The sequence below is a fragment of the Saccostrea echinata genome, unplaced genomic scaffold (assembly GCF_033153115.1).
Source record: "Saccostrea echinata isolate AGI-Se365-2 ecotype Australia unplaced genomic scaffold, CSIRO_AGI_Sech_v1 ptg000054l, whole genome shotgun sequence".
Lineage (NCBI taxonomy): Eukaryota > Metazoa > Mollusca > Bivalvia > Ostreida > Ostreidae > Saccostrea > Saccostrea echinata.
Window position 1 is genome coordinate 4,617,502 of NW_026889803.1, and position 72,089 is coordinate 4,689,590.

The following is a 72,089-nucleotide window of genomic DNA, read 5'->3' on the forward strand; positions in this document are numbered from 1 at the left end:
GTTGTAATTTTACGTTAATTTAACAGGGTAGTTGTTGTTTATTTAACTGAGTCAAAACAATATATATATACCTTTTTTTGATGTTCCTAGAGCATTGAAAATGAATATAGTTCCTACTGTGTATTCTAGGTACCGCGCGGTGACAAGGTATATCACCAAGTACCAGCTCGACCACGTTGCACGTATCATTATTTTGTGGCAAGCGTCGGGAATCTGTTGACCATGGATTCGTATAAGAAAGTGTTAGAAATTATAGGGCGAATGGAAAAAGCTCTTAGAAAAGATGAACTCGCCAACCAGCAACAATGATAAGAGTCTAGATATGCGACACACAGGACTGACAATCAACCGGCTGGTATGTCAGGAGACAGATGAAGGCAAAGCAAGAGGCTATACACCACGTGCTGGGGTTGACGATCAGGGATGGGGTAGTCGAAAATAATAATTGTAATTGAGTGTAATTAATTAAATTTTTTAAAGTAATTTGAAGTAATTTGTAATTGACCATTTTTTCAATTATTTGTAAATTAACTAATTACACTGAAACAAGCATTATGAGAGTATTGCATTAGCAATACTAGTCCCCTACCGGCAAGTGTAATCTGGTTCCCGTTAAGAATTGAAAATGCCATAATTCCGTCAAAAATCAATGAAGCGGGACGAAATGCAAACTTGATTAACTAAGAAGGTAAAGTCACATACCAAAAATCAACTCAATATCTGAAAGCGTTTAGAAGAAAATTGCGGAAAACCCCTAAAAATTGAAAAGGCCGTAATTCCGTCAAAAATCAATGAAGCGGAACGAAATGCAAACTTGATCTGTAACTCATCAAGATACACTCACATACCAAAAATTAGCTCAATATCTGCAAGCGTTTAGGAAAAAAGTGCGGAAAACCAAGTGGGACAGACTGACAGACAGACAGAGGGACAGACGGACAGCTAGACGGACAGACAGACAGACGGACAGACAGACAGACGGACGGACAGACTCAGAGGAAACCTATAGTCCCCTCCGGTTTCACCGGTAGGGGACTAATAAGCCAAAACATGTATATCAAATTAATTTTTAGATTCAAACAAGTTTAAAGATTTTGGAAAATAGAAGAGCTGATTAGAAAATTTTTAAATGAATAACAAGAACTGTAAAATGTGACAATGATAGAAATATTTTCGTATTAAATATGTATTATGTGTATTACGTTATGTAATCGAATGTAATTGAAACTACATGGTATTTTCAGTCCCCTACCGGTGAAACCGGTGGGAACTATAGGTTTCCTCTGAGTCTGTCCGTCCGTCTGTCTGTCTGTCCGTCTAGCTGTCTGTCTGTCCCTCTGTCTGTCTGTCAGTCTGTCCCACTTGGTTTTCCGCACTTTTTTCCTAAACGCTTGAGCTGATTTTTGGAATGTGAGTGTATCTTCATGAGTTACAGATCAAGTTTGCATTTCGTTTCGCTTCATTGATTTTTGACGGAATTACGGCCTTTTCAATTTTTAGGGGTTTTCCACAATTTTCTTCTAAACGCTTTCAGATATTGAGCTGATTTTTGGTAAGTCACTTTACCTTGATTAGTTATTGGTCAAGTTTGCATTTCGTCCCGCTTCATTGATTTTTGACGTATATATGGCATTTTCAATTCTTAACGGGAACCAGATCACACTTGCCGGTAGGGGACTAGTATTGCTAATGCAATACTCTCAGAATGCTTGTTTATAATAACATAACAGTTGAACTTCAGTAGCTCTGACACTGATATCCCGAATACCACGGACATATCGAAGTAATATCCATGACGAAATAAGTGCCAACCACTTATTCTTTAAGTATTTTACCCTTGATATCTAGTGTCGAATCCACGTATATTTCAAAGTTTTTTTCCGGGTTCTTTGAGTTCGAGATGACTAGGTTTGACTGTAATTTGTTTTATAATCAAAACCATATATAGAATTAATACACATTATATGTTTATCTAAAATTTTGTTCAACCCTTCTATGGTAGAGCCATGAAGCAATTCAATCACTGAGCCCTTTTTGACTCTGTGAATTTCTGAAAAATCAAAAATGGCAAGTTTTGTTGAAAATACAATAAATTTCACTTGGACCCTTGGCGACTGCATATCTATTTAAATGGATGTAATTTTCTTGCTTGTTCAAGTATTATAACTTAAAGTCTTCAAAAATGGCCTTCAATTTAAGCTGTTTTTCAACATTTTGTATGGACCCCCAGCTTCTGCTCTAAAATGTTGAATTAAATAATAAAAATACTGTTTTTACAAGTTTATAATCCAAGTTTTATTTTTTGGATAGCTGGGTGGGTTCATAATTTATTTCTTTGCTGAAGGTGCTCAAATACACACATTTTCTTCAAAATTCAAAAACATTTCAAATCCACAAAGCCTGTTTTTTCATTACCAGGACTCCGAGAGGAAACTTTTATTTAAGAAATGAAAGCACTAAATCTCTACTTTATATTGAAATTGAAAAGCGATATCGGGACTTGATCAATTAATTGGTTTATGGATAGGGCCATTTTATGGAGTAAGTTAACCTATAGAAGAATAGGAAATTGTTTAATGACGATAGCTGTTCATTACCATCAAAACAATCCTCCAAAGTGTTATTTATACCATGCTTTGTTTAACTTCAAAGATATGACCGTTAGAGCTGATTTATTTAAAACAATTAAGACCGTCTGCTATTTATATATTTCAGAAAAGAAATCTTAATTGAATCATTATTTTAATACCCAAACAGATTTCTTTAAAATGCATACATGATCTGACAATAGTTATTTTATAATACTAATACCTCGGTGTTATTTATTGTGTGAAATTTTTCAACATTTGCAAGTTAAGGCATTAAGCTTACCTACAAACGAAATAATCAAAGAGTGTTTTACATTTGATTCATTAACTCTTAAAAACTTATAATCAAATTTCATAAAGGCAGTTGATTGAAAAACATGTACATGTACATGTAGAAAACACACTAATATCACAGGCACCAAACGCTATTTATTTTAAATATACCTTCTACCTAAAATTTACATGTACATGTAATATTTATTCTTCAAATTTTTTGAAAATAAAATTAAAGTAATAGAAATGTATTTAATTACATTCTACAAAGTAATTGAGACTAATTAATTACATTTATAAAGAACAGTGTAATTGTAATTGCTAGTAATTGACAATGTATTTGAAAGTATTTAATTTCATTTCAAAATAATTGACCCCAACCCTGTTGACGACATTGTGACGGGCCATCTATTTGACGCGCCAAAACCACAGAGGCAGTCAATGGGGGACAACGCCAAGACAGGTCATATAATCAAGCCAGCCAGGTATTACGGAACCAATTCCTTACTTGACTACAAATCAAATTTGAGGCTTGCGCTGTTGTAAATGGCTGAACAGAAGATAAGAAGGGTCTTTATTTAGCTGTATTACAGCGTTGCCAAGCACAGTCAATGTTAGGTGACTTACCACTCGATACTGGTCAGCACTATAAGACACTGATTAGATCCCTGGAAGAGAGGTTCTACCTACCTAAACAAACAGATCTACTGTAGATTCCTTATTTTACGCGAGTGCTTACTATCGCGAAGTGACCCTTGAACGCCAAATCGCGAGAACGATAATTCGCGAGTAGACGGTTGATCTAGAGCTTTTACATGGATTCCAGTGCCATAAAAATAAAAGGGAGTAATTTAATTTAGCGAGTGATGCTTCTCTCGAAATAACGCGATAATGAACTCCCCGCGTATATTTAAGAATCTAGAGTATATCGTGTACAGGTATAAGACAAAGAGCATCTGAATCAAAATACAAAGTTAGGTCAGGCAATAAGACGACAAACACAAGACAGCGTTTGCTACACGTCGAGGACTATTCCAGTTTAAGGTCATGCCATTCGGCTTATGTTGTGCTCCTGCAACATTTGAGTGCCTAATGAAAAGTGGTCTTCACTGGGACATCTGCTTAGTTTACATAGATGCCATGATATTGGCACACAAAGCATTTGAGAAAATGTTGACAAACCTTAGAAAGGTATTTGACACAATTAAAAATGCAGGCCTTAAACTCAAAGCAAAGAAAATTAATGCTGCTTGTTTGTCAAGAAGGTGACTTACCTTGGACATGTAGTGTCAGAGGAAGAAGAAGCGACTTGACCTAGACAAGATAGCTGTGTAAAACAGTGGCCAGAGTCTACAAAAGCCCCTGAATTACGCTCATTTTTTCAACCCTGCAGCTATTACAGAAGATATATCAAAAATTTTTCAAGCATTTCAAGCTTTGCAAAATCCCTTCACACGCTAACAAAGGCTGACAAAGCGCAGGCATTGTGTTACATATGACTCCAGTCTTTGGCACCTTTTTCAGCTCATCCAAGTCTTTTTTTATTTAAATTTTTTGGATTTCCAACGTTTCGGCTTGAGCATCACTGAAGAGACATAATTTGTCGAAATGCGCATCTTGTGCATCAAAATTGGTACCGTATATGATTTACTACGTACATGAAAGCAAGCACTTCAAACATTACCTATCTGGAAAGAAGTTTATAGTCCGCATAGATCATATGTCCCTAAGTGGCTTTTCAAGTTTAAGAATCCAGAAGGACAGTTAGTCATTTAGTTTGAAATACTTAGTATATATAGTTTCCAGGTACAACACTGACTAGGAACCAAACACAGTAATGCAGAAGCACTGAGCTATGTGCCATACCGCTGTCACATTAAAATCATCTTATCATACTTTTGTTAATACTTTTTAAATTTCATGTAAATACCATGTGGGAAACCCCTTCTTTTTTAAACTTGGTATCATTGTAAATAGCCTTCACTGAACCTCAATTCAATGGACCTAAAAACCCGACAGTAAGTGCGATTAGTTTGGACACGGCAGTCCAGAGAGGAGGACGCCTTTATCTCCTCTTATATTTTTGTTTTTACATGTATTTACCATTGCGACAGGGCAGTGCTTTCTCTGGTGTGCTATTATTTTTAACAGTGTAATGTTCCAGCTTTTTCTGAGGTAAGGTATATATTTGTAATTCTATTTTAATTATTTTCTGTATATCATTCATTTGTCCTAAAACATCTAGTCCCTACATTTCTCATCAGTTTTTTAGCATGCATGTTTTGTTTAATTTGATTACTATATATAGCAACACGTATTTAAATATTTCAAAGTATTGTGTACAATTTCCGACATAACAGTTTGTCTGTAAAATAGCAATTCGCAATATTGCATTTGTGTATGAGTTGTATGTACAGTTTAAACAACTCGTGTGTGTAATTGAGTGTTACCTAAGACGGTGCTCATTATCCATAAATTTGATATTGATGTAATGTGTATTTGTGTTTAGCCACAAGATTTTTTTAGGAAAACTTTTGTATATGTAAGTTGGAGTAGGTTCCATCTATCTATAGTTCAAAGTCTATGTGGAGACAGTGTAGAGAGGCCACCCAGTGCCTTAAGTGAGTCCACCCTCCAATCAATATGCGTCATAGAGTGGCTACCCTTAGGCCCTATACACCCAAAGTCAATAAAAGTGTGCAATTAATGTCGCCGGCATTTCTGAGTGAAGTTGTTACCGATAATGTGCATTTATTATTAGTGATAATATATTTATACCTTAAATGACTTGAATATATAGTTTTTTTTTAAACTCTGGCAAAATATTTTTTAACGGGAGAGCTCTGAATGGGTCATTTGGTAACATACGTTACTGTCGCCAAATAGAGTTTTCATCTTCAACGCGCTTAAAATAAAAGTCAAATGCTGCACTGCTTTTTTAGAATGCACTAAACGCTGTATATGATGCTCCTTTTTAAATTTTCAGTAGTCTTCACTATCATTTTGGTTGTTAACTATGAATTTCATGGAACAATTACTATGTCGCCAGATTAGTGTTTTAACATATATAGTTTTTCAAATGTTCCGAATGATGACTTTTTATTTTATTTTTTCATGAATGTTTACATTTAATTTAGAGATATTATATGATCATTCATTTTAAAAACGAGAAAACCATAATTGTAATGCTATTCTGATGACAAGTTTTTCGAAATTGGGAAATTTATTTTTCTCGAAATAAGAATGTAACATACATTATATCATTTTTAGAGTTATATAGTAATGGGACAGGTTAGTAAAGTTTGTACTTTCAATCATGCTCATTTGTCTATAAATTAAAAGTTCTAAGGTTCAGGCAACAACTGATTCTGAAACTCCATCGGAAGAATATAGATTGTGATTAACATACGTTATGTAACATACGATACCGGGATTTTCTATTCTGACTAAATTTCGACATTTACCCGCAAAATTTGATGTCACGTGAGCATAAATGATATGTGGAACACAAAAGCACGTGCGAACGATTATTCCTCGATCCCGGCATATCACAGCTGTAAGTAGTTAGGTCTATGTTATGTTGAGCTGTTATAAGGTGAAATCATTCATACGACTCTTATTTAAAATATGACAGAAAGCCTTTAGTTAGTAATCGAGGAAAAATATTTACTCGAATTTACTCGGATATTTTGGAAATTGGCAATAAAATGAAGGTAACATACGTTACACTTGGTAACGTATGTTACTCAAACTTTTTACATTTCAGTAAACCATTTAATGATGTGAAAAATCAAAACTTCTTGCATATTCATTTCAATACAGATAAGATGAGTTAATAAAATAAATCTCTTTAATATATTTTATTACATTTAACCGTAAAATGAATAAATTAGGCCCTACCTGGGATTTGATGTCAATTTTTTTTTAGGATTTTTGCACAATCGATTTCATCCATAAACGTCGGAAATCTAATGCTGCCATTGTATAAGTATTACTTTTAAATATTCTACTTCACTTAAATTGGGGAAAGCATTTAATGAAATGGTATTCAAAAATATAGACAATAATAAATATATCAGACATTGGGTAACGTATGTTACTATATTTGGTTACTTTTATTTTAGGCAAAAATGGTTCTTTCGCGTGCTGAAATTCAAAAAAGGTACAGAGAGAGAAAAAAGGCAAAAGAAGGGGAAAAGTTTCTGGCAAAAGAAAGGGCAAGGCAGAAGAAATATTCTGTTCCCATCGCCAATCTTTCAAGACGAGAGAAAGAGAAAAGACGGCAATCAGTAAGAGAAAGAGTTCAGAACTATCGCAAAAAGAAAAAGATAGAGAACCTTGAAGTCGATAATGATTTAGATGTGTTGGAAACAAGCGGTTATGAGAGTTTGCAAAGTGAAAACCAGGAGAAGCTTGTTGTTAAGTTACCCTGTGCGAGAAAAAATGGTCCAAGGAAGAGGATAAGCAGGGCATTGTCGAAAGCAAATTATACTTTGAAGAATTTAAAGAATGAGAATGGAGAGTTGAGAAGAAAGTTGAAAATTACTCAACGGAAAATGCAAAGGCTGCAAAAAAAGAAGATACTTACAGAACCACACACACCAAGGAGTAAAACAAAGACACAACTGGATAATTTGTTTTTCACAAAATGTGTCCACAAATCCTAAGGTACGCAGACAGCTTCTAATGTCAAATGTTATTTCCGCTGAAATTGCACAAAAGAGAGGTTCAAAAAGCAGACTTTTTAAGAGACAAATGTACGGAGCTGTTGTAGGACACCTTTTGCAGAAAAACAGATGTATAACACAGTTCAGCCGATCAGCAATGTTAACAGAAATTTGCTATCTAAAATAATCAAAGATGGAATCAACACAACAAAACAACGCAAAAGAGTTGCACACACCCACAAGGAAGCAGTATTGTCATTTTTGGAAAGAGATGATAACAGCCGAATGCAGCCTTGAAAAAAAGATGCAGTTAAAACAGTAGAAGGTGAAGTCCAGTGTAGGGTTTTGACAGACTACTTTGCCAATCTCCACGAAAAGTTCCTTTCAGAAAATCCTCATATTGACCTATCACTTTCAACGTTTCGACGCATGCGACCAAAACACATACTGACAACGACATTTCTGAGTCGCAACACTTGCCTATGCACAAAACATCAGAACTTTGCTTTCAAGTTAAAGATGATGAAGAATTATGGTATAGTTACAACAAGTAATCCAGATGAATTTGTCAAACAACAGAGCACAATCCAGAAGGAAAGTTTTCCAGAGAATGTGGCATTTTCTTTGTGGAAGAGAGTAGAAATGCAAGATGGTAAAAAGAAGATGAAGATAGTGAAAGAAGAAGTTAAAAGAGACAAATTTTGGGTCATATGGGAGACGGAGTTGAAAGATTTCAAGGAACATGTTTTCCGGGTTCAGACACAATACAAAATGAGCAGGGAGTTGAAAGAAAAGATGCCATTAAACGAAATGTACATACACATGGATTCTGCTGAGAATTATTCTTGCAAGACAGCTGAAGAAATTCAATCAGCATACTGGAATGCATCTCAAGTGACATTGCACCCTATTGTCATTTATTAAAAAGATGAAATTGGTCAACTGAAACATCGAAGTTTTGTTGCTGTTTCTGACAGTCTTGTCCATGCTTCATCTACGGTGATAGCAATCCTGGACAAGTTTTATTCACTGCAGATCCCTGAGTTACAAAATGTTAAGTTTGTACACTATTGGACAGACAGTCCCACAAGTCAGTACAGGAATCGTTACATATTTGATCTGATCTTGGGCCACAAAAAAACGATATGGATTTGATGCTACCTGGAATTATTTTGAATGTGGACATGGAAAGGGCCCATGTGATGGAGTGGGAGGGACCGTCAAACGATTAGCAGATCAAGCTGTCAATGCCCAAAAAGCAAACATTCAAGATGCAGATGATTTCTATTCTTGGGCAGAGAATGGAAGTATCAAGGCAATTTCTTTCTTTTTTGTGCATGAAGCTGACTGTGAGGAACAAGCAGAGGAGTTACGAAAGTGTGCCCTTCAACCAGTGAAAGGGACAATGAGTCTACATACATGCACAAAGCAGGGGAACAATCTGTTAATTGCGAATACATCTTGTTATTGTAAGAACTGTATAAAGAAAGAACACCGGAAGGAACACAAGAAAAAGGGGACTCCAACAATGATGAGCAACTGGAAAGAAGTGATAAAGATGTTTCAGGTGAGGCTCAGAATACTGAGAATAAGTACTGTGTTGATGAGTATGATGCTGCTGTATACAGTGGACAGTGGTACATTGGAAGAGTTACTCAAGATGACAAAGATGAAGAAGAAGCTGAAATATCTTTTATGACCAGGAAAAAGGAAAACTTCCAGTGGCCTTCAGAACCTGATATCATATGGATTACTTACAATGACATACTTGGAAAACTGCAGCCACCAGTTCCGTCAGGGAAAACACGACGGATGTATAAGTTTGATAGATTTGAGCTGCAGTCCATTGAAGAGAAATTTGATTCTTTCATTTACAAATAGAATGATACATTATGTAACTTACAGAATCACATTAAGGATGTAAAAAATGCATTGTTAAACAAGTGTCTTTACTGCTTTAGTGTTTCAGTAATTTGTGGATTTTACTTTCTGTCAGTTGAACATGTAAGTTTTGAATTGTAACATACGTTACTAAATTACATTAATACAAGCTGTACTTGATAATGATGTTTTTATTATGTTGAATATTAGACATGAAATAGGAATTACGATCATCGTTTTGGCTATGGAAAAAGACAACGTTAATGGACGATTTCATTTTATACAGTTGTCATTTTTATAATTTTGTCCTATAATTTTACTTTGAATAATAATAAAAACACCATTGCTTTATTCAGGAATGACCAACTGTTTGATTGTACGTGATATGTGTATGTTCTAGTCAAAAAACTATTATTTTTCATATGAATGCACTTTACAGAGCCGTTTTTTATGTGTGATAATCGGAGTAACATACGTTACTTTGAGTGCACTTTTAAATTTCATCCATATTTTTTTTTAAATAGCACTTGAACCTTCATGCACGCTTACTTGATATTATGTATATACCGTATTAGATTTTTTTTCTGTTTTTTTGTTCAGTTTTTATTCACATATCAAAAGTATTGATATTGGAACCTAGTCATGTTTTGTGTTTTGCCAATTTTTTCGTCGGCCGCTTTTCTTACTCTTCTTCCTTTAGAGTTTACAATAAAATTTGATGCATAATTTACCCGTCTGTTGTTTTGTTTATTTGAAGTAAAATTTAGAGTTACGTAATCCAAGAATAAAGGGAAGAATATTTATTCAATAGATTTCAAACGATGGTGAACAGTAACGGATGTTACTCCATAGAAAAAAGTGAAAAATGTTACCATACTTTGAAAGATGGTACATGATCAGTACGTACTGGTCCCTGCTGACAAAGCAGGTAACAACATTGTCTTTGTTTGTAAGGCTCATTATATTAAATGTATTTTAGAGGAACTTGGATTTAATTCTACAAGTGGTAATCCAACTTATACTCATAGTTCCCTTTCTAAGGAAGAAATTCTTCAAAATCATATGTCAGTTTTGAATATTTTTAATATTCCTAACAACCAAAATGAATTCGAATTACCATATTTATATTGGATTCCGAAACTTCATAAAAATCCTTACAAACAAAGATACATAGCGGGTTCCAGTAAATGTTCAACCAAGCCTCTATCTTTACTCCTCACTAATTAACAGTGGTGAAGGAGAAACTTCAAGAATACTGTGCAACAATATATTCGAGAAGTGGTGTAAATCAGATGTGGATACTTAAAAATTCCAAGGAACTTTTGGAAAATTTGAAATCACAAGATTTTACCAAAATCAACAGCTTAAAAACTTACGACTTTTCAACTTTATACACAACCATTCCCCACGATAAATTAAAGTCCAGGCTTTTTGATATCATTGACAGCTGCTTTTTCAACAAAAATGGAACTCGTAAATACTTACCTTGTCATTGGTCATTTGCAAAATTATTTTGTTAAAAAACATTCTGATTGTACACACAAGTACTCTGAAGTTGACATTAAAAAGATGCTTGAGTTTCTGATTGACAATATCTATGTGGTTTTTGGAGACCAGGTCTTCCAACAATCTATTGGAATTCCTATGGGTACCAATTGCGCCCCGTTATTAGCAGACCTTTTTTGTATTCATATGAAGCAGAATTTGTCCAAAATCTTGTACGTGAAAAGAAGAAAACACTTGCTGTGGCGTTCAACTCGACATTTAGATATATCGACGACGTATTGTCAATTAACAATGGCTATTTTCATTCTTATGTCGATACGATATATCCTGGTGAACTTGAGATAAAAGATACCACAGAGTCTGACACATCTGTTTCATATTTGGATATTCTACTTGAAAAAGACGTTAATGGTAATCTAACAACCAAGCTTTATGATAAACGTGATGACTTTAACTTTTCAATCGTCAACTTCCCTTACTTATGCAGCAATATACCTTCATCACCTGCATACGGGTATATATCTCTCAGTTGATTCGATACGCAAGGGCATGCTCTACGTATGTACAATTTCTAAAACGAGGTAAATTATTGACAAATAAGTTGATGAAACAAGAATATCAGCTGTCTCGTTTAAAGTCATCATTTCGTAAGTTCTATGGTCGATAAAATGACCTTGTCAGCAAATACAATTTATCATTGAGTCAAATGCTGACTGACGTTTTTCATACTAATTGTTAGGCCATTATTTACACACTGAATTGTCGACGGATTTTTCCGTTATTTCCCGATCATGACAAGGAGCACACGGCGGGTGTGACCGGTCGGCAGGGGATGCTCACTCCTCCATGGCACCTGATCCCACCTCTGATGTTTGGAGGTCCGTGTTTGCTCTGCTCCTATTTTGTATTGTCTAATGGACTTTGAGCTTGAATACTGTTCGTTATCTCCATATATTTCATTTTACAAAAACCTTGAAAGTTAACTTGAAATCCATTTAGCAGAGTCATATGTAGGTATTCGTCAATATTTCTGCAATATTTCGAGAAGAAAATATCAATACTGAAATTTTCATTTTTCTCATCCCTTAATTGCACGCTTTTATTGACTTTGGGTGTATAGTGGAAGGCGGCAGTACAAAAACCCATTAGGACAAACAACAACGGATCTTGAATATTTGTATATTTATTGTAATTGAATATGTACATTATTTGGACAAAATTTTTGGGTTAAATTTAAACTCAGTAAATTTAGGAAAGTAATAAATCCGCTCGACTAGCTGTGACAATCGCCAATATGGTTTTATTCCAAATTGGGAGAAAGGTTTAGAAAGGAACAAGTCGGACGAAGTGGGAGCAGCTGCACAAGCTAGTGGGTAATTAAAGGAAAAGGATGATGATCGAATTTTGTAAATGAAAGACATGCAAGACAAAGACAACGATTTATCCCTTGTGAAACGTTGGGTCAAAGAAAAGGTAAAACCTGAGTACAGTGAGGTCATTTGCCAAGTATATATGCTACGTTCTTTATGGTTACAGTGGAACAATCTCTGTATTGTGAATGACATTCTATATAGAAGATTTATTAAAGGAAGATGGAAATACCATCCTCTAGCAGACTATTGTACCAAGTAGCAAGTGTCGGACAATATTGGAGTTCTGTCATGATGTGAGGACAACTGCGCATCTTGGTGTGAGTTATTAGCTCGAAGAAGCAAAAATTCTGTTGGCTTGTTTGCAAGCAGATACCAGAAGAGCATCCACAGAGTTAGTTGAAAGTGGTTTGCCCATGGACAGGATCACCACGGACATCCTGAGAGAACTATCAACGACTGAGGATGGCAACAAATATATTTTGATTGTTTCGGACTATTTTATAAAAATAGAATCTATCCCCATGCCGGATATGGAAGCCAAGACATCGGCAAGACTTACTGTTGAAGAAATGATTACCCGGTGTGCCATCAGTAGTTCACTCTGACCAAGGTCGCCTGTATGAGAGTGCGTTCTTTGAGTAGATGTTCCAGGTTCTTCAAATAAAAAAAAAAACACTTATTAGCCTCTACCATCTAAAAAGTGATGGAAGGTAGAGCTTTTTAACACGGCATTAGTAACAATGTTAAGCACTTACGTGAATGACCATCATTCTGATTGGGATAAACACTTACCGTTTGTAATGATGGCTTACGGGGCTTCTGTTCATGAAACAACCGGCTATAATCCAAATTACCTGATGCTTGGAAGAGAAGTGTCATTACCGCTTGACATCATGTTTGAGATGGCCAGATCAGTACATCACATTCTAAAAGAAAAGTAGGCCTGGGAATTAAAAAAAAAACAGAAAGCGCAAACAAACATGTCATGATCAGAGAGAACTTAAAACGACAATGTTTAGGCAGAAGTATCACGACCAAAAGTTGTCATGGAAGAAATTTGAGCCAGACTGCCAAGTCTATGTTTTCTTTCCCATTCGGAAGGCAGGTTATTCGCCAAAATTTACAAGATATTGGCGGGGGCCTTACAAGGTGCTATCAAAGATGATCTTTAAAATGAAAATCTCCAAACAGAATTAAGATGGGACTCTATTTTTTTTCCTTTTTGCCCTGAATGCTAGCTAAAATAATGAAAGGGGTTTCTTGTTATTTTGCTGGAATAGCAACGAATATTATATCCTTCCCGCACTTGCACCATTACGTGGAGATCCTAAGGAGATGCCCCCCCCCCCCCAAAAAAAAGGAGGGCTACATTATTACAGCTTTACCGGACCGTGCCAGTTTGTCAGAGATGAACCACTGTTAACATTTCTGGAAAAATTGTCAATGTTTCTTTTTTAATTTTACTCATGAATAGCCGAATCCAGATAAAACAGCGCTAAAAACATTGAAAACTATTTAAAACATTATTAACAATCGTGCATTTATATGCAGCACATGTTTGTGTATGTTTTCTTGTAAAACTGCGAGTCGTGAGCCTTTTTTTTTAATTATGTCGCCTCGAACGAAGTCGGGCGACATATTGCTATTGTACGCCTAAAAAACCTTGTCCGGGAGTTTTCTCGCAGATGGCTGGGACAATCTTCCTGAAACTTTCCACAAAAGACGATCACTAGTTGTACTTGTGCAGTGCAGACCTTCAGTCTCAAGATGGCTACCGTTGCCATGGAAACGTGCGAAAAGTGAGGAATTTTGTCCGGGAGTGTTTTCTCTGGTCCCTTGAACATTCATCAAGAAAAATTGCAGAAATAATGATCCCTATATGTAGTTGTGTGATTTGCATTTAAAAATTTCAAATTGTCAATTGTTGCCATGGAAACAAAGGAAAAGTGAAAATTCTTTAACTTCGATTTTCTCCGTAACTGCTCAAGCAATCATTTTAAAACTTTAATGAATGATTCCTTGCATTGTGTCAAAGTGATTTCTATTTTTAAAAAACTGGAATTGGTCGCACACAGTTACCATAGATACAAAACAGAAAAAAGGTATTATGCTCACATATGTTCTCAGAGGTGGCTTGGACAATCTTAATGAAACTTTACAGAAATTATAATTAGAAACTCTAGGTGTGCACACAACATTCAAATTTTTCTAAATTCCTACCGTCGCCACGGAAACGGACGAAAAGTGAAAATTCTTTAATTTCTATTTTTCTCAGTAACTACGCAAGCAATCTTTTGGAAACTTTATGTGTTTATTCCTCTTACTGGATCAAATTGTTTTCCGCAAAAAAAATTGGAGCAGGTCCATCGCTTCAGCAACCGGAACGAAGTCGTATTTTGGTTTACCTTAGTTTTGTACTTGAGCATTCTCGTAGATGGCTTTCAAAATCTTCATGAAACTTTGCAGAAATAAAAATCACCAACCCTAGTTGTGCATGGGATATTTTATTTTTTCAAAGTATGTCGATGAGGCCAGGTAAGGAACAAATGTTTTAAGAAAAGTCGCGGTCACGTGACCATTGTATGCTATCAGAAGTTTCTTTAATCAAAGTACTGAAAGAACTGATACAAGTTGATGGTTTTGCAAGCTTAGGTAATGGGTATTGCTTTAGTGATGAAAAAATGAAATGTCTATTTAGAAACAGTAATTTAAATTTCAATTTGATTTCTGATGTCAATTTCATGACATGATGCAATGTATTTTTATATCCAATAAACAAATAATACTTTATGAAATTATAAGGCAAAGATATTTCTTTCTTATTACACTATAATTATACAAGATATACATTTATTGAGCATTGCTACCTTATTTTAAGAAATGAAATGAACTTGCACAACTATCATAAAATAGATATTTAAACTACAATTTTTGACATTCCAGATAGTGTATGCAGCAAGTATGTTTTTGATAAGTGTCGTTTTTCTCTGGTTTTCTTTTCTTGAGTAATGCTTTATTTTCACATGCAGTTTTCAAATAAAATTCTGTTAACTAATAAATGTAAAGTCAAAAAAGTTTTTGTACATTTTTACTACCCACCCCTTACACACATGCGCGCGCGCGCCTCACTCAGAATAACAACGCAGCACAGTTAAGGCTGCAATAAGGAGGCGGGGCCTAATTTTTACGGGAAATGCTTACTATGACATCACACAAAAATACATGTTCTTCAAATTACCACAAAATGAAATGATACGCTATTTTAAACTGTTGGATAGCTTTAAACTATATCAATACTTACTATTGCATGTATTTTTGTCGTTGGTTAAATCTCACACAGCAATATATAAACAATTCACTGATCGCAATGCACTTGTCAATGTGACGTCATATCGTAAAATTTGACGTAGTTTGTATGCAGTGAGAGGCGGATCAAGTTATATTTTATACAATGAAAAATGTGTTTTGTAATTAAATAAAATATTATTTGCAGAGATGTGAGAGGCCATTAACTTGAATGAGATATCTATTTTATGATTTTATTCATATACTTCCCGTACATTCTCTAGACAAGTGAAACTGCCGTACATTTGTATGCAGATTCACTGAGGGGTAATAGAAGGGTCGTAATAAATCGATATATTGCAAGGGCATACCCTCAATGAATTACGACAAGCTTTTACACATAAACTCAAGAGGTATGAAGATATTTGAAAAGTGCTGCGAACCTGATGAAATCTTGCAAATGAATTAATTATATTTACAGTAAAACTCGTTTAGTACGAACACGGATAGAGCGAATTCACGGTTATAGCGAATTTTTCTTGGATCCCCAGCTACATAAATTGAACGAATTTCTTATACGGATATAACGAATTACGGATATAGCGAAGTAATTTCACAGGTCCCAGTGACTTCGTTATATCCTAGTTTTACATTTTATGCACTTGACCAGCAAAATAATCAACATACGGTCTAACAAATGTAATTTAAGCAATTATATAGTAGAATCTATATAGGTTCTCAGCGCTTTTCACAAACTACAAAGAGTGTTGAAAATAATTATAAATTAAACTTAGATTTTTAACTTGGTTATACCCTTGCAATATTGGAATTTATAGATGACCTCAATGCTGCAGATATATTTGCTTAAATCACGTGACCGCCACATTACGTGACAAATCTAAATAAGAAATATAAACGTCCTCAACATGTAGTTTTCAGCCACATTACATTTGTCCGATAATAGTAAAGGCCTAAAAAGAATCGCCCATCCTTGTAAAGAATGTATTTTCTGTCTAAAAAAAATCGCCGATATTTCCATTTGGCACCTTATCTGTACTGCAAACAACATATTTCTCTGAACCCGAAATTAACCTCTGATCGACTTTAAATCTACTAAACACCCAAAATAAATTTTCATGATAATGTACTTGCCTTTGACTCAATTAGTTAATCGCCGAATATCTGTACAAATGAACAGAGATATAAAATTTACTTTTTACAAATCAAGTTTCCCTAATATATGAGTTTATATTCCGCTGCCGTGATGCTTTTTCTGTTACATGTGTGTAAATCATCTTATCTACATTACTTCATCTTAATATAAACCACTTGTGTTCGTTGAATTATTTCCGGTATCAATAGTGACTAAAAACTAGCGATATTATTCCTTCAAAACAATCCATTTCTCCTGATATGTTATTGTTAGTTACATGTATAAACATATGTGTTCTGATGTATTTCATGTTCATCAATCAGAAATAAAACAAATAAGAGGTTTTTGAGGAAATCAAAATTTTTATCAATCACCAATCATGCCTGTCAAAACTATTATCTCCGCACAACAAATCATCATCATCCACAATCCAAGAGTCGGTAGTCCAATCCCAGCAACTAGATCATGTGTTTTTAAAAGCTTCTTAAAAAAACAAACAAACAAAAACAAAAAAAAAACCCAGAATAATACAATAATACACTTTTAGACCATTTCTAATAAAGCCAGTTTGGGGCGACATACGATATTGCTTGCAATAGCAGACTTTCTAGTTTTACTTTCGCGTTTAATTAATATAATAGTCAATGACAAAAATAACCGTCACGCCGCAAATTCAAATGTTTTCCTTCCTTATTACTTATAACTTACATCCGACCTGCAAAAGGCTTTCTATATAAAGAATAAGAACAATGAATGGATGAATCTTAAAACCTTATTGACAGAGCACATTGAATTTCTGAGACAATGCATTACTTTGGATATTTTATATTAGTGTCGTTTTTTTTATAAAGAATACCTACCAAGAGGTAACAGCTGTTGAACCAAAATGTTCTGATGCCGAGCTGTAAGTATTTAATTCTTCTGTTATAAAGAAAAATTTGCGATGTTGTGAACCTTATTTTTTTTAAACAAGTAATTCAGAGAATTTGTGTCCCCCGCTTAGGGAAAAAAGAAGAGCATGCTCAGGGGGGATGCGTCAGACCCCCCTCCTCCCCCTCCCCCCCCCCCGGATTTGTAGAATTATGAAATGTATACATGAATATTAAAGGGGAAAAATGCCAACAAAGATATAAAGATTTGATTGCTTATTCTTTAATATGTGTATAGAAGATTCTTTTTATATAGAATATTTATCACACTGTAGTTACGATTTTATGAGTTTGTACAAGCCAGACGTCATAACTTTTTCATTTCACATGCTGAATACTATCATTTAGTTAATCAGAAAAAAAAACTTAAAACAAAAAGATCGTCTGGGATTTGAACCTGGGACCTCTCCCATGCTATGCGAGAGTCATAACCACTAGACCACGGAGGTACTTGATTTAAATGCAAACATTAGGTCACATAAAATGTTTATATTCATGTTCGATATTGTCAAGATTTTGCACAATACATGGTTTCTAATTTAGCCTTTACTAAACAGTTCTAATAGATGTAATAAGAATATAAAGTCCGCCGACAACCTGTATTAGACGTAATAACTCTCCGCATGCCCTTGTGCTAAAGATAGTGCCGAGCGACTTTAAATACAATAAATAATAATAATAAAAAAGGGGCGGGACACTTTGAGAGGGGTGAGAGAGGCCCTAGGGAGTTCTGGTAAAATATTTCATTGCGAAAACTCAAAAGCTTCTGTTCGAATCCCACTGTGGGACGTGGAGACCGGTCCTTCGGATGAGACCGTATAATCCGAGGTCCCGTGTCGCAGTAGGTGCTGGCACGAAAAAGACCCCTCACTGCTCAATGGCCGTAAGTGCCGAGTATAGGACAAAATTTGCAGCTCTCCACCGGCAAATGGTGGCGTCTCCATATGAGTAAAAAAAATTCTCGAGAGGGACGTTAAACAACATACAAACAAACAAACAAAAGCTTCTTGAGATATCGCCCGAAAACGAAAGTGTTAAACACAGACGGAGTGTATAAGTTTATGACCTTGAACTTTGACCTTTTGACCTCAAAATCAATAGGGTTCTTTTTTAGGCCACAGGGAGTTGCTATGTAAAATATCATTGCAAAAGCTCAAAGGATTCTCGAAATATCGTGCAGAAACGAAAGTGTCAACACAGACAGAATTTATGAATTTATGACCTTGATCTTTGAACTTTTGACCTCAAAATCAATAGGGTTCTTTTTTAGGCCATAGGGAGGTGCTATGCAAAATTTCATTGCGAAAGCTCAAAGGGTTCTCGAGATATCGCGCGGAAACGAAAGTGTTACAAACAGACAGAAATACAGACGAACTGACGAACAGCTAGACGGAGTGACAGACAGACCCAAATTAATATCCCCCACTTTCAGTGGAAGCGGGGGACAAAAAATCATAAACTTCATAAAATTTGGAATATAGAATCATTTATTTGTGTTTTAGGAAAAACATTCGATGTTGTACTGGCTACAGAACAATTGGAAGAAAATGTTACCGTAAGTGTATTTTTTTTCGATATTAAATGCATTTCAGTTTTTGCATGAACATTACACCCACGCGGCTGCATGACAACTACACACACGATTCCCATCACTTTTAATGACATTTAGTCTACGAATATTATGTAGAAAACCTATGTATTTATATCGTAGTTGTTTTACTGTAAATTTAGTTTGCATTGGCTCATTTGGATTTGAATGTAACAAACCATGTCCTGAAGGATACTATGGTGTAAAATGTGCAGAAAAATGTCCTTGTGAGAGATGTAATGCAAAAACCGGGGCATGTTTCAATGGTACAAAAGAAATACGTAAGTGTATAAGACATGAGTACTAACAGAGGAATTGATTATTCATATAGTCAGACTGCAAAATAATTACGTTTTACTGGCTTTATACCACTTCATAGTTTTGACATGTAATTTTTCATAAATATTTTGTGATTTGGTCTTTTTTGTTAAAGATAATGTAAGAGATGAACCAGAAAAGGGATCAATGACATGGATTCCCATTTTATTAGGTCTGCTAGGGAGTATGGGATCTCTCGCAGTTCTTTTTTTAGCGCTTTACGTGAAAGAGAGGTACATGATCTTAAATTTCTGTGTATCACAAAAATTTCATAAAACTCATTTCATAAATATTTTTCTGTTTTTAATTCCTGCATGTCTCTTCGGGCAACATTGAGTTAAAACAATTAATAGCAATTTAAATTTATTTAATTGTATTTATTTCAGTTTTCATAGTGTAAATGTTCAGGTGTATATGTGACACCTGGAAAAAAGTTATTTAAACATCAATATGCTTTCTTTCTTTGTCATGCGGGGATAACGGTTGCAGAAAAATCCATATCAGCAAACCTGGCTTCGTATTTTTTTTCAGCAATTGTTGCAACTGATAGTCTCCTCATTAACAAAGAAGACTGTTAACTGCTTATCTTTGTATCTGCATAAATTGTTCATGAAAGTACGGAAAATGGTGTATTATTGGTGAATCATTTTCGAAGAGCCCTCTTCTTAAGAATTCTTTCAAACAGATGTCTTTTTAAAAACCTATACCAACTAGTTTATTGTTTATGGATTGATAATGTCAATAAGTTTTTATTTTAAAAATCTAAAATAAAATGAAAATAATGCATGTTAATCATAATAACGCTATAATTGGAACCAAGTTTAATGGGATATATTTGAATGTATTTTGATGATTTATACGACTTTTTATTATGAGTTTGATGAGTTGTAAAACTCAAAAGATATTTTTACTTCACACTTACCCTATGTTTATTTTTTCTATGTCCCATTACATGCACATACTAAGGTATTTTACTATTTGTCAGGAAGAATTTAGTTCAAAGTAATACAGATTTGGAGGGTATGTTGATATTTACATATCAATTCAATTTGAATATTATCTAAAATATGTGCCTTCAATCATCACAGTGTATTTACTACAACACATTGAATCTCATATTTATTCAATGTAGAAACTGCCTTATTATTACAGATCCAAAAAGAGAGGGAACTACAAACGATGAAAATGAAGAAGACGATTATGACAGCATTAGAGAATCTCGATTGGTTTTTGACAATGAAAGAGCCTGTGGCGGCCAGAAAAGGTTTAAAACATTGGATAGAGTTAGCTACGCAAAGACACAGACCATACAAAATCCTTACAATAAGCTAAGCTTTAACAGATTTAAAAATCGGACAATAGACTTCAGAAATGGTGAATTATATAATATATCTGAAACTGCCTCACTTGTCGGCGACTATATTACTGTTGCGCCTGATAAAACCGACCCAGATCCTTTGAAATCCAAAGATTCTAAAGGAGAAGATAATAATGAACCATATAGTAATTACTACAGCGATGTGGCAAACAGACAAACAGATAAAGAGCATTATTGTAAAAAATATAAACAAAATCCTGATATTCCAGAGAAAAAGGCAAGACATATACCAAAGGCACAAAAAAAGAAACCACCAATAAAGCCGAAACCTGCACATTTAGGTTTACCAAGTAAAAATGCGAATAAAGAGCCAAAAAATAAAAATAAACAGTGTAATCTCGAACACGAATTAGACTGAACTGATATCAAAAGATGAAAAGAGAAAAATACTTTTTTCTTCAACAAAATGTGTGAAATGTCACATTTGGATTTGAGGAAGTCATAGTCAATAGTCATGCGATAAAACGCATGACGCACCAAGGAGCACGGGAAAGTACTTGGATATTGTGAAGAGGATTTCAAAAAGTGGACCCCAGATTATTGTCTATAATATATATTGTTCTTCTTCTGCCTAACGCAAATGATATTTTCAAGCTCATTCGAATATTGTAAAAATATAATACGCCTATCAACATGTCTGCCATCTTATGTGCAGCAATGCATGAAAAGGATTATAAAGAATCAACATGCCTTATCCTAGATGATGAAAATGTGTTCTAGGAAAATCATAATAAAAAGTACATTTATGCCAACCAATGTACTTCAACATTATAAACAGCCAGAGTCCGAGCTTGTTTTGCGTAAAATAGACATAAGACCCATATTGTGTGAAAAGGTCATTTATTCACAAAAGTACATTACTCAAATTATTGAATATTATATAATTAGCATTTACAAAATGCATCATTTGATATGATTGAATAAATGACATAGGTTCGCAAAGGTGGGGATAAATAATGTTACCAACTTAGAACAAAAGCATCTAGAGTTTCTGACAGAAAATGAGGGAGGTCAGTGGGTGGGATTTAAATCGTCCTTGCAGCTAGCAGCCAAATCAAGGAATGCCGCGAACGACGCAGACCCCTGGAAAAACCCAGGGCGACATCCACAAAAAACCAATGAAAAGCGCGCATTCCTAGGTATGCAGAATGATGCAGAGTTAACTGCGGCTGACAACTAAAATTTACTCGCATTGAGTCATGTTTTATTTCCGGTAATTAAGTACGCGTAAACTCTAGATGCTTAAGTTGAATAAACAAATATGACAAAAATACAATAAAAAAAAATCCTATATATAATCTTGTTGTCATAAATTATTTTATATTGTTCATAAAATCAATTTTATGCCAACCAATGTACTTCAACATTATAAACAGCCAGAGTCCGAGCTTGTTTTGCGTAAAATAGACATAAGACCCATATTGTGTGAAAAGGTCATTTATTCACAAAAGTACATTACTCAAATTATTGAATATTATATAATTAGCATTTACAAAATGCATCATTTGATATGATTGAATAAATGACATAGATTCGCAAAGGTGGGGATAAATAATGTTGCCACCCATCACCTCTGCAAGAGGGGATCCCCCACCCAAGGACTCTGGCAGACATGGCGAGTCAAAAAAATAAATACTAAAATAGAATAAAATAACAATGTAGCTAAAAAGGAATTGTACAGAAAAAGCGATATGCAGAATAATTCCAGCGAAAATACCTTTCATAACTAATTTAACATTTTCATAACTAAAGCTCAAAATGCATTTACGAGTTATAAACTGAGCCAACCTGTGATAAATGTACATCTACAAGTACAACATCATAATAATCATTTAGAGGCAATTTTGAATGCCACTTAATATGTACACACACAAGGAAATACATTTATGTATTTCACTGCTGGCAGGCAATGCTGTCCCAGATTACAAAGATCAACATTTCTCCACATGTTCAAAATTGCTGTTGTAAACCGATATTGACCAAAGAAGAGTACAGGTACATCTACAAGTTTCTCTGCTGACAGACAATGCTGACCCAGCCTTACATGAAGTTAATAATGTAAAGTAAGAAAATTGTTGCTGGCAGGCAGTGCTGACCCAGCCTTAAACCAAACATAAACATATACGAAGTACTAGTGTTAAAAATGGCAGGCAGTGCTGACCCAGCAAACTAATTTATGGTCCCCGCTGGTAGGCAATGCTAACCCATATACTAGGGAAACGGATAATCAAAAATTTAAAAAATGTCTCTGTTGTATTTCAAAAATTATGCATGCGAATGTACTTTAGAAATGCATCTAATTTCCATCTTCCCATATTCTGAATGACACTTAACGGGACTCCCCTTGCTGCAGCAGACGTGGCTGCTCCTATACGAAAACTATGACCTTTATAAAATCTATTATCCAGACCTATAAATGAAACAGCTGATCCAAGAACCGAGTTGAAGAACGAACGTGAAATAGGAGATCCGCATTTAAATTGAAACAGGGGACCTTTAGTGTGATTGAATGCTTTCACGTATTTGTAAAGTGCAAAAACTGGGCAAGCCTGGTTATTACATTGCCTTGGGATAAAAATAGTTCTAGGGTGAAGGTCACTATGTTTATAGTGAACAAGAATTATTGACATTCCCAATAATGATGAGTTATCCCATTCAAAGGACAGATTTTCAAATTGTAAAACGGCGGAGGACTCCGACGACGGCGACTTGACAGTAATCTCGCCTACTCTTAAAAATGCGTAAAAAGCCAACAGAAACATTGCAGTTATTAGCAATTGGTTATCGCAGTTTGACACGACATATGGAATTGATGAAATCAATCTTGTTAAAATGTCTTTTGTTATTGGTAGTCTGCAATCCACGGAACCCCTAATATTGTGCGCACCTTTCAAAATCTTTTTTATCAAGAAATTGTTGGTAGGTCGCTAAGACTGTTAGCCTTGTGAACAAAACTAATTGCCGACATGTGTGTTGATATTGTGGATGGGCTATAACCTTTCAAAAACAAATAGGCTATATATTGAGTCAACATAACATGGGAAGATGGAAACGCCTGACTCTCAGGAAAATAAATGTTACAAAACTGCATATAGTTTTGAATAAATCTGTTATACGATGCAACTGTGGCAGATGACAATGATGCATTTAACAGGGATGTAACTAAACTATCAAGAAGTGATCTGGAATATTGGTTGGACAAGGGGCCAACCATGGTGCCAATTTGTGAGCTTTCTGAAAAAGAAAGCGAGAAAGCATATCACAAATTATGTTATGTTTGCCTTTGATATGTTTAGCACGGAAAAAGATGTTATATTTTAATGCGGCTAGGACCAAACGCCTAACCAATTTCATGACTATTTTATTCTTTGACGAAGTTTTATTGATGATATCGACAACCGCAGCATTATCCGTAAAGAATAATATTCTATGGTTTTTTTAAATAATGTCCCCACAATTCTAAAGCTAACACTATAGGAAATAATTCTTTGGTGTAATATGCCAAGACACCATATCGTTTGACCACTCACCAGTTAACCATTTGCTACCAAAACAGCTGCATAACCTCCATGCACACCTGCAGCATCAGAATATAATTTAATTGTATCTGATGAAACCCATTTATCAAATAAAAAACAGGACTTTCCCATTGAAATTATCAATGAATGTAGACCAGGCATGCAAGTCTGACCTAGCTTCAGCATTGAGCGTAATGTGGTATGAAGGACAAGAATGACCGATTGTTAGATCTATCAATCTACGTAGGAAAGCCCTGCCTGGAATAATAACACTACAGGCAAATTTTTAATAAGCCAATCAATGACTGGAGCTCTTGCAAAGAAATACTGCGTTTCCTCCTAAAAGTATGCAAAAGACAAGATATTTTAGCAATTTTATCCTCTGGCAAACGTGCAACCATTAAAACGGAATCAGTTTCTATTCCATAAATTGTAATAATTTTCGTTGGTAACTGAGTTTTTTCATCCTTAATAGGTACACCAATATCGTTACATAATTTCAAAAATTGATCTAACGAGTGTGCACAAACACTAGTATTTTGTTTACCCACGAAGAAGAAGTCATCCAAAAGATGTGATATGCCTACTACCCCGAAGTTCTGTGATAAAGCCCAGTGGAGTGCTGATGAGAATTTCTCAAAGAGCTGACAGGAAGATGAGCAACCCATAGGTAAACATGTGTCATAGTAATATTTACCTTCCCATACAAAGCCAAGTAAATGATAATCATCAGGGTGAATAGGGAGTAAACGAAAAGCATCCTCAATGTCTGCTTTCGCCATAAGCGAATTAAAACCATGTGATTGTACTAAACCTATGACAGTCTCTATATTTTCGTAAGAAACGGAACAAAACTCTCGTGGAATTGAATCATTAACTGACTCTCCTTTAGGAAAGGACAAGTCACGAATGACACGATATTTTCCTATCTCTTTTTTAGGAACCAAACCTAATGGCGAACAGACAAAATTTGGAAATGGGGGTTGATCATAGGGACCTTTGTATCGTCCTAATCTTAATTCCTTATTTATTTTATCACAGACAATTTCAGGGTTGTCAATAGCACTTTTATGATTTCTACATTTTAAAACTGACTGTACAGAAGGTACTGCCCCAATACGAAAGCCATTGGTAAAACCGGAAACTAAAAAATCTCTGTCAATCTGATTGTACCTTTTAAGGTGATACGCCAGTCTATCACACTTCACTGGTGTTCTGAGATTTTGGGGAATTCTGTGATTTTTTTTGCAGAGCCGCAGGTGTCGGTCGCGTGTTTTTTGCCACAGTGCACGCACAGATGTTTGAGTTTGCACTCTTTGAAACTACACTGCCCTGTACTGCAGAATCTCCAGCAGAAACCTTTTGGGTAGCTATAGTTTGGTCGCTGCTGGATCTTAGCCTGAAAGGGGGTTTTGACGCGCTTTGAATTTGAGGAGAGGTTGTAAATTCCAGATTTGTTCTGGCTTGTTGCCACCCGCCACAACTCATCATGTATAACCGACCACTCAAGTTTATGAACTTGACGAAGTTTTCTAAATTCTTCATCGTATAATTTCGCTGCCTGGAAACCATAGTCTAGTGATATTTTTCCCATGTTGTTGCCGTACTTAATGAGGTCTAAAGCAAGAGATGGATATTTTGTGATGTACAACGACATGTAAATACCAAAAGCATTATTCCACTGATGGACGTTAAATAGAGTTTTTATAGGGGTAGAATGGCAGTTAGTTAGAAGCTTTATGCCCGACGAAATATCATGTACTTCGTCAGGTTGCTTGACATGTGGTAACAAGGCAGCAAAATCTACGTATACGTCATCAAAAACAGCATTCCTAAGTTTGTCACTGACATGATACGCCAAAGGTAAAGCATTTTTGACAATAGAAATGTTGCTAAAATTTACAGGCATTGTTGTACTACCTTCGACGGAACTAACAGATGGTAAACTATTGCCAGCAGTGGATGTCAATGATGATGTTGATGGTACAGGTTGGCTAATCGTAGAGCGTGAAGTCAAGTTGCCAACTAAGTATACCAGATCTGTCGGATTAGTGGGTGGTTGGCTAGTGACAGTTTGTGCCATTGGATGGTCGATGCGAGGAGTTGTAAAAACAGACTGGGTGGAAGTGACAGGCTGATTAATATCAGAAGGGTTTTGAATTTTCTTAAGAAGGGCTGCTGCAATCTCGTCTGCAGAGGGTAACTGTGCAGATTGTGAGGGATTGGATGCTTGTTGTTCCGGAATACGTTGGTTAGGTTCATTGGGTGGAACTGCCTTTTTCGAAGAACGCACTCGTTTTGAACTGTTTGTGACATCTTGGTCTTGCCGCGCCACCTGCATGCGTTTTTTCCCTCTAGGCATAGTTACCTAAGTTAAACAAAGTGTAGACACAATCAAATAAAGTTTTGTTCAATTCTTAAGCATCCATTATCTATAAATACTAACAAGAGTATAGGCAATATTCAGAGAATAAAAGACCCGAGAACAGTATGCTACAAGGTTATAAAAGGCTCACGACACAAAATATGAAACATTGTGGGAATGTGAGCAACCGTAGATGCATTATACTTAATACATCTATTTAATAATGAACAAAAGCACAATGCAATTGTGCAACCACACTCACGTATGCTTCACCTGTTGGGTATACCTGTGAGCAACCACAAAACAAGGCTCACCTATATCAGGAGATTTATGCATAATAACATGAGAAACCAATGGAAAAAAAAATAATAATAACACACACAACTGCTAATAATTACAGTTAAGGTGTGAACACACAACAATCGTTGTGAAAAAAAAAAATAATAACACACACACACACACACAAAACTGCTAATAATTACAGTTAAGGTGTGAACACACAACAATCGTTGTGAAAAGAAAAAAATAATAATACACACACACAACTGCTAATAATTACAGTTAAAGTGTGAACACACAACAATCGTTGTGAAAAAAAAAATAACACACACACACAAAACTGCTAATAATTACAGTTAAGGTGTGAACACACAACAATCGTTGTGACATATAACCAAGCAGCACACAAGTCTAGGGTCAGACAATTGTTCTGAATACCATATATGAGCAACATCATTAATGCTGCACAATGTTACATAATCCTGCTAGGGTGTTCATACCCTGTATCAATATTGCTAACAACTTAAAAACATCCACGTCTATGGCAAATACCAATGGCAGACCTAATGCTCTTTGTATCTTTCCGCATTCCTAATGAATTTAAATGCACACCATCACTGAGCATAAGTGATCTGCTATTTTGCCAAAAACCGCGATGGTGCCAAAAGGTAATATTTGGATTGTTTCGACATAACTGTTCAATATGTTGATTAATTTGGTAAACAATGTTGTTGAAGAGTTTCCCACAACGGCGAGAAAATCTTCGCAACAACTGACCAAGTATGATATGCTTAACGTTGTAAGCTTGAACGATAAAACAGGCGAAAGAAAATATATCGCGCGCTAATTTTGCAGGATCCGAATCAACTCCTATATCATTGCCTCCAACCTGCAAAAAAAGCACGTGAGGTCGAAACGTCTCTAAGATATTAATATAACAAGGTTTTTGCAGACATCTTTGACCCGGTCGGACAGTTCCACCCCCAATTCCTTTAAAACAAACATGAAATTGCCCAGCATCTAGTGATAAATTTTTCCATTCTCTGTGAGATATGATAAATTCGTCAAGACGACGAATGAAGGAATGACCAAAAACTAATACCCGACAGGTCATAATGAATGCAAAATAAGTATCAAGATTAAAGAACAAATGTAAAAGAATTATGGTTCGCCTATACCTTTTTAAATCGTCCTTGCAGCTAGCAGCCAAATCAAGGAATGCCGCGAACGACGCAGACCCCTGGAAAAACCCAGGGCGACATCCACAAAAAACCAATTAAAAGCGCGCATTCCTAGGTATGCAGAATGATGCAGAGTTAACTGCGGCTGACAACTAAAATTTACTCGCATTGAGTCATGTTTTATTTCCGGTAATTAAGTACGCGTAAACTCTAGATGCTTAAGTTGAATAAACAAATATGACAAAAATACAATAAAAAAAAATCCTATATATAATCTTGTTGTCATAAATTATTTTATATTGTTCATAAAATCAATTATAATGAAATGTGTATGACATTTAAACGGTAGAATAATATTAGCAGAATTCTTGAAGAAAATGAAAAATAAGAAAATGTTCAATATATGCTGTATATAGATATTATTCATCTATCTGAACAATAATTATAAAAACGTATGAATAAATCATTCCGTTGATGGTGTAGTTTCCTTTCTGAAATAGATTATCTACCGTAAACTGCATTATTGTTAGACTTGATATTTAATAATAATAAAAAAAGATTCAAATCAATTAAATAAAATATTGTCTGAAATATTTGATACACTTGTTACGTGTATTACAATTGGTGAAAATGTTAAAGTTCAAAAAGGTATATTTTTACTACAAGAATCAAAGTAATTTTAAAAAGATTATAAAAATAAAATATAAAGATGTTTATTTTTATCTTTTATAGTCTCAAGACATATAAAAAAAATTCAAAAAAAAATTTAATTTCGATTTATAGAAAGTTAAAGATAGATGCTTACATTCACAATCAAACATTAAAAAAGAAATGCCGTACAATTCATTATATTTTGATTATCTGGATTTGGGTAAAAATTGGGATTTTATATTTATAAAAGGATGTACTTGATGAATAAAACGGCTTCATAGGAGCATCAATGAGGAAATAATTCTCATGGGAAGCGATCCTCTCATATTTGAAATATTAAATATTACTACCCTTCTTTGTAATTTTTTTCAGGAATCCATGATGTCGAAATCAGTATTATCATTTTTATGGAAATATAATTAGAAATAAAATGAAAGTTCAAGTACCAAATTATTTTTACCATTTTATACTCCCTCCATGAGAAACCTGAAAAAAATAAGAAGTTCATGATGTCACTGTCTACACTAAGCCCCAAATTTCCAATTGTAAAAGTTATTACCAATAGAAAACCCTCACATTCCGTGAAGTTAAAATATACAAGACTTTTAAAAGGACCTCCCTCTTGATTTCACCATTGCATAATCATTTAACGCTCACATTTACATGATTTTACAATATACTGTACCAGAAATAATATATTTTTAATGAATTTCTCCAACAGATTATATTTCTGAAATCACAAGCTATTATTTTGATGTCGCAGATTTCAAAGACACATAAAATGCAAATAAATTATATAAAGAGAACTTTGAAATGTAACTAAAATAAAGGTAATTATGGCTGGAATCTGGTGCTCTCTCACACCTTCAATGATTCCTCTAAGAGCTAGTATTTGTCTGGTTGTTGTTTTGCCTTACTGTCCCTAACCCATTTCTACATGCCTCTGACTTGATGTATCTGAGATATTAGTTCCTCTTTTGCCGCCTCTTTGAGTATCTCTCTTCTAGCCAAAATTTTGCCCTTTTGGTCTGTTGTCTCTACCATTTTGTGTTCTTGATATCCCCAATAGGATGTTTTTTCTGTCTTTGCTCTAATTCATCCAAATACTTGCACAAGGATAGCATTTCGTCAGGATGTGCATCATGACTCCGAATTTACTTTAACTTTATGAGGTAAATGTTACTGAATAAAAAATACTTTTATCTTCGATGATGAAGAAGCATTACAAGTTTCTACAAAGTCGATTGTCAGGGGCCCTGTAACGACTTTATTTTATGGTCTATTTATGATCATTTGAAAAATACATATTGCGAAATATGTTTGTTAATATATTTTTATGATTGAAAAGAAAATCGAAACTTATGTGTGGCACAAAGGCAACTTATAAATAGATACTAAAGGAAAGTTTTGATGGTTTTGGTGGGAAAAAAAATCCTCAAAGTCTAAAAATATGAATCGTGACCATTTTGCAATTAAAGATTAGAAAATTTAACATATATAAATCATGTCTCTAAGATTTTGTGAAGGAGTAATGCAGAAATATGTGTTATATCTTCTATTTTGAATATTTGATACAAGAAAAAACATTGGGACAAAGTTCATTTCTTTTTCTTTTTTTTTTTTTTCTTTTTCTTTTTTTTATAGATATTAAGGCTATAAATAAAATTTTAATGAAAATACTGAATTTATTTTTAAAGAGAAAATATATACCTAATGCCCATGCGTCGATCAAAGACAGCATTAATATCTTAATCATAAAATTCATTACATTACATGACACTTATACGCATGTCTGGTTGCGCCCTGATTATCTGAAGAAAGGCAAAGCAATGCTCAGTTTTCCGATTTAACATGTAGCTTTAATAAATCCCAGAAACATTGTAATATCATATGGAAACCTGCATCTAAAGCAACGGAATACAAATTAATTTAAATGAATATAATTTCTTAAACTGTTTCAGTATACTAGACATACTTATAGAAGGGAGGGAGCTCTCGATTGCAGTTCAAATGGAAGCGCTGTGGAACCTCATTCAAGACTCAGACTCGATTTGTTACATACTGCATGGTGAATTGTTAGAATGGTGTAATTTGTGAAATTTTTAAGCATCGAAAATAACTGCACCTGATGATCAACTTTTTAAGGACAGTAGAGCACTTTTCATAAAATATATTGTTTGATAAAACAAGAATATCAACAGTCTTGTTTAAAGTCATCAATTCGTAAGTTCTATGGTCGATACAATGACCTTGTCAGCAAATACAATCTATCATTAAGTCATATGCTGACTGGCGTTTTTCATACTAATTGTTAGGCCATTTTTTACACAATGAATTGTCGACGGATTTCTCGTTATTTACCTATCATGACAAGGAGCATACGGCGGGTGTGACCGGTCGGCAGAGGATGCCCACTCCTCTATGGCACCTGATCCCACATCTGATGTTTTTGGGGGTCTGTGTTTGCTCTGCTCCCGATTTTTATTGTTTAAATGGACTCGGAGCTTGAATACTGTTCGTTATCCCCATATTTCATTGTTAAGTCTAATCATTTTCTTTAGTAAAAGTAATATGAGAAAGATTAGCATGAAGCTGTATAAGTATAAACTTTTGTCAAATCTTCGGTTAAATGCAAGTCTTGTAGTATTCTATTTATATATCATATATTGGTGAATTAAAAAAAATAAAATGACCAAACACATATTTTTCAACCGGGACGAAACGTACAGGCAATGGGAATAAATTTTTATGCCTCAGAATATGTCTTTAGATAGTGTCTAAAAAAAAAAAGTTATGCCCAAAAATCATGCTAAAATGACAAGAGTACAGCACATTTAATTTGTGACATTTTGAAAATTCAATATTTTTTTGAAGATCTGTGAAATAAATAATACTGGTTTATGTTGGAAATAAAAAATTTCCTGATAATATTCAAAGTATTGAGCTTCAAATGAAGACTGTAGCAACTTTTGTTTGACCAATTTGTGGTCATGGCTGATGTTGAAAAAAATGTTATACGATATCAGGAGTGCAACAGAAAAATATACTGTTGTCATGAAAACATCGATTTTAAAAATCTGAAAGACAAATTAAGTCAAAAAAGAATTTTCAAAGTGTAAAACAATAACTGATATGAAATTTAGAATTTGAAAATGTTACATAAATCACAAGCAGCATGAATGAGAGTCAAGTATCTGTGCATACCTAATAATGTCAGGAGTGCAATATTTGATGTTTTGTTACCCATTAAGAAAAAAACTTTTATCAGTATATGATTCTCTGATTTTTATTTTGGAAAATAAAGATACAAAGATCATTTTTAGCAAATATATTTATTAATTACAGGGTATGTCTGTGTTTCAGATCTATACTTCTATGGTCAGGAGTGCAACACATTTTTTTTTAAAGATTCAAGTTATATGATGAAAAGACCTACTCATGCTAAGAAATATTCTTTAATTAATAATGATCTATTTGAATAATTTAGTACTAAATTATTTACAGTTTTCTTGTTAAAATCCTTCTATTTTTTAATTTTATCAATTTAGATGTGTTTTTATCTTTTCTTTGATTTTTTTAAGAATGTGAAAATAAACACACTGAAAAATTCAAGTGTTCAAGTTCAAGTAACTCCACCTCAACTTCACTGAAAGAAAAGAACAAGTTCTGATGTAATTTTCACACTTCACATTTTCACAATTCCTCTTTAAAGACTTCCATGCTGTTGGTCAGGAGTGCAACAAATATGTTAGAATTATTGCTGATCAAATATGAATAAATATAAAGAAAAACATGATGAGTACAATGTTTCTGGTTTACCTCAGTTGCTTACAGTGTTTGTCCTGTGAAGGAAAATATACTATAAAATATATTTTATATATTTTAGCTTGTTTTTGACATAAATAGGGAATAATTCAAGAAATAAAGCCAAGTTTAAATACTTTCCTGTGTTTTAATTACGAAGTATTGAACTATAAATATTGCACAATTTCATTACCACTTGATGTTGCCACCACTTTATGAATTTTTGTGTTGTGTGGTTTTAATTTTTAATTTTACTGCAGTCAGGAGTGCAACAAAACTGTTTTATAATTATCATTGATCTTCATCTATCTTTAATAAAAAAAAATTGAGAAAAATGTTGGATACTATTTGATGTTCAAAACATTATGTCTATCAACTAATTACAGACATTTTACAGTCAATTCAGAGAAAAGTTTTCATCGCTTAACACATACTTTTAAATACAATGTAAATATATTACACAATGCAAAAAATCATGTTTTGAAGTCTTGAAAATATGGAAAACTTGCTGTTAATGATAAAAAATATCAAAACGACGAACTGATTTACAAACTAAGAATGGGTTATTGTGTGTTATATTTTTTAAAACAATGTTAAGTAAAATACATTTCAGATGTCAGGCGTGCAACAAAATAAAGTAACATAGGGTCACTTCTAAATCTAGTATTTTTTGTAAGAAAACATGTATGTAAAAATTTTCTTTTGGCTTAAATTTGAAGAACTGACTTAACGAGGTTTGCTCCTGAGCTTTTGAGCAGATTTTTATCTTAACCTATATTTCAAATATTCTGCATAATGTTTTCATTCTTACAATAAATTTGTATTTTTCAATGTCAATTAAACTATATTCAGTAAAAACTCCATGATTAAATTCCATACCAAAAGCATTGTGAGGAACTATATTTTGTGGCGGAAGGTTTTTTAGAAGAAAATTATCATTTTATCTCTTCCGAAGTATTTAAAGTATGTTAAGTTTTGATTCTTATTTTTTTACATGCAGTCTGCACACAGAGTTATGTTGTGCAGTGAACTTCTTTATACTGGTCCTAAATTATATAACAAATAAACTGTCATGAATTCTATCATCATATTTGATAAATATAGCAAATATATTGTGAAAAATCAAGAAAAAATAGCCCTAATTTAAGCTTAAAATTAGCACTATTTTAGAAATATCTAAAAATTAACATCACAGACCCCCACATTTAATTTTCATTTCTGAATATATAAGAGTGTAAAGTTTGATCATTTCAAGTTTCCATATTTTATTTGTATTTAAAATACAAATCTTGTCATATTAATCTACCTCTATAAATGATTCATAATTTGAGTATTTTGATCATATGTATTGTATGTTTATTACTTAATGTTCTAAATTTGGATTCACAACTTTTCATGTCATCGTATGTAAAGTGAAAGTAGAACGAACACATGTAATATATGCATATCCTTTCATATTTAACGATGTCCTTGTTGAAATAATTGCATAAATGCTGTAACTAGAGCATGATCTACTAAATGTTTTAAGAAAATTACGTTTTTTACTGGTATTTTACCTGTATTGTGCAAACACGTGTTGTAAGCTGCAGACAGTCTTAGTTTTCTATTTACATGTCGGCGCAATGCATTATGGGTGAATTTTCGTTTACTTCTTTGATCCGCGCACCCCAGATATTTATGCGCTGACAGATTTTTCTATTAATTAGAAAAATGAGCTTTAAGGTAATTAATTATGTTGCATAATATATTAATGAATTAGAGTTATATTTTATTCGTATTTTTAAACTTGTTAAAGTAATTTTTTATAGATGGGAACTATTTTCCGTTGTATTTTTCTATCGGATTCCGTTGCTTTCCAACGGATTCCGTGTTGTTTTGGAACGGATACCGTTCCCCGAGGGTATATAAGTGAGCACCCGTTGTACAACGGGGACTCCAGATTTTTGGGCTTTTAGGATAAGATGTAGGTGAAATTTTAAGAACTTTTGGGGAATTTTTCTTTATTTCTATTAGTAACTCAGTAATTTGAAGAAATTTAGCTAGGCCTATTTATTTATTAGAGCCGTTTCACAATATTAATTAATATGTCTTAGGGAAATTTAATATTTTTTGGGAATTTGGGGTTAAGACGACTGCAGCCATTATTTTTTTTTTTTATTGTATTTTTCTTGATTGAATTTTTATCATTTATTAAATTTTATTTAATTTGTTAATTGAGATTAAGCCAGAATAAACCATCATCTCAAGCTATTTAAATCTTATTTTAATTATTTACTGGAGTCCATCATTTAATTTAAAAATAAATTGGTTTAAAGTTAGTAAATTTCTGGGTGTTCAAAGTACCGTTAATCAGTTAATACACCCCAGTGATTGAGTGCCATCCCGTTACATATTTTCTTTGGTGTCAGAAGTGGGATCCACAATTTTCAGGCGTGGATCCAGCGATACGAACTTGCTCTGAATGTTATTTCTGATTGAATACATATTTCAATTATGTTTACAAGACGCCAGGCAGCTTTGAAAGGACAAATGTACAACAGTGAAACAAATCAAAATGCATGTCCTAGAGAAATAGGAAATTTCAATGAAGAAAGTGAAGAGGAAATTTTAACAGAGTATGAGGAGGACTTCACATGCAACTCTGAATCAGAGAATAACTCAAATATCACAGAGGGCATACAAGTACTGTACCCTGAAATTATTGTACAGTCTCCACAAAAAGTAAACATATCTTCAAATGCAAGTCCTCTCATCTCTAAAAACAAAAGAAACAAGACATACACTAAGAGAGTCTCAAGACCCACAAAGCTCACACATGACACAAGTACCAAAAATGAGGGAATAAATCTTGACAAGGAAAATGAGGGCTCAATGAATCAAAGCAACACATACATGTTAGACAGATTAGCTCAAATGATAAATGGAGCACTCAGCAAAATGACTGAGACAATAGGGAACATCTTCAAAACCACTATAAGTGAGTTTACCAATATTAAAGAGACTAGCCGTGTCCATAAAGAACACAAAACTCAGTCAAAGAGTAGGCTCAACAAGAGTAACAACAGAGACATAAACAATGTCGAGTCAAGCAGTGAATCTGATTCAGATGAAAATTCATCAGACCATGCAAGTTCTGTCTCTACAAGTAAAATTTTCAAAGAAAAGCATAATGTTTCAGTGAAACTACCTGCTTTCAAAGGAGACCCAGATGAAAGTTGGAAAGCAAACATCAATAGATTTGAGGCTGTTGCCAATCACAATAGATGGACAGACAAACAAAAGTTAGGACAGCTCTTGCCAAGACTACAAGGCACTGCAGGCGAGTTTGCTTTTGAGGAACTCAGCCCTGAAATTTTGACAAATTATAGGAAATTAAGAAGGGAACTTGGGAATCGCTTTGGAATTTATGAATCACCAAAGACTTTTCAGACTAAATTCAGGAGAAGAGACCAAAGGAATGGAGAATCTGCTCAGTCTTATGGAGCAGCATTAAAAAGCCTCTATAGTAAGGCTTACCCAAACAGAGATCATGTCACAAGACAAGAGGATCTAGTTTCCCGGTTCTTACTAGGACTCATAAATGAGAAAGCTAGGATTCATGTTGAGCTCAACAAAGATCCTTTCACCATTGAGGAAGCTATTAAGTTTGTAATTGAGTATGAGGAGACAACTAGGTACCCAAGAGCAGATAATGATGAAAATGACCGCTGTAATAGGCGGAGACAAATACGACAAGTAAGCCAACAAAGTAATTCTGCTAGCTCCCTAAAGCCTAAAGACAAAAATCCTAGAAGTTTCACAAAACCTCAAAATCGTCAAAAAGACATAATATATCAGCAAAAACCTACTTCTCCCGAACAGGACATTAAAATTAAACAGTATCAGAAGAGTTCTGACTTATAACAAGAGCAGAGCTTAAGGATATTTTGAATGAAGTTCTCTGTTCAAAACCTTCTTCGATCATAGAACAGCGACATAAGCTGAGATACCCCTTGATATGTTACCGCTGTGGAGAACAAGGGCATTTTGCGAGAAATTGTTCAAGCGAAAAAGTTCAAAATGGAAATGCAGAGAGTAGTCTTAACCCTAGAGCCACTGAATTTAAACCTCCGTCATACTAGAAAGGGTCAGCTCTGAGGGCCAAGGGATGACCCCAGGGGATTTTAAAAATGGCCAACTATTTCAAAATTATTGTAAAAATGAGAAACAAGATTCCTGTTTTGATTTTTCTGAAAACACTGAGACTGTAGATGATAGTTTACAACAAATTAAGGGAGATCACTGCGACCTAACTGATGATGTATTTTATGATGCTGAGAGTACAGGTAGTGGACCTTGTGAGACTCATGATCAGCAGGAACTTTGTGAAGTTGAGGAAAATGGGGTTGTTGGAAGTTTGGACACACTTGGAGACAGTTTGGTGGACTGTAGTGTGGTGCCCATTGTGAACCCTGATAGTGACAATCAGACATTTGGTCTGTCTGAGCCTCAACATACATCAAGTGAGATGCTTGATACAAATGCAGGTGAATCCCTTAATACGAGTTGTTGCACGGCTATTGAATCTGACCATTCTTCCCATTTTACCAGTGTTTTAAGACAAATCAACAGCTGTCCAGGAATATATATAAGTGGATCTGTACAGGGAGTAGGTTTGGAATGGACCACAGATACTGGTGCAACCAGATCCATTATATCAAAGAAAACTTTTGACAGAATTCCCCAAGACCAGAGACCAAAGTTAAAGAAATCTAATCTATTAACAAGTGTTAGTGGAGAACCTTTGAAAGAATTTGGAAAGGCCATTTTTAAAATTCAACTCGACCATGAAACTTTCCAAGAGGAGATAATTGTGGCTGAAATAGAAGACCAAGCACTTTTAGGACTTGATATATTATTAAAACCAGAAAATGGACCTGTCAATATTAACTTGCATGAAAATATAATCAATTTTAGGGGAACAGAAATTGAATTTAGACAAACACTAGACAGAACAAGGAGAGTTATAGCAGCAGATGATTATGTCATTCCAGCTAACTGTGAGAAGCTGATAGATGTTTTTGTAGACAGATTTGAGTCTGACAAGAATTTGCTATGTAATACTTTTTGTATTGAACCTACAAATGATTTCAATAACAGGTTTCCACTTTTGATGGCTTCTTGTTTGATAGACATGGAAAATAAAGTCTCAGCAAAGATTAGAGTTTTAAATCCTTTCAATACAGAAGCCAAGATACAACAGGATGATATTTTAGGAGAAGCAGAGCTTATTGATACCCTAAATGTGGCTGAAGTCTTGTCTTCAGAAAGTAAGCTTCAATCAAGTAGTGAACAAGTCAGAAAAGTACAAGTAGATCACTCTGACAAGGGAGACAACTCTTCAGAGTCGACCGTTCCTAATTATCTTTCAGATTTGTATTGTAGGGCAATCCAAGATAAAACTCAAAAAGAATGCAAACAAATTTCAGATCTTCTCTGCAATTATCAGTCTATCTTTTCAAAGAATGATACCGATTTAGGAGTCACCACTCTTGTACATCATGAAATAGATACTGGAGGTGCCAAGCCTATTAGACAGCCTCCAAGGAGAGTGCCCTTGGCATTTGCAGATGAAGAACAGAAAGTTGTCAAACAAATGATGGAACAAGGAATTATTAGAAAATCAAGTTCTCCTTGGGCTAGTCCAATAGTACTAATTAAAAAGAAAAATGGAAAAACCAGATGTTGCATAGACTATAGGCGTCTTAATACAGTAACTCGCCAGGATGCATTTCCACTTCCTCGAGTTCAGGACTGCATAGATACAGTCCGAGGATCTGTCTACTTTTCTACATTTGATCTTACATGCGGCTACCACCAGGTACCTGTAAAAGAGGAAGATATTCCTAAAACGGCCTTTATTACTAAATATGGACTTTACGAATTTACTACAATGCCTATGGGCTTGAGCACAGCTTGTGCCACATTCCAGAGACTTATGGAACTTGTTTTGCAAGGACTAAAGTGGCAGACTTGTATTATATATCTTGACGACATTGTTGTCTTTGGATCATCTTTCCAAGAGCACCTGCAACGAGTTGAAGATGTCTTCTTAAGAATAAGAAATTCTGGAATGAAACTTAAACCAGAAAAGTGTAATCTTTTCCAGACAAGTGTCACATTTTTAGGTCATGTAGTATCAGCTGAAGGAGTACTTCCTAATCCCGACAATATTGCCAAAATAATACAATGGCCAAGGCCCTCAACAGTTACAGAGGTTAGACAATTGCTAGGAATGGGCAGTTATTATAGAAAATTCATCAAAGGCTTTGCAAATTTAGTTAGACCCTTAGTTGATTTAACTAAAAAAGGAAGACCCTTCATTTGGACTAACGAGTGTGAAAAAGCTTTCAGTGAACTCAAGGAGTTGTTTATAAGTCCAGAAATACTTGCTTATCCTTTGGATGATGGTGAATATATTTTGGATACTGATGCGAGTGACTTAGCAATAGGAGGTGTTTTGTCACAGATGCAGAATGGTAAAGAAAGGGTCATAGCCTATGGTAGCAGATCTTTAAACAAATGTGAAAAAAATTATTGTATAACTGACAAGGAACTTCTTGCACTACGCTACTTTGTTGAGTACTACAGACAATATTTATTAGGTCATCACTTTACTGTGCGCACTGATCATCAAGCCCTTGTATGGCTCTTTAAATTAAAGGAGCCTAAAGGACGCATTGCGCGTTGGTTGGAAATTCTGTCATATTTTAGCTTCTCCGTCCAGTATCGACCTGGATTAAAACACAACAATGCTGATGCTTTGAGTAGATGCGATAATCCAGCAGATTGTTCTTGCCCAGAGACAGACAGTCTTGAGTATTTAAAGTGTGGCCCATGTAACAAATGTAAGAAAAGGGCTACCGACATGTGTAGTTCTTTCCTAAACAATATTGTTTCAAAAAATGAACCTTCGTTAGATGCTAACACTGCAGAATGCACTAGAGCTGTTAAAACAAGACAGGAGACCAACAAAACTAGCTTGGGATATTCTTCAATGTGGGAGAAATACAGTAAATCACAGATTCAAAAAGAACAAATTGATGACCCTGACCTCAGTGAAATTTACAAATGGGTTGAAGAGGATTGTAGACCAGAGTTCTCAGATATAGTAATGAAATCTAAACCACTACGATATTACTGGCATATTTTTAGCTCACTGAAAATTTTGGATGGACTTTTGGTGAAGGAATTTCACAAAAGGGATAACTCCGGGTTTCATTTGCAATTGGTTACACCAAAGAAATTTAGAAAAGAGGTCATGTCCCTTCCTCACGATAATCTGTTAAGTGGTAATTTAGGGAGAAAGAAAACTCAAGAGAGAATATCAAAAAATTTCTTTTGGTTTGAGATGAAAGAAGATATAAGTGCCTATGTGGCCAGTTGTAAAATTTGTCAAAGGAATAAAAAGCCATATAGAAGTCCAAAAGCTAAATTAGGACAAATGACTGTAGGAGCACCTTTAGATAGATTATCAACTGACATTCTTGGGCCATTACCAGAAACAGCTCGAGGAAATAAATACATTCTAACTGCCACAGACCACTTTACAAATTGGGTAGAAATTATCCCCATCTCAGATTTAACAGCTGTCACTACAGCAAGAGTTCTGCTAAACGAAGTCATCAGTCGTTATGGGTGTCCAGACTCTATACTTTCTGACCAAGGTCGAAATTATGAGAGCAAAATCTTTGAAGAATTATGCAATTTACTTGAAATAAAGAAGAAAAGAACAACACCAAGACATCCCCAATGTAATGGAAAAACTGAAAGATTCAATAGAACACTTCTAAAGATGATCAAGAGTTATATAAAAGATGATAAGACAGACTGGGATTTATACTTGGGATGCCTTGGTGCAGCATATAGATCAAGTGTGCATGAATCGACAGGTGTTACACCAAATCTTTTGATGCTAGGACGCGAAGTGCGTATCCCAACAGAAATTATCTTTGGCAGTAGAACCAAGGAAGATAACTCTGTGGTAGATTATGGGGAATATGTGGAATCACTAAGAAATCGCTTACAACAAGCACACGAGATAGCTAGACTGCACTTAAATAGCTCTACAGAAAGACAAAGACACTTCTATAATCTAAAAACTTTTCTCAACCATTACAAGGCAGGAGGCAAAGTATGGGTTCTAAATGAATCCGACACGGGAAAACTCAGTAACTGTTACTGGGGACCTTGTATTATTGTGGAGAAAATTTCAGATCTTACTTACAGAGTGAAGTCCCTTGATAATCCTACCCAGAAAGTTATACATCATGACAAGCTAAAACCTTATTATGAGTAGTTATACTGATAATCTCCTGAGTTATCGTCCCTATACAATGTCATCATCTTTTATCATTTAGAAAAGAAATTATTATAAATAGGAAGCTAGGAAATTATTTTTTGTGAAGTTTTTAATCTGGACAATGTCTCATATTAAAAGAGATGTGGTCTGCAGTCGTCAACTTTATTCATCTGAGAGAATCCTGGGGAAGGGTGTCATCAGCCACATATACAAATACCACATACCACTGGATTCAATTCCATATTACTGCTCCCTCTGCCATTTTCAGACGGATGAGGAGAATAAGCTCAAGGAGCATGTAAAGAGTTACAGCAGACACCAGGAGGCCAGGGATAACTTGGTACGCTTGGGGAGAACAGCCGGGGAGTGACGAGACTTACTTACAGAAGAACAGAGATGGTATTATTCCCAAGGAAGACCAGCATTTTGAAAGATTAGGAAAAGAGGAGTCTAGGAAAGTTTGGCTGGACAGACTGAAGGGCACTAGTAAGGCTGCTGCTGCCCCTACGCCTCAACCATTGAGTCATAATAGTCCAATTGTTGTTACTCCACCAGTATTGCCCTCCACAGTAACCAGTGTTACATGTAACACTCAAAGCCAGGTTAGCAACTCTGCCTTTCAACGACTCCAACCCACTCCCACCTTCCCAGACTTGCTGCAGTTGGACGATGTTGACCCGGAACTTTTTTCCTTTCTGGGGGAGCCTCTTCAACAGCAAACTACCGCTACACCAATTTGTCTGCCACCAGAGAAAGTAGAAGGAGCAACTATAATTCCTACACAAACTACCAGTGCTACAGAAGTAGGTGGAAGGCAAGCCCCAAGGAAGTCGATGGAGAAAGAAAAGAGATCACGAAGTAGAAGTAGCAGTAGTTTCAGTGAAGACGAGAAAGAGAGTACTAAAAGGAGAGCAAGGACAAGAGGAAGGGCAGAACCAAGAGAGAGATCGAGATCAAGGTCACAGACTCGTCTTATGTATGACATCGTGGGCCACCTATTCAATGTTCAGAGGACCCTGCAGAACATCCATCATGAGATGCAAACACAGACTGATATTTTGAAGGGCCTAAGGGATCAGTATCAGATGACCAGGAATGATAGACAGACAACCCGGAATGATGCCATAAATCAATTCACAAGATCAAGATCTCCAGTAAGGCAAAGGAACAACAACCAGTATCAAAGGTACCAAGCACCGTATAACAGGAGGAAGTAAAGAATATATTACTATGATTAATCTGAATTTGTATTGTTAGTGTTTTCTCTTCTTTTTTTTTTTAATAATCTGTGGATTATGTATAAACTTTGTTGTTTAAAATAAATCTGTACATTTGGGTAAATTGTTTATAGATGTGGGTTAGAGGTGGATTTTTTTTTGAAAAACAATGTCAGTATGACTGTATATATTTAAATATGTGTACCTGGATATAACATATTTATAAAGCATCATTGATATTGACTTGTTGTATGTATATAATAGAAAGTTTTTGTGAGTGAATTGAGTTGTGGTTAGTATACATCTTAAAATGCTGATAATTTGTTATTAATGTTGTTTTGTTATTAACATTCATAATCTCATCAACTGTACATATTTTTTTATTTGCATACTTGCAATGGTACTGTCATAGTATTTGATTATTATTCATGAGGACATGAATGTTTTTAACGGAGGGGTAATGTAAAGTTTGATCATTTCAAGTTTCCATATTTTATTTGTATTTAAAATACAAATCTTGTCATATTAATCTACCTCTATGAATGATTCATAATTTGAGTATTTTGATCATATGTATTGTATGTTTATTACTTAATGTTCTAAATTTGGATTCACAACTTTTCATGTCATCGTATGTAAAGTGAAAGTAGAACGAACACATGTAATATATGCATATCCTTTCATATTTAACGATGTCCTTGTTGAAATAATTGCATAAATGCTGTAACTAGAGCATGATCTACTAAATGTTTTAAGAAAATTACGTTTTTTACTGGTATTTTACCTGTATTGTGCAAACACGTGTTGTAAGCTGCAGACAGTCTTAGTTTTCTATTTACATGTCGGCGCAATGCATTATGGGTGAATTTTCGTTTACTTCTTTGATCCGCGCACCCCAGATATTTATGCGCTGACAGATTTTTCTATTAATTAGAAAAATGAGCTTTAAGGTAATTAATTATGTTGCATAATATATTAATGAATTAGAGTTATATTTTATTCGTATTTTTAAACTTGTTAAAGTAATTTTTTATAGATGGGAACTATTTTCCGTTGTATTTTTCTATCAGATTCCGTTGCTTTCCAACGGATTCCGTGTTGTTTTGGAACGGATACCGTTCCCCGAGGGTATATAAGTGAGCACCCGTTGTACAACGGGGACTCCAGATTTTTGGGCTTTTAGGATAAGATGTAGGTGAAATTTTAAGAACTTTTGGGGAATTTTTCTTTATTTCTATTAGTAACTCAGTAATTTGAAGAAATTTAGCTAGGCCTATTTATTTATTAGAGCCGTTTCACAATATTAATTAATATGTCTTAGGGAAATTTAATATTTTTGGGAATTTGGGGTTAAGACGACTGCAGCCATTATTTTTTTTTTATTGTATTTTTCTTGATTGAATTTTTATCATTGATTAAATTTTATTTAATTTGTTAATTGAGATTAAGCCAGAATAAACCATCATCTCAAGCTATTTAAATCTTATTTTAATTATTTACTGGAGTCCATCATTTAATTTAAAAATAAATTGGTTTAAAGTTAGTAAATTTCTGGGTGTTCAAAGTACCGTTAATCAGTTAATACACCCCAGTGATTGAGTGCCATCCCGTTACAAGAGGCTTTTTAACCATTCTTCTTAAATTCGGTAAAATGTCATTACTTTCAAATGATTTTTTGCTAGTTAAAATTTTAATGCCAGAAAAATGAAAGTTTCTGAGTGCAAAAAGGTCAAATAATTGAACAGTTTGTTTGTTTGTGTGTTGTTTAACGTCCCTCTCGAGAATTTTTCACTCATGTGGAGACGCCACCACTTGCCGGTGGAGAGCTGCAGGTTTTCTCCTATACTCGGCACTTACGGCCATTGAGCAGTGAGGGATCTTTATCGTGCCAGCACCTACTGTGACACGGGACCTCGGTTTATACGGTCTCATCCCAAGGACCGGTCTCCACGTCCCACAGTGGGATTCGAACCCGCGACATAAGGATCAATTCCTTACGTCGCGAATCTAGAGCAGACACTCTAACCACTGCTCCACGCGGGCAACATGCGAAGTAATTTGAAAATTGTGTCATTATCACAAATTTTAATGTGTCTATTCAAGATGAAATAAGACTGTGCTTGTTCCCATAATTTATTTGAATAAAAAATATTGGAGGAAAATCTTTAAAAATTGGTTTATGTGTAAGATGTATTTACAGTGCAAAAAGGTCAAACTAAATGCTCTGTAGCGCCAAAAGAAGCGCATTGACCCCCATTTTTTGTTTTGATTTTTGATTAAGCTATGTGTATAAATTCTAAAAATTATACTTGATAAAAAAAATCCTCATTACTTTTGATGGCAGGATCCAAACTCCTCAAATGGAGAAAAAAATGATTTGGGGGAAATTTATTATTTCATATTTCTTTCATATTAAAACTTTTCAAACCAGAATTGAAAAAATAATGTAAAATAACAATAAAAAAGCCATTTTTTCCACATATACAAGAGAAGAAACTCAATCAAGGTTTAGATCTAAACTTTTATATCCCTGATACCATTTTGAAGCATAAAAACTATAATTTCTTTGGATTATATATTTTAAAAAGTCTTTTAGGATATAGTGATATTTTCTTTTTTTCGAATAAAGTTTTTCTAATAAAAATTCTGAAACTTTTTTTTATCCAATTGTCTATTCTATTGCAACTTTGGGAATTTTAACTTATGCATATACAATATGATGATATAAGTGAAAAATATGTTATGAGTAGTTGATTTTTTTTTTTTAAATTCAGTTTGGTGGTCTTTTTTTTTCTTTTTCTTTCTTTTTTTTTTTTTTTTTTTTGAATTCACCCATATTTAAAATATTGATGAGTTTACATGACGTCATTTATAAATGCTTCGTGCATGTATATAACTTTTTTTCTTTAAAATTTGATAGAGTCAATTTTGGTCATTTTGAAACTAAATAGGTCAGAAACATTTTATATATGAATTACATTTGTATATTACACGAATATTTCAATGAAATCCACTTTTAAACTGAATTCAAACGTTACTTCCACTTTGATATGGATTTTTGCATGCCGGTCTCATACATATTATAAGTTTTCAATTTGAATTTTTTGACGTGACCCGTTTCTCACAGTGTGGAATCTTTATAGGCCTACTAACTACGATAATTCTACTGCAGTTTTTGCAAATGTCAATGAAATGCTGCAGCCATTTTTTTTTTTCAATATAGCACATAGGTCATCATGCAACAAATTATCAGTAACTTTAAATCTGTTTCCTTTAATTTTGACTGCTTTTACCAGGAAAAGGATCGAGGCGTCTTTTAGCCTCAACGCAAATTAGTGGGAAAAAGTTTTCTTTGATTCTGATTTACATCGTATTTCTTCTAATGCGTGAAGTGCAAATGAACGAGAAGTAGCAGTCAACTGTGACGTAATAAGACATTTATGTTGACGTCGAAATCTTCCATAGGCCTAAAAACATCACCGTAACAGAATAAAATAATTCCATTTTCATCGGAATTGTTGGAATATATACCCCAAAGTCTTGTGATTTTGTTGGCACATAAAACCTCGCCCTTCTGGCTCGGTCATTTGCTAAAACAATCTCTCGACTATTGGGATATATTTTCCAACAATTCCTCCGACATGAGAAATATTTCTTAGATATTTGATAAAAAAAAGCCATCAGCCCGTTTGTGCACTGTAATGCCGAGGACTAGTTTTGAGTTTGCTATTGTGGCGTCTCGATATATTTTCCCGTCTCTTTCCTAATGACATAATACACATGTACATTTGACGTCATGTATATCCGTTACTAATGTTGTAAGGATGTTTATGACCAGAAATAAAGAGAAAATCTATTCATATGACTAAGGAAAAACGTATTTGCATTAAAACTAGCTGCAGAACTGTAGCTCTTTGCTTGAGAAAATTCGGACAGACAAAGCAGAGAGCTACAAATCCAAGCGTTGTAAAAACCTTCGATTTACGCCGCCGCTTTTTTGTCGCTCTTTTAGCGGATGCGGACCTTGCAAGCTCGGTCCGCTTTACATCGCAAGGACCTCATTGAACTGTAAGTATCATAGACAGATGAACAATTATTCAGATTATACAAAAGGAAGAAACTATTTCATCATTTCGTTATTTTTTTTTTAATTTCTGTAAACCAGTTTTAAGGACGGAATGTCTATTATACAAAAAATGCAGATTATTTTCAATATGCATAATCTTCCAGTGCAAATTCGTACTTGGATTTCCAGATGAATGTGAAATATTTATAGTCCCCACTCTTTCAAATCTTGAAAATAAACTGCTATTATGAAAGATTTTATAAAACACTGCATGTTACATGTTACGTAAATGTACGTTTTTCTGGTCATTGTCACTTAAACCATTCGAATATTGGGGTTCACAGCTGCTCTAAAGGAAGTTTAACAGGAACTTATTTCAATAACCATCTGTTAATATATGTATACCCATTCCACTTTGTTTGAAAATGTATGTTCTATCCAAGCAAATCAGATAAAGACTGCCAAGTTGAATTCTTGTGGAGAATGATATCAAAACAATTTCTTGTACGTCACTCAATTCCTTTCAAATGGAAAGGTATTGCTTTTTTTTTTAGTTCTTAACATCAAAGGGAACAAGAAGTATGTAGGAGAAAGAGAATTGATTTTGATAATTCAAATGAGGCAAGTTCATTACAAATACCTATTGAAATCTCTAAAATTCTGTAAAGTTACTTCATGAGAATAGATTTTTTTCTAAAAAATTTAGTCTTTTTTTTGTTTTTATTTTTGTTTGTTTTTTTTTTGTTTTGTTTTGTTTGTTTGTTTGTTTGTTGGTTTTTTTTTTTTTTTTTTTTTTTTTTTTTTTTTTTTTTTTTTGCAGTATGTGCTTAATTTTTATTGTAACTTTTAAACCTTTCCTTGTTTATGTTAATCTGGATAGAACTAAAGGGAAGACAATTAAATGAGAGTATTTACGTGTAGTTCCGTAAATTATCTCCTGTTAAATGAATGAAGTGCATTCCTTTGGACGTGAAAATAAAAAGCAAATAACTTCATATTACAGATACACTGTATTTATCTATTCAAGGAATGAATTTAATAGCTACCCGGATTATACGGTGTAAAGTGGGTTGGGGTAGTTTACGCTTTATAAACAGCGAAGCGGTCCAACCCACTTTATACCGTATAAATTGGGAAGCTATTAATTTCATTCCTTATGATTTAATTTTCATTCATTTAATGAAAGAAAAAAGATGATTGCTCTTAAAAAATGACATCAAATTGTACTACATTTTTCAAAATGTAACGGCAGGCAGATCGATACTTTTTTACGCAAGTCATTGTGACGTACATGTAGGCAACCCAATTTATACGATATCAAATAAAAATTTTATCCAATCAAATACCGCATTATAACCAGAAATAAAACATTGATGATTAACTTTAAAAATCTTATAGTCAATTTGTGATTTTTTTTTTTAAATATTGCAGAGGAAATTTGCTTTCCTCCATAAGATCTTCTCTAGCATTTTCAACACTTACATCGGCCATGTAAACATTGAATCATCGGTGCATATATTGTGTAAACATTTCGTTGTAAAATGTTTTATGCGTCGTATTTTGTCAATAATTGAAACTGAACAGACTTCCTCTGACTGAAAAGAAAAGTTTCTTTTTGCAAGTTTGCAAGTAATTTTTAAAATAATAATTTTTGAAAATTCACGGGGACATGAACAAAGACGCTTCACGCCGGCATATTTTATTAAGCGCATAAGCACGAAGCGATCATTCAACAATTATTTTTGAAACTAAAGTTTCTAGTTTTGACGTCAAGTGTGGAATTATGACGTCACAATGGAGATATTCTTGCTCACTCATGTTCCAAGTTCATGAGAAAATGATGCAAAGAATATGAAGGAAAAATATTTGCAAATGTAAATATTAACTAGCAAATCACTATTTTTTGCCAAATAAGATATTAGGATTTTTATATATTTATTGTAGATACAAGTTCTATGAAATAACCCCTATTCATTCAATATGTTCAGACAGGTGTCTACCCCCACCCCCACCCCCCAATTCCAGGTCACAGTTCAGAGACCTCAATGTTTGTTCAGCGCATGAACAATTTGCCCCTTGGACTACTGTGTACTGGTTCAGAATATATATATTTATATTGATATAATAACGGAATGAATGTTTTGGAGATGGGAAAATAAAAAACAAAAAAACAAATGTGCATGTTGTTATTTTTTGAGTACTGAGTACATGATTTTATTTTTTTACTTTTGTTATTCTGATTTACATATAAAATGAGAAACAAACGAAAGATTTTCAGAAAAAAAGTATTTATTAATCTATACCTATTGTTTTTTCTTTAGTCTTTTAGCAGACTATACATATTTAAGGTTCAGCAGCAAACCATCATACGAAAATTTATGAAATCTTATAATATTTTAGGAAGGGGGGGGGGGTTATTGAAATGCATGTAGCTTCAAAATGAATGTGATGACCTTACTTCATATTTTAACCATAAGTCACTTATAATAATTTGTACAAAATATATTAGTTTTTGGAAAATTCATTGGGTAATTTTTTGTCAAGACGTTGAGAACTGCTCTTGAGGTGAAAATATTACTGCAAATTTACAATGAATACTCCCCAAAGCAGCAGTGGCATTATTACATCTATCAATAGTTTCCGACACAATTTTTATTTTCATTGAATATAAAGCATATTATTTAATATCTAGTGGAATTTTTTTTATTTTGTTTCAATTTTGATACCTGTATGGGATATATAAAATTTCACCTCATAAATATCAAAATATTGAAAAACTGCGCTAACCATGGCAACCATATCATTCTTATAACCTTGATGACCATGGTTGAAATTTTCATATTATGATACCATTAACGTAAGGCAAATTATATGTAAAAATGAGAAAAAATCATTGAGCGGATTTTTTTTTTTCACGGACCCTTGCAATCGCTTCCTTAAGCCGTACAAAGTTGGATAAGCCAAGATTAAAGTTGGCATTTCAAACTGTAAATTGGGAAAAGCCAACTACCAAATTTAAAGTTGGAAAAGCCAAAATTAAAGCTGGAATTCAGACCTTTAAAATTGGAAAAGCCAAGATTAAAGCTGCATGGAATTATCAACTTTAAAATATTACGTGGCACTAATACGCTTTCGTATACCTGATGTTTTTCATTATATAAATATAACCCGAGATGTTTACATGTACCTCACGAATCTAGCAGCAATTTCCAAGTATTATATAACGCAAGCTTTCAATATCGGTAGAGATCTTTTGCTTTATTGTTGTCACGAATGACAGAGGAAAGGCGGACCAGGATACATAAATAGCTAACTGTCTTCAATAGAAAAAATAATCGATGAAAATGAATCAGCATTCCTGTTTAACAAAATTTAACTCCATATGAATTACGCACAATATTCGCGCTATTTGCTTCTAACCCCACCCCTACCCTCCCTTTTAATATCTTTTTACATGCCGTCTTAGCCAAATTTTCGTTTTACAACATGATCAATTCTCAAGTTACTTGTCGAACAGTTATGACGTCATGGGTTGGAGATTTTAATCCAAGTGACATTTTATTTTTGTTAATACTTTGCATGTTTTTATTCATTTTCAGGAGTTAAATTACCAATCTTAAGAAAACTTGTGTTCTAAAATTGACGTCATCTCGCTTACTATGATGTCATATTGTATCACTGATTTGGTCAAGTTAGAATATCTGAGTGTTTCCTTAACACAGCGCTTAAATGTGGTAGTTTTTCTCATGTCAGATAAATGATATGTATGCAGATTGCCTACAGACTCTCAGAAAAAGATAATTTAGATGTTATATGACCTCTTCTCTAAATAATATGAAATTGGATATTTATACTGGGATTTAATTTTCTAAATAATCCAATTTCAGTCAAAAATTACGAGAAAAAAAGCAAGTGAAATTAATTATGATATAATAGTCGATCTAGCATGAAAAAGACAGCATTAACTCAATTAGGAGATCTTACCGTAAGGCATTTGATTGCTAAGTTATTATGACAATCAGCATTAGCAAATTTCATTTTGTTTACTTCGCGTCGAGTACTGTACATTATGAGAATGAATGCTTTGCACGTATGAAGATCCAGAGAATGATTCCTATAGTTTCCTCAGTTCTGCATGTCTTAAAATATCATAGAATTACTTTTTTCTCATTGCATGCATTTCAAACATCAATATTCAGTATTAATTGACTTATGAAAATTAATTGAACAATTCAAATGTGTTTATCTACAAGTAAATATATCTTTTAAAAAAAGGGTTTTGAAGAAAATGATAAAAAATCAACAGTCATATGTACGATGGCCGATATGAGCCGTCAAATTACAAGTAAGAGTAACTCTATTATGTACGCAGAATTAATTGACTTTAGCAGTAATACCTGTATCATTTTGTACATGTACATCTTTGTCAATGACAAAACGCTTGTACTTGTAATATGAATTTGTACATGTACAAATCTTGAGACAAAATACATTTGAATCTACTTAACATTCCTCAGATTTATTGGGGAGATTATCTGTAAACTTAGAAAGGGTTTAAAGCAAAAACACGTGTGTTTTTTAAGCTGTGTGTGTTAAATAAATGCTTATTTTTAATGATATTAAAAAGTGCAAGACTGTTTGTACTTTCACATACGTCGTATGAGATCACGACTCTCGGATGTTTCCATCAAAGAATATTTTGTAAGTGTCTTTATTCAAATTCCTCGTGTTTTTGTTTGATTTAAACATCTTTCACGACAACGCAATATAAAAATACATTCTTAGGCCTCAAATACTAGTTAAAGATTCCAGAAAAAAATGAAGCTGAATCTTTAAGTAAGAAGTTAATTCATTTTCTCATTCTATTGTTTTCCTTGTTCCAATGGAAAAAAATAAAGGAGAAAAAATATTAATGGAACAAGGGAAAGAGTAGAATGAAAAATAAACAATGTTCTTACTTGCGCAGATTATCGAGCGACAATCTTTCATCTGAAGGGAAGGGAAATGCTAGAGATGCAGCTTCATTGTCTCTGGAATCTTTAACCAGTATTTTGGGACCTACGAATGAATTTTAATATTGCGTTGTCGATAAGGAAATTAAAATCAAACCAAAACACGAGGAATCTGAATAAAGACACTAACAAAGTAAAATATTCTTTGATGGAAAAATTTGAATGTTGAGGTCTCAGAATACGTATGTGAAAGTGAAAATAATCTTGCTGCGTTTTATGATTATTAAAAATCAGGAATACAGCATTTATTTAACAACAACAAACACTACTGTAATGATTTCCCCCTTAGAATCCAAAAAATCCCCTGACGTTCCCCTGTCTGTCCCTGACATTTTCATTTCTCCCCCTGACTTTCTCCTATGATCCCCTGTCGTTGTCCCTGACTACCCTGTCTACTCCCTGACGTCCCCTGACTTTGCCCCTGTTACCACTGTCTAACCCCTGATGTCCCCTGACATTCCCTGACGTCCCTGTCAACTCCCTGATGTCCCCTGACTAAGTCCCTGACCACCCTGCCAACCCCCTGTCGTCCCCTGACATTCATTTTGACCAGGAAAAAGGGTAAAAATATGTTTTGTTGCTATTTACTTGTGAGAAAATCGATACCTTACTCCTAGGAATTTTAAAGTTTTGTGAAAATGTAGATTTAATCATTAGTTTTTCTGTTTGAAATATCTTTAGCGAATTCTTTCAAAATATTATTTTATTGATTGTTACTAGCTTTTCAGATAAATCTTAATAAGGATAAATGCCGTTACTTAAAAAAAAATAAATTACTAATTTATTGCGTCTTGTGTAGCACGAATGGCATGTGAATATTTATTTATTTATTTATCTGTTTATTTATTTATTTGTTTGTTTATTGATTTTATTAATTCATGTATCTGTTTATTTATTAATTTGTCTGGTTATTTATCTATTCTCTTTTCTCCATTTATATATTTATTTTTTTATTCAATCTATCTATTTAATTTATTTATTTGTTTTATTTAATTATCAATAAACAAATGGATTTATTTAAATTTTTTATTTATTTATTTTATTTTATCTTATTCATTTTTTTTTAATTTATTGATTAATTAAATTTAATTCATTTTGTGTAGTTCTTCATATACAGTGTCCGGGTAAAACAAATTTGCTTCAAACTATTTTTTAAGCATATTCAAATTACTTTTAATTCTTTTAATTTCATGATGGGTATCAAAATCATCGTCTTATTACACACAATCTGAATCTGGAATTTGTTTTATTGTTCTCTTTTACTTTGGTAAAATAAAAATTTCCTCAAAAACTTGTCAAAGTTGTGAAAGAAATAACACCTGCAGAGTGGATACGGTCGTGCTGCCACAGAATAAACAGTGCATAGTGGTCAGTCAAAAGAACAATATGTGTCTGATCTGTGTACCCAGAGTCACTGGTCAACGATCAACAGCTCAGAATTACTTTCACAACCGAACAGTTTTTGAGGAACATTTTTAAATTTTTTTTTACCAAAGTCAAAGAAGCAATAAAACAAATTCCGAATTCAGATTGTGTGTAATAAGACAATTATTTTGATACCCATCATAAAATTAAAAGAATTAAAAGAAATGTAAATATGCTTAAAAGATACTTTGAAGCATATTTTGTTTTACCTTACGACTGTTTATGCGAAACTCACAAATAAATTGAATAAAATAGAATTAATTAATTAAAATAAAATGAATTAAAAACTAAATAAATATATAAATATTTATCAATTAATTAATAATTCAATAAGGAAAATATATCTAAAAAGAAATATATGAACAGATTTAATTAATAAATTCGTCAAGTAATAAATAAACCAAATAAATAAATAAATACATGTGGATATATAGATAAACATATAAATAAATATAAATATATTTACTTGCCATTCATAACAAGACACAATAAATTTGTAATTCATTCTTTTCAAAGTAACTGGCATTTATTCTCCTTAAAATTTATCTAAAAGCTACATGTAGTAAACTAAAACAATCAAATACAATCATCTTAAGAAACTAGAGCAGAGCTCGTTGCAAAGCAACGAGTAGGTCTTCCGTTGGAGCTGCGAACAGGAAGAAGTGACCTTGAGTCAAGGTCATGCCACATTCTAAGGTTATAAGCAATCTTGTAAGGGGTATCAACTTGCAATGTCTCACCAGTAGAAAGACAGTTAAGGAATGTTGTTTCTCCGTTGATGACCTTGAACTCGTTCAAATGACCTTGCATCAAACCATGACACACTCTGGTTATAAGCAAACCCCATCTATGTGTTACCGACTCGACAAGTTAACACATGTTCTTTCAGACCATTCATCCAGTCAAAACATTCTTTCCTTGGTGACCCTAAATTTAATCAACATGGCCGTAGGAACCGAGGGAGGGGGGGGCGTGCCCCCCCCCAATAATTTGCCGATATATAGATTACTATAGTAGACATAGATACTATAGCTTGTGCCACCTCAATAAAAACGTCTGATAACCTTCTTTTTCTTGCTTGTCAAGGAATTTTTAGTTTTGGTAGTTGGTGACCTTTTTTTTTTTGCTTGTCAGGAAATTTATGGTAGTAGTGCCCCCTCAACTGTCAACTGAAAATGTATGGCTGTGCCCCCCCCCCCCCCAAAAAAAAAAAAGAAACCCCTGAATTTGCTTCCTATGGGCCTGATCAAGTCAACGATACACTCTGTATGATATCAGCGATACCCTTTTGTGTGTTTCGGAATTGACAAGTTCACAGTTTGCATTTATTGCATGATAGTGAGGGAGACATGAAGATTTCTTCGCCCATAAAAAATTATATTCCCCGAGGGCAACATGAAGATTTCTTCGCCCATGAAAAGTCATACTCCCCGAAGGCAACGCCCGAGAGAAATATGATTTTTCATTTGCGAAGAAATCTTTATGTCTCCCTCACTATTATGCAATAAATTGTTTATAATACCGAATTAACCAAAATGCAGGAATTACAAAGGAGATCCAATGAATAAAGCAAACATGCATTTGATGAGAACGATATGAAAGAGATGTAAGTTACAGGTACACCAATAGCCTCGTTTCATTAAAAAAAATTCCTACGTGACAAGTTTTGTGTGATCACACCAGTAACATTCAAACACCATTACATTTTTACACATTTAAATCGACACAGTCAATCAACGATAATATGCTGACGGTGCGACCGTTGGGCGAGTGCATTATTCACTTAATTTTAAGATCCGCCTCTTCAAACAGCACGAGACATTTGGAACGTCTAGACTGTGACGTCTCATGACGTATGTTAGCTGTATTTCCATAAACGAATTTTGAAAAGTGCAAACATTTTAACAAAGAACGTTTAATCTACTATCTGTATGCAATTCCATTAATTGAGGTGATTTTTTGGGGTGAATTTTTAGTTGTTGTTACCGCGCGAACGAAGTTAGCAGCGTCGCTATAAACAATCTAACTCCTCACTCGTTTAATTGTGACGTCACAATCGTGAAACACGACGTTTTGTTGCAGGGCAAACATGATGGACACGTGACTTTCTCGGCCAATCAAATTCTATTTTACTAGTGATTTTTCACTTGTAAGCTAGTTTTCACAGAGGTATAATAAACGTTTTTTTAGACCATACATCGAAATAAATTATCATAATTTCTATAGTCGTAATTTATTAGGTTCAACTCACTGCTTTAAAGGATCATTGTAAATGTTTTATGCCCGATTTGGATACTGAACAACGTGTGATTTTTGAAACACTGATGCCCCTATATGGCATCTTATGGCAAAAGTTAAAAGTTTCTCAAATGCAAGTCAAACTCCATGGTCAAGATCAAAAGATAAAAAAACAAGATGTGTTTGTGAAACACTGATGCCCCCGTATGGCAGCTTATGGCGAAGGTTAAAGTTTCTCAAATGCAATTCAAAATCCAGGCCAAAAAATAAAAAATGTTAAATTTGAAACCCCTTGGTGCAACTGTTCAAGAGTTATGGCGAAGGTTAAACTTATTTAAAAGTAAGTAAAACATCAAGGTCAAGGTCAAAGTTGTTGGTATCCAAAGGAAGGTCTTGTCAAAAGGATTACATATGTAAAGTATGAAAGCCCTAGCACCAACTATTCAAAAGTTATGGCCAAGATTAAAGTTTTTCGAAAGTAGGTCAAACTCCTTTGTCAATGTCAAAGGGTCAAAGTGGTTGATATCCAAAGGAAGGTCTTGTCACAAGGACTACGTATGTGAAGTATGAAAGCCCTAGAACCAACATCTTCGCTAGCCAAGGGTTTCTGATACGCTACTCTCCTCATAAGCCCTTGGCATACGGTGTTAAAAAAAGTTGGGATTTTTTTCTCAAGTTGTGATTGGAGTTGATCGACATCGTTCGACCAATCAGCAATTGTTTTTGTAAATGACGATATTTGCGTTCGGGATATATCTTGACTCTTTAATAACGCAAGTAAACGATAACATGCCATTCTATGAATAGCTATATGGTGTCATCCAATATCTAAAGCTACGTGCAAAATATGTGATTAAGAATCTATACTGAAGATGTAGATTTGCATTTTTACATGTTTAAATAACAAATTAACATAACTCGATACCTTCTTGTTAATTATTCTTTAAAAACAATTTTTTTTAAATACGCTTTTTATTTCTGTCGATGACGCAATCTGTGCGTACCTGGTAAGAATCATGATCACGTGACAAAAACAATCCCGTCTTTTGTCAGCACCGTATGCCAAGGGTTTATGAGGAGAGTAGCGTATCAGAAACCCTTGGCTAGCGAAGATGTAGAACCAACCATTCAAAAGTTATGGTCAAGGTTAAAGTTTTTCAAAAGTAGGTCAAACTCCAAGGTCAAGGTCAAAAGGTCAAAGTTGTTGGTATCCAAAGGAAGGCCTTGTCACAAACAATACACATTTGAAGTTTGAAACCCCAACCTCCAACTGTTTAGAAGTTATGGCCAAGGTTAAAGTCTCATAAAATTTTGCAAAAGTGGGTCAAACTCCAAGGTCAGGTCAAAAGGTCAAATATGATGGTACCCGAAGAAAGGTCTTGTCACAAGGAATACACATGTGAAATATGAAAGTCATAGCTCCAACAAATCAAAAGTTATGGGCAAGGTTAAAGTTGACAACAGACAGACAGACAAACAGATAAACAGACAAACAGATAAACAGACAAACAGACAGACAGGACAAAAACAATATACCCCGGGGATCTTTCGATCCGGGGGCATAAAAATGTTATTACCCAAATAAAGGTCTTGAACAAAGAATATACTGTGAAATATATACTAGTATGAAAGCCACAGCAGCAACAGTTTAAAAGTTATGACCAAGGTTAATTTCTTTAAAATGTCAAACTCCAAGGTCAAGGGATCATAATTGTTTGTACTTGAGGGAAGGTCTTAATTGTTACAAGGAATACACATGTGGTATTAAAAAAGCCTTAGCACCAACTGTTCAAAAGTTAAAACCAAGGTTAAAGTTTTTCAAAAGTAGGACATACTCAAAGGTCAAGGTAAAATGGTCAAAATTAAAGGTATACAATGACAGGCCTTGTCACAAGAAAATTACCTATGTAATATAAAAGCCCTAGTACTAGTCATTCAAAAGTTATTGTCAAGGCTAAAGTTGTTTAAAAGTTGGTCAAACTCCAAGGTCAAGGTCAAATGGTCAAACATATTTATACCCAAGGAGGAGACTTATCACAAGGGATACAGATGTGAAGTATAAAAGCCATGATAGCACCAACTGTTCAAAAGTTTTGGCCAAGGTTATAGTTTGGTAAAATTTTGCGAAAGAGGATCAAACTCCAAGTTCAAGGTCAAGAGGTCAAATATGTTGGTACCTGAAAGAAGTCCTTGTTACTAGGAATACACATAAGAAATATGAAAGCAGTAGTTCCAACCAATCAAATTTTATGGGCATAGTTAAAGTTTTTGCGGACAAAGAGGCTAACACAGTCTAACAGACAAATAGACAGGTGGACAGGACAAAAACTGTATGCCCCCCGGATCTTCGATTACAGTAGCATAATAAAATGTCGGCGTATTTGGGTTTTCGCATTGGTCTTAAATCTGAAAATCCAAAGGATTGCAAGGTGCATTACGATACGCTTTCACATCATGTTCTATAACCCAGAGCATATTGTCTGCAAAGATAAATATTTAATTCAGTATTTAATTAGCTATGCATAATTATCTATGTTGTTTTAAAAAGGAAATTTAAAAAAAAATATTTGTTTTATATTTTTCGATGTAGAGATATACAGAAAATGTTTTCCAATTTTAAGTCCTATCGCAATACACATTTAAAAAAAAGTGTGTGTTGGAGGGGGGGGGGTCATTACATTTTTGCTGGGATTCGCCTATGTATGACCGTAGAGAAACAAAGAGTGGGGAGGGTGCAAGCAGCAACTAAATCAAAATTTACATATTAAAACTACAACAAAAGACTTTTCAGAAGGTCTGCCCCCCCCCCCCCCGTACAATCCGGACCTGTGAGAAAAATTCGATCGTACATTCAGAGTCCCAGGGCACCAGGAAAGAGTGGCAAAAAGAGAATATCGGTTTATTTCAGTCTATAAGTCGAATCAAAATATCTCTTCCTCAAGAGTCTTCTTTCTTTGAGTTCTTCCCAGTGATCGTGTGATTTATTTCATTTAATTTACTTTCTGTACTGGACTTGGAAAATGAGGACATCTTTAGGTTCCTGAGCTGGCCTTGAAGCCCGCAGAACAGATTTTCTGCTTTATGATAAATTCAAGTGATATGTAATACGGTATTAATTTTGTGTTAATTTTATTAATGTTAATTTCATCAAGAAATATGAAAAATTAATGTTTTAACTATACATAGTGAGGCATTTTTTGTGTGGAACGATTATTTTGGGGTTTTCAAGATTTTTTCATATGGTACACATGATGAGTAAAATTCACAGCATGCAGCTCCAGCCTTAATTCCAGCTATGTTCCAAAATATTATTATTCAACGCGAAAAATTAGAATTAGCCGATAGAATATTTTGAATCACTTCGGAAATGCTGCCGTAACACCAGACTGAGTTCACAATATCGAATGATTTTGATTGACAGGTGTAGCGCCGTTGTGCATGGATTTCGTGTAACTATACATGTACTGCAGATTGTGGTTGAAAATAATAAACAAACAGATCTAAAGAAAAGATATTGTATACTGTACATATATTTGTTAAGAACCAGTTCATTCATGAAACGAATTTAGTTGTATTATGTGGGCCCATGTTAGATTTGACAGGTTGATTTACTAGTAGAAATTCAATGGACCACAGTCATTTAGGGTATTCCGAATCACCCCGCACATCGCGACACTCGGTAATTTACCTTACCGCTGTACCTCGCACGACACATGCACAGGTGTGACAACCAAACAGTCATTATTAGTAAGGTCTATACTTATTGCATACAACAAATAAAGAGGTAAACATAATGCGTTAACTAAAAGAATTAATTATTTTAATTCATTAACTTCCTATCCTTTTCGAAGAAAATGCCCGTGTAGAAACGTATTTCTCATCGATGTCGTGGCGTTGTTGGTGGATGAAACATGGCATATAAGGTATCGATAGAACGGCAATTTTATAAGCTTTTGTGAGTATTATTTGTTTTTTATAACACCTCAAAAATATACTAGTTATGGCCGCATTTGTAGCCCCCTACAGTTTAGAACCACGTGTGTACATGCCCCTAGCCAAATAAATTGCACACGCTACATGTATACTTGTTATATGTCAGATTATTATTTTTTTTATAACATTGTTTTTCTTAAATGCAAGGGGTATGAAAGTAATGATTTGACAAAGCAAGAGCTATAATAAGACTCCCGGGTCCCGGTATACACTTGATCAGTGTTGATCAATGTTCATATGTACGAGTACACGTATGCAAATAATTCGATAGCTTTTGAAGATTTCAACATACATTTTTGTAACACGCATATTTGTAATAACCACTTTATATACGAAACAAATTTTCATTCTCTTATATGGTAATATGGACGTCGTAATAGATCTGACTGAATGCTTGACATGCCTGTTTCAAAAACGTTTCCTAAGTTATCTTAAGATATGCCTAAGTTATAACTTTAGAAGTTCCTAAGATTTATCACAGCTGTATCGCGAAACAATCTTATCTAAAAAAAAAAAAAAATCATTTCTTAAGTTGTGCCTTTAAGGACTAATAAAATAACATTCCCTCTCTATATACAACTCCCAGAATGGTATATATTTTTAGATTCAAAAAGGAAGGGTGCGAGGATTGGGGATTGCCCCCACTTTTAAAGGATTTGGACACAAGTATGCTTAACTTTGCGAAGTGTGTTGCTAGATCTAAGCATTCACAGACACAACCTTTCAAGCCATCTTCCCTTCCGAGCACACGATATTTGTATTTTAATTTTTAAACATTGTTCTAGGTGTTATACATTTACTTTATTTTGTTCTTATAAGGTATCTACATGTAAATAAAATTTTAAAATGAATGCTTCGTAGCGAACACATGCGAGTTTACATTTTTCAAACAATCTTTGCCAATTACTACACTGCATGTACACGTTAGTTGTTTGTGCGGTGTAGAGCAACTATCAGAGTACACAATGTAGTTCAACATCGAGGTGCCCGCGGCTCTCTGTGGCCACGTGTATGTAAACGAGGACTGGACTACAACACTTAAAGACACAAAGCGGCAGAGATGGGTGAAACTGTTTGCTATATTACAAAGACTTGAATTATAGTACATGTATATTTGAAGGAATTTTTATTTATGTTAATGTTTATTTAATTCTATAAATAATAAATGGACATTCACAAGAGTGATGGTAAAAATAATATGTGCGTAGCATGCGTAGTAATTACAATTATTTACCGAAGCCCCCATTCAATTACAATTGCAGATGAATTAAAATACAACACGGGATAGAGCAATACTTTTTTAAAATGTATTGTTGCGTGAACAGACAAAAACAGCGATTAAAATTCAAAATGATTTTTATGCACCAGTGTTTGGAATTAAGATTATAAAAGATCGGTAAAGTAATCTTACTGATTCGATATAATTAAAAACATAACTTTCCATTAATTAATAGCTCTTTGTACAAAATTGACATTATACGCGATCACAAATACTAGCTTTGTGTATGGCCACAGGTGGCTAGTACACTGGTGACCTCGATCAACATAACTAAACATCGAGCTGAACATGGAGACCGTAATATGCATACAGCTAATGATCGTGAATTATTCAATGCATACAGTTTAAAATCACTTACAAAGTTTGTTGTAATAATAAACGTAGAAAGATAGATTCAATATTCTCCGCTTTTGAACACTATTAACCTAATTTAAAAAAGAAGAAAAGAAAGACTAGTTGTAATAAATAATTTAATAGTGAACCATAAACCACGTTTTAAACCTTATTAAAAAGAAAATTAACATTAAGGATGGATTCTTGTCAGCATTTTACGTCGTCAATGGGTCTCCATAAATTATGCAAGTCGTAAAATGCAAAATTCATATTTAATTATACTGAAGGAAAAACTATTAGTTGATTTGTCAGTTTAAGTAATGTTGATTCTATTTCTTATGAAATTAATAAATTTTTCGTATTATTTTTTTGCTTTGCGACAATCGCCATAATATTCGCAGTTCGGTAGCGAATGTCAACATGTCCAGATCATTTTCCGTAGAAGACCCCGAGAGGGTTGTTTTGTAAAATCTACAAACTGTGAACATTATCGAAGCATTGCAGAAGCCCAGGTACAGTTATGACAAATTAAATCATAGTTATTTATGCCCGGGGCGTTCCGATCAACCAAAAGGAAAGCTTGAACTTGAAGGTCACAAACATGTGCAACAGCTGTGCAAGATTGCAGATCCACGTTGCCTCGTCTGATGTCATGTCGTGTGCAGTGAGCATGTAAGTTAGTTATATATGTCTAAGATTTTTATAATTTTGAAATTGAATTCAATTACATGCTGGTTTGTATTGATTTATGGGAATTCGCACGGAAATTGTCAATATTTCGTCTGCTTATTCCCGCGACTTGTCAACATTTGAAGAGGATATATTTCGTGTGTTCGTCAGGGTTATGAATAATAATTCACAAAAATAGCATTTTTGGTATATGATTACAACAAATTTTATATTTTTAACTAGCCTACTAGGATACTTCAAGACACAACAATCATCAAGTTATTAGAAAAGTAAGGTGTTCCGCTTCGGTACAAATCAAACGGAAAAATAACTTGATATTGTATGTGGAAATATCAATAATATTGAAACACACAATTGTCTAATAAATAGAGCAAAATGAAACATTATTGTTAAAAACTATTTATATTATTGTTTTTTTTTTTTTACTTTTCTGTACTTTTAGGATAAAAAATGTCTATTTATTTATATCCAATACACTATAATACATGTATAAGACATTATACATGTGGTAGAATATATTAAAATATCTTAATTCATTTAAATCAATAAATGAAATACAGATGAGATAATTTGTTTAATCTTATAATCAATTTCCATTAATTTAAAAAAAAAATAGTCTAAGGGATGTTCATGTCTAATTCTTAGGAGAAAAACAACCCTACTTTACCCTAGACTAGAAAAAAGACTGGAGGTCAGAATGCAGGATGATTGAGCATGGAGTGCTGGCAGATGGACTATTGAGGTACAAGTATAAGAAATATGGACACTACTTTATCTAACTATCAAGTAATGCGGCATCCGTGCTGCTATGTAAAATATTTTACTTTTTTTTAAATTATAGGTCAACAAAAAATTTGGACTTTCACCAGGTGGACACATGTTCAGCAAGAAATTCTCACATCAAATGAATGATGGCTGTCTGTGGAAAAGAGATTTTCTCAGAATATATCATGTCAGAAGCAGGAATTACATATTTATCTGATCAAAGAAATGTTTTTGTAGAAATGTGGAAGTCAATGCATGTTATCAAAGTCACTCTGCTTGTTGCATGATTCCATTCTTGATTTTTTTCAGAAACTTTCAGTCAAAAATAGTTTTATTTATAATTATATAATGTTTAATTTTTTGATTCCCAAGTACCCGATACAGTGCAAGCTTTGAAGAATGTGATTACTTTACAAAATCTTTGATTCAGATTTGAAATCTTACTCCCAGAGTGAATTTTTCAAGCATTATCTTTCATTAGATTACAATGTGAAGATTTACATGTACTGGCATTACAACAACTTGTAAATGATATAAACCTAGCTCTATGTATTCAGTTGCTTTACATTTTCAAATACAGTTAAAATCTTAAAATACAGTTCTGGAATGCATAAAAATGTGCCTGCTTTAGATCATTTAGTTAAAGGGTGATTTTAAGCAAGAGCATGCCAAACAAAATTGCTGGTAGTGGCCGGGTTAAAATTTAGATTTTTACAAATGAACTACATATACAAGTACTTGCAGTAGAAACCCTCAAGAGGTAATTTTTAATTCAATTTCAATACAAGTTATTGACACTGATCAATAAATGTTTGTGCTACAAATTCTCAAAAAGAAATTTCATCCTTGAATAAGTATTTTGAATCTAAATGTGAAATTAAGTTTGATAGCTGCATGCATATTATTTTTACAAAGTTCAAGGATGTCATTTTCAGGCAAAGATGTCAAAGGGCATTTGATTGTCATAGATGGCTTTTTTGTTATCTTAAAACTCCAGCAAATTTTACGCAATATATGATCACATTGAGGAGTTATATTTATTGGTGCTGAACAAACTATATACTTATAAATGTGTGTAGGTATTTATTGTCCCTCGCTTTCGCGAAAGAGAGGGGACATTAAATCTCATTCGTCTGTCTGTCACAAAAACTTTAACCTTGGCCATAACTTTTGAGTGAGAAGAGATTAGGCTTTTGTATTTCACATGTACATTACCTGTAACAAGACCTTTCCAAATATACTGTGAATTTTGACCCCGTGGCCTGGGCCTTGAAGTTTGACCTACTTTTCAAGAAAATTAACATTACCTTAAATTGGTCATAACTTTTGAATGAGAAAAGATAGGACTTTCATATGCCTGTTCATTACCTGTGACAAGACCTTTCAAAATTATACTATGACTTTTGACCCCATGATGTTGACCTTGAAGTTTGACCTACTTTTCAAAAAATTAACATTTCTTTAATTTGGTCATTAAATTTAAATGAGAAAAGATAGGGCTTTCATATTAAATATGAACATTACCTGTAAGAATACCTTTCCAAATGTACTATGATTTTTGACCCCATGACCATTACCTTGAAGTTTGACCTACTTTTCAAAATTTTTATCTTTGCTTATAACTTTTGATTTAGAATAGTTAGGGCTTTCATATTTGACATGTGCATTAGTAGTGAGAAAGTGTTTATATATAATATATATATATATATATATATATATATATATATATATATATATATATATATATATATATATATATATATATATATATATATATATATATATATATATATAATATATATATGCTATAATTTTTTACCCCTTTACCTTGACCTTCATGTTTGACCTAAATTTTAAAAATTTTTATATTTGGTGATTTCTTTTGAATGAAATATGATAGTGTGTTCATATTTGACAAGTGCATTACCTGTGTCAAAATGTTTCTGAATATGCTATGATATTTGACCCTATGACCTTGACCTTCCAGTTTGACCTAATTTTCAAACATTTCATCAGTTTGCTAACTTTTGAAGGAGCAAAGATAGGGCATTCATATTTGACAAGTGCATTACCTGTGACAAGCATTTCCAGATGTACTATGATTTTTAATCCCATGACCTTGACCTTGAAGTTTGACCTAAGTTTTAAAAAGTTTATCATTGCTAATAACGTTTGATTGAGAGAAGATATGGTATTTACATTTGACATGTGCATTACCTGTTTCAAGACCTTTCTGATTGTATACTCTGGTTTCTGATATTTTTTTTTACATGTGCATCACTTGTGAGAAGATCTTTGGATTTTATTATGATATTTGACCTCATGACCTTGATCTTGAAGTTTGATGTAGTTTTGAGAAGCTAAAGTCTTTGCCATAACTGTTATTAATTCAATAATTTATGTCTTTTTGTATGATGCACAGATAACACAGGACGAACAAACAAGACAGTTACAATATGCCACAAATAATGGCATCCCATCCACTAAGACATTGAAAGCAGGGGACCACAATTCTTTGAATTTGCTTGTTGTTTTCAAAAGTCAGTTTACAAATGTAAAGTATCCAATAATAACATAATACCAGGGACCTATATGTATATAACTACATATACATGTATAGGCATGTATATTAGTCCCTCTGATATTCATATATCAAGCATTGAATGGTATGTTCACTATACATGTATACTGATTTCATGTTTATGTCATAAATAATGTATTGAAATCTTTTCTAGTCCGTGAAGATTTTTTGTATGATTTTTCTCATAACTTTTTGGAAGGTTTATTATTTATTCCTGGTTATATTGAAGGTTAAGTTGCTTTGAATTAGTCCTGTGCATGTGAAGAATGTATATGATAATTTTTCTGTAATTGCCACTAGAAAATTGATGTATTTTATAAAATTGTCAAACATAAAATTCATAAGAATAAAATGACAGAGGAAATTCGAAATGAATATTTTGAATATCATTAGTGTAAAATACCATAAAAATAGAATGTATAACTGGTAGAAATGAATGTATTTATGTCACAATTACACCAAATTGATATATTTTTGGGGATTAAAAATCTTTCTTATAGACATTAAAAACACTCTGTAAATTGAAGATTTCAGAAAGTATAGAGCAAATTCGGGCTAATTTTTCTCGATAATTTGCCTGATTACTATATCTTTTTTACCTTGTAAATTAATCTTGAACCTTTGAATATTCATCAGACAAAAATCTAAATATTTGACATTATATGGTCAATTGTAAAAATTGAGATGAAATTTCATGTGAATTCATGAAAACTGAGAATTTTGAAAAAATATCGAGGAAATTCGGATTAAATGTATTTATTGAATATAAAGGATATCACGTTATCTTTTCACCAGCTCATTTCATATGAATTGGTCATCAAAAATAAGTAACAACTTTAATTTTATGGTGAAAGGTATATTTTCAGTCAGTAAAATTTATTTATATGCATAAATTTCAAAACTTCTCTGTGTAAAAGTACTATTTTTAGGACTGACTTTCAAATGACCTTGACTGAAAATCAAGGCCGATGACACCAAAGTTTTTGGATGTTAAAATAGTGTAAACAGTCTGAATATTGAGTATTCAGAAAATCAAGATTCTGTCATTATAAGAAATATGAGAAGAATCCATCCTTAAATACCGCAGGGTATATTATTGATAGCAAGTCTGTTTAAGTTATACACATGAAGAGGTCTGATTTCCTTGCCGAATGAAAAACGTTACCTGTTTACCTGGCCTGCTTTCTAATACGTATTACGCAATACCCATGGTATACTCGAACAAAACAACATTTTCATTAGATCAAAAAGGTGTAAAAGAACAATTTTGTTCCCAAGATCCAGATCGAAATATTTACCGTTTTTGAGTTATAAAGCAAACACTTTTAAGGGCCCAAGATCCCTAATCATAGGGGCCAGCCCCTTTTAAATAGTATAATATGAAAGCCCTTGCAATTATGCACAACTTTTGTTCTACATGTCTTAACAAAATATTTCTAGTTTTCAAGATATAAAGGAAAATATGTCAAATTTTTTGCTGTTTTCCGCGTTCTAACTTTTGAACCCTCTCTAGCGCCATTTTTAATGCAAAAATCAAAAAACAAAAACCGATGTGCACAACTTCAATGCTTCCTCTTTTCAATTTCAAAGGGTTTTGTGCTCCAATTATAACCATTTCTGAGCCTTTGTCTGGAAATCGGAGGCATGCAAAATTCAATCAAAGGGGAATAACTCGTGAACAGAAGGTAATTTCCGAATTGTATTACGGTATTCTGACAGTGTTTTGTAAAGTCTAAAAGCTCTGAAAATTTGAACAAAATCTGTTTAAAAATGAGGAAGATATGAAGCGTCAAAGTTGGTCTCTAGGAAAAAAAAAAGAATAATCTTAATCATCACAATCAGTAGAAGGTCTTCCGTTGGAACCTTAATAAATTACTCAAGATATTCAAACAAATAACAATTGACTAAATATATATTTTCACAAAACTTAAGAATTTCCAAGAGTAACGTATTTCTTACAAGTAAATAGCAACAAAACATATTTTTACCCTTTTTCCTGGTCAAAATGAATGTCAGGGGACGACAGGGGGTTGGCAGGGTGGTCAGGGACTTAGTCAGGGGACATCAGGGAGTTGACAGGGACGTCAGGGAATGTCAGGGGACATCAGGGGTTAGACAGTGGTAACAGGGGCAAAGTCAGGGGACGTCAGGGAGTAGACAGGGTAGTCAGGGACAACGACAGGGGATCATAGGAGAAAGTCAGGGGGAGAAAGGAAAATGTCAGGGACAGACAGGGGAACGTCAGGGGATTTTTTGGAATCTAAGGGGAAAATCATTACAGTAGTGAAAAAAAAAGGGGGGGGGGGGGGAGAAGAAAAGAGAAGAAAACCAGACACACGTGTTTTTGTTTTAAACCCTTTCTAAGTTTACAGATAATCTCCCCAATAAATCTGAGGAATGTTAAGTAGTTTCAAATGTATTTTGTCTTAAGATTTGTACATGTACACATATATATTACAACTACAAGCGTTTTGTCATTGACAAAGATGTACATGTACAAAATGATACAGGTATTACTGCTAAAGTCAATTAATTCTGCGTACATAATTGAATTACTCTTACTTGTAATTTGACGGCTCATATCAGCCATCGTACATATGAGATACCCGGTAAAATGAAAAAAGTAATGCTTATCAAAATGAATGTCATGTCGATTTTTTTTTTTCATTTTGCTCTTAAATGACAAATAATGGATGCAATGTAGTAAAAATATTTTATCACGCGCCGACATTTTTTTTCTGGTGGACTCCAAAAAATTACCTGTTGTGGTGGCTACCAGAACATTTTTTGGGTGGCCGCCAGATAAAATATGTTTCCTACTTGGCAACTACGTATACCAGTCTCCGTACACAATCACCAAGAAAAACATCCCACTGTGGGACGTGGAGACCGGTCCTTTGGATGAGACCGTATAAGACAAAATTTGCAGCTCTCCACCGGCAAGTGGTGGCGTCTCCATATGAGTGAAAATTTCTCAAGAGGGACGTTAAACAACATACAAACAAACATACAAACCAAGAAAACAAATTTCACAACAAGAACAACAAATTCAACAAGTGTTTGTATTTTCATAATTAAAGGGATAAATATTCCTATCTGAGAGAAACCGCCAGCAGTCTAGCACATGTCATGGACTCTTTAGGTGCTGATCTGCAAAAAGCTTCATTGTGGAAAGCAGATCATTCCACGATAACGAAGATATGAATAAAAAGGTAAATATTACGAACAGTGGTCTATGAAATATGGAGATAGCGAACAGTAATCAAGCTCAAAAGTCCACTGAAAGAAAATTTGGAGATTGGAGCAGAGCAAACACGTACCTCTAAAAACTTCAGAGGTGGGATAAGGTGCCCAGGAAGAGTAAGCATCCCTTGTTGACAAGTCACATCCACCGAGAGCCCTTAGTATTGATCAGGAAAACATTCTGTATTCAAATTTAGTATAAAAACTAAGGCCTATCAATTGCTATGAAACCAAAATACGACCCAATGATATGTTATATCTGTTAACAAAGTCATTATAAAGACCATGTAATTTTTTTAATGCTGACTTTAAACAAGGTTATTGATATCCCTGTAACACCAACTTATCTGACAGTAGTCTGCCTCGTTTTCAAAAATTGATCTTCTTAGAGCATGCTGTCGCCCGCGTGGCGCAGTGGTTAGAGCGTCTGCTCTAGAGTCGCGAAGTAAGGAGTTGATCCTTACGTCGCGGGTTCGAATCCCACTGTGGGACGTGGAGACCGGTCCTTCGGATGAGACCGTATAAACCGAGGTCCCGTGTCGCAGTAGGTGCTGGCACGAACAAGATCCCTCACTGCTCAATGGCCGTAAATGCCGAGAATAGGACAAAATTTGTAGCTCTCCACCGGCAAGTGGTGGCGCGTCTCCATATGAGTGAAAAATTCTCGAGAGGGACGTTAAACAACATACAATCAATCAATCAATCTTAGAGCATGCTCTTGAATATCGAGGAAGCTGGGAGACATTAACACCATATGCAGGTGAAAGCGGAATATTACTACGATACATGTGTCCACTCTGAACATAAGTTAAATAATAAAAAGTATTCATTGGTTGTTACAACAAATTAAAAAAAAATATTGTATATGTTTTTGAAAAGTGGTTATACAAATTGCTAAAGTTATATATGTGATTATACATAGCAAGTTAAACGCTTTCAATTTTGATAAATCATTTAGAGTTTTAAGGAAGAAATACAGGGAAGTGCCCATATAAATGCGACAGATACTGAGTATGGTGCCATATTGAATTTAAAAAAATGCATTTTCGTTATTATATAATGGCTTCGGTGTCCTCTTTGTGTTTTACAATCAACCCTGTAAAATGTCCAACAACAAAATCAGGGATATGTAGCAAGGAAGGGTAAGACTAATGGTAAAATTTATTTATGTTCTAATACCAACTGTTCAGAAACTAAAGATGAAAGGTCTAAAAGTGTGTTTCTTTTTCTAGGGAGGAGCTAACATGCTGTACAGATTACGTGAAAAATGGAGATATGTGTATAGGTGAGTAGTTGACTAGTGTTCCGATTTAACACTCTCAGGTTTACACCTATGGCAAATGCTCAGTTCTCTCGATTACTTCCTCATTGATGATCAATACAAAATCAGTATTTGATGTATATAAAATAGGAAAAACATATATTTAGTAGTCTGTGTCAATGCCAGTCATTGGTATTCATTGTCTTCTCTTTTTTCTTTCAACAAATTTTCAACATCAATTTTCAGAATGTATCGGATTTTTTGGACCACAGTGCAATAAAGAATGTTTACCAGGATTCTATGGTTTTGGATGTAGAAAAAAATGTAAATGTGATGTGTGTAATAGAGTTAATGGAACATGTCGTAAGTTGTTTTTCTAAATGACAAGATTGTTTACTTAAAATATATCAATAGTTTTGTTTGTATGTCTAAAGTTTATTGACTATTTCATAATTGAACTTTTTAATTCCGGAATTCAGGATAAAAACTTGAATTCCAAATGAATGAACTTCCTGTTACATAAATAATATTCTCAAACAGTCTTATAACTCGATTGTTTACAATTCCGTTTACTATTCCTTTCTAGCTATTATTTATTGAGCAATTCCAATGATTTTTTTTTTCGTTTTAGTCCCGAATTTATCAAACAGTAATTTGAAACTGAAGGATATCCCGTTAGAAAGCTGGTTATTTATATTATGCGGTGTGGTGATATTCATTGGTTCCATAGTTGTTGCGTTGGTAATCCGCTTTGTACGAAAAAGGTAGTTTTTATTTTACAGAAAAGAGCCTTTTGATTTTCAGGGAGTCAAAAAAGAAAAAAAAACTGCAATAATTTATCGTATTTATTCATAACATGCCTAAATTTCATTTGATTGAGCTTTTTAGGTTTTGTATTAACGGAAGATATATCAAGCAAAGGTTTTATTAATTATTCAAAGAAAACTGATCTGACAAAAAATGATATTATACAATTTGATCCAATTTTCTATCTAGGTCGTCTCACACGATACAGAGAGAGCAGGAAACCAAAATAAAGAAAATTGGTAATGTTTTACCTCATCCCTCTTACAAGTATTTTTTTCTTTAAAGAAAACATCGTTTAGAAAAGACTTTCCATTCAAAATAAGAATCTGTTCATGCAAATTGATTTACAGAATTAATATATAGGTATATGAATTACAAAAATAAGTATGTGAATTACAACATAAGTTTTTATTTTGAATTACAACATAAGCTTTTTATTTTATTTTTTTTTTTTTGGACAAAAAGCTGATTACACGGAGGATGACGGCGCATATGAATTGTCCTATGATGACTTAAGAGAATCACAAATGGTTATTGATGAGATCGTCCTACCACCCAGAAGGGCAACGAAGAGTGAACAAAGCAAACAGTCTAAATCACTTCATAGTTCCTTGTATGCAATTCGACATAAATATTGATTGTATTTCTGTAACATAGTTTCAGAACAATACACGTATTTTAAATGGTAATTTTAAAAATGAATTTTTCAAACTTAAGCTTAAGCTTATTAAGGTCTTCCGTCTTCACGGAAGACCTTATAGTGATTCTACTGTTTCTTATTATTAAGGTCTTCCGTCTTCACGGAAGACCTTATAGTGATTCTACTGTTTCTTATTATTATTATTATTATTATTATTATTATTTTTCATTTTTATTTTTCTGACCTTTTCAAATCGCGATATCTCAAAAACTACTCAATCATTTTCCGCCAAATTTTCAGGAATGATGTGTTATTTCATGCCATTTTGAAATATTTTAAAAGTTTGGAAAAAATTACTTCCGGTCAGGAATTATTACGATTTTTCATTTTTTCCACTAAAAATCTAGTCCGTGAATGTTCTCAGAAACTGTTAAAGGTAGGAGTCTGAAACTTTCAGGTATGATAGAATGTGGTTTCTAGATGTGTGATCGAAACATTTCGTGTGTCGTCGCCACTTCCGGTCGTCACAGGAAGTGATTTAAAAAAGGCAATTTTTTGAACTTTTTTGTTTTTCATTATTTTTCTATGATATTTACAGGTTTAACAGAGAGGCTTACCAGAATGCTAATTATGTAATTTATTAAAAAATTGATTAACCCAGACTCTAAATATTTATCATTTTTCAATTTGAAGCGATGGTCTTCGATAGCGTAATGGTAAGTGTGTTGAATTTTCACGCAGGCGACCAGGATTCAATCCCCAGGATGTCCGAGTGTTTACTCACTTTTCGGGGGCCCAAAATATAATTTTTTTTCTTAAAGGGGGGGGGGGGGCTATGTCCTTCGACATCAGAGCAGCGGTGTTTGACGTCACATTAACGGCGTGTCTTTTTAGTCCTTCATAAAGTGTTTGCAGTTGACATTTGCACTAATTAATGTGCATGCATGTACATGCAGTTGTGATATATATAAATGAGGTACACATGTATATGTATCTAGGTACATATGCAATTGTATCACAAATTGAAGACTTGCCAACTTGTTTTTTGTAGAATTTGTTGTTTTCTCATGATGATCATTAATAGAAATACATAAAGCAATTTCAAATGAGAAAAAGAACTTAATGACATTTAGTTTAGAGCAAGATCTATCATAATTAAGAGCTCAAAGCGGCTAAACGTAAGAGGTATTGTCAATTAATGATAAACAGTGTATTTACAAAATAAAACTACTCGAACATTATGTGAAAAAATATGCTTTCACGAAATACATCAGTGAATTGTCAATCAGTTTCTTATGTGTGAGTGGTGCTGACTCGGGAAGGGGGTTGCAAATTCATGAAATCAGGGTAGAATAAAACAAATCAGTGAAGATAGTCCTTAAATTAAAAAAAATCTCATTTAATCATATTATTATATATACAGTGTATATTACAATTTAGTGTGAGAATATAAACTTGTAA

The 72,089-nt window shown here is 33.8% G+C and overlaps 1 protein-coding gene and 1 long non-coding RNA gene across 2 annotated transcripts; one reads left to right on the forward strand and one right to left on the reverse strand.

Moving 5' to 3' along the window:
* Positions 1-22,055: 22,055 nt before the first annotated feature.
* LOC133171512 (uncharacterized) lies at positions 22,056-26,950 on the reverse strand. Its single transcript, XM_061306272.1, has 2 exons — positions 26,378-26,950; positions 22,056-22,978 (listed from the first exon to the last, which is right to left on the reverse strand). The coding sequence occupies exons 1-2, from the start codon at positions 26,817-26,819 to the stop codon at positions 22,941-22,943; spliced, it is 480 nt and encodes a 159-aa protein (XP_061162256.1). The 5' UTR covers positions 26,820-26,950; the 3' UTR covers positions 22,056-22,940.
* A 34,278-nt stretch (positions 26,951-61,228) lies between these two features.
* LOC133171666 (uncharacterized) lies at positions 61,229-62,359 on the forward strand. Its single transcript, XR_009718841.1, has 3 exons — positions 61,229-61,313; positions 61,977-62,073; positions 62,173-62,359. It is a non-coding gene; the product is annotated as an uncharacterized LOC133171666 (long non-coding RNA).
* Positions 62,360-72,089: the final 9,730 nt, after the last annotated feature.

What these genes read in the sequence shown, in the direction of transcription:
- LOC133171512 (XM_061306272.1), bottom strand. Translation starts at nt 26,819, where the DNA reads ATGCCTAGAGGGAAAAAACGCATGCAGGTGGCGCGGCAAGACCAAGAT. An exon ending in ATCTGTTAGTTCCGTCGAAG is followed by an intron (nt 22,979 to 26,377) that starts GTAGTACAACAA and finishes ACTTCATGTAAG; the next exon opens with GCTGGGTCAGCATTGTCTGT.